This window comes from Gossypium hirsutum, chromosome D02, assembly GCF_007990345.1.
Source record: "Gossypium hirsutum isolate 1008001.06 chromosome D02, Gossypium_hirsutum_v2.1, whole genome shotgun sequence".
NCBI classification, from domain to species: Eukaryota; Viridiplantae; Streptophyta; class Magnoliopsida; order Malvales; family Malvaceae; genus Gossypium; species Gossypium hirsutum.
This window is the reverse complement of record NC_053438.1, coordinates 24,684,745-24,753,018: the sequence shown is the minus strand read 5'-3', so window position 1 is coordinate 24,753,018 and position 68,274 is coordinate 24,684,745. Positions and strand designations below refer to the sequence as shown.

Genomic DNA, 68,274 nt, shown 5'->3' with positions numbered 1-68,274 from the left:
TTACGAGCTTGTCATTGAACCCGGGAAAGGCTAACGTGGTTGCGGACGCCTTAAGCCGGAAGTCATTGTTTGCTTTACGAGCGATGAACGTGCATTTGTCTGTTCTACCAGACAATGTGTTAGTAGCTGAATTAAAAGCTAAACCATTATTGACTCACCAAATTCGTGAAGCTCAGAAAGTCGATGATGAATTGGTTGCAAAACGGGCTAAGTGTGTTCCGAACGAGGAATCGGAGTTTCAAATTGATGATGATGATTGTTTGAGGTTCAGAAATCGTTTGTGTGTTCCAAGGAATTCGGAACTCATTTCGATGATTCTGAACGAAGCCCATTGTAGCCGAATGTCAATTCACCCGGGGAGTACGAAAATGTACAACGATTTGAAACGTCAATTTTGGTGGCATGGTATGAAACGGGACATCTCCGACTTTGTTTCGAGATGTTTAATATGTCAACAAGTGAAAGCGGAACATCAAGTGCCTTCAGGATTACTCCAGCCGATCATGATACCCGAGTGGAAGTGGGATCGAGTCACAATGGACTTTGTGTCTGGACTGCCATTGTCAGCAAGTAAGAAGGATGCGATTTGGGTTGTTGTTGATAGGCTGACTAAGTCGGCTCATTTCATCCCCGTACGTACGGATTTTTCATTGGATAAACTAGCTGAATTGTACGTTTCTCAAATTGTGAGATTACACGGGGTACCTGTTTCTATCGTGTCGGATAGAGATCCGAGATTCACCTCACGATTTTGGAAGAAATTGCAAGAAGCTCTGGGTACCAAGCTGCATTTTAGCACTGCTTTTCACCCCCAAACCGATGGTCAATCCGAGCGGATAATTCAGATACTTGAGGATATGTTGAGATGTTGCATCCTCGAGTTCAGTAGTTCATGGGAACGGTATTTACCTTTGATTGAATTCGCTTACAACAATAGTTTTCAATCAAGTATTAAGATGGCACCTTACGAGGCTTTGTACGGTCGTAAATGCCGTACACCATTGTTTTGGACCGAGCTCGGTGAAAGTAAAATTTTCGGAGTTGATTTGATTAAAGATGCTGAACAGAAAGTAAAGGTAATCCGTGAAAGTCTGAAGGTAGCCACAGATCGTCAGAAGTCGTACGCGGATTTGAAACGAAAAGACATCGAGTATCAGGTGGGAGACAAAGTGTTCCTTAAGGTTTCACCTTGGAAAAAGATACTCAGGTTTGGCCGTAAGGGCAAGTTGAACCCAAGATTCATTGGGCCGTACGAAATCTCCGAACGAGTTGGTCCGGTTGCGTATAGATTGATTTTGCCCCCTGAGCTTGAAAAGATTCACGACGTCTTTCATGTTTCGATGCTTCGACGCTATCGATCTGATCCATCGCACATAATTAGCCCATCAGAGGTTGAAATTCAAGACAATATGAGCTATGAAGAAGAACCGATGCGTATCCTAGCTCGTGAAGTGAAGGAGTTGCGAAACAAAAGAGTTCCGCTAGTAAAGGTGTTATGGCTCAAACACGGGATCGAGGAAGCTACTTGGGAGACCGAGAGCTCGATGAAAGAGCGATACCCAAACCTATTCACCGGTAAGATTTTCGGGGACGAAAATTTCTTAAGTGGGGAGAGTTATGACAGCCCAAAATTGACCCTAGTCGGGAAGTGGTTTCGGGACCGCTATACCGAGTCACAATAATAATTAGATGTTATATCCTATGTTTATTTCATGTGAAAGTGCATGTGTGAAAATTTCATGCTTTGATTTTGCCAATTGTGAGTGAAATTTTGAAATGTGACTCATGTGAAAATTTTTGCAAATGCTATAGGCTAATTTGTAGTGGCCAAATAACTTATAGTATGAAATAGGTGGATTTGCATGTCAAATTTCCCACCTTAAAACAAGGTGGCCGGCCATGATGGGCATGATGAGCAATTGTGCAATTTTTTTTTATGGAAATTATGGCATAAGTATGGCACAAATAAAATATGTTAATTTGTGTCATAAAATGTTGGGATAAAACAAATAAAATAAGGGCATGGGCATAAAATAATGAAAAGGAGTATGGTGAATACAAAAAAAATGTGTGTGTAGTTGTTTGTCCCCCCCATTGCCGTGAGCTAAAGAAAAGAAAGGAGAGAATTTTTGTTCATCCTTTTCTCATCTTCATACTTGCCGAAACTAGAAAGAAAAACAAAGAAAAAAAAATTTCTCATCCTTTGGTTCATCCTTGGCCAATAATTTTAAGGAGGAAGGAAGAAGAAAGGTGAAGAGGTTCGGCCATGCATGTAGCTAGGCTAAGGTATGTTTGATGATGTTCCATGAGATGCATGCATGTTTTAGTTGTTAGCTTGAGTTCTACCTAGCCCATGGTCTAAATCTTGCTATGTGATGGAAATGACATTTGACCATGGATGCATCATTCTTGGTTGATGTTTGATGTGGTGGTGATGAGGCAAGAGGATGAGTTAAAATTCGGCCTAGTGGAGGTTGTGTTAATGCCATTGCATGCTAAATATGAAGTTTGTTAATGATGCATGTGATGATGACTTGATGATTCTTGAACCTCCTTTTTAGCATTTTTGTGTGAGCACATATGTGCATTGGTTGCTAAATGGAGAAGAATCGGCTAGCAAGTTGTGTGCTAAGGCCGAATGTAACTTTGCATGTTAATGAGCAATGCATGTGTTAAATTGATGGAAAGGGGGAGGATGCTTTACTAGTGTGTATATGTGTGTATTAAGTGTTGAAATGGACCCCAAAAATAGACATGCATATTCGGCCAAGGGGGAAAAATTAGCTAATATGTTGTGTTGATGCATGATTTCACATGTATGTGACTTTAATGTCTAATGTATAAATATGGGCTAAGTGCCTTGTGTTCATCTTTTCGATGCCTAAATGATGAAATCAATTTATTTGTTTAATTAAGCTCAAGAGCAAAGGGGAAATAGATCCGATAAAGGGAAGGAAAAAGTGGTCGAATAGTTAGCGGAATCGTTCGACAACACCCGAGGTAAGTTCTTGAGTAAGAGAGCTTAAATTACGATGTGATTAAATCATGTTTTAAGCAAATGAAAATCATGCTCTATGTGTGGCTATTGAGCCGAATGTGCAAGGATGATATGTGCCTTGTGTTTGAGTTTTGCAAATGAAAATGAAATACGAATGTGCCATGAAATATTGTTAGATGTGCATGATTAATTGAATGCTGTCTGGGCTAAGTCCCGAAGGCTTTGTGCTAAGTGACTATATCCGGACTAAGATCCGAAGGCATTTGTGTGAGTTATTAATTCCGGGTTAAGTCCCGAAGGCCTTTGTGCGAGATACTAATTCCGGGTTAAGTCCCGAAGGCATTCGTGCGAGTTTTAAAATCCGGGTTAAGTCCCGAAGGCATTGTATGAGTTACTATAACCGGGCTATGTCCCGAAGGCACTTGAACGAGGAGCTATATCCGGTTAAATTCCGAAGGTACGTGATTTTGGTAATGAATGAGCTTGCTGTAAAATTTCAGCTAATACTCGAAAAACATCCCAATATTGGGATATGTTACGTATGTGTTGAATTTAATCGAGCCCTTACAAATAAATATTCGCTCAGTTGATGAACGAGCTACCGGCCTTCGGCTAAGTTGGTCTTTTGTGTATGTACATAAGGGTTAACGTTGTGAAGTAAGTTTGATATCGGAAAATTGTGTATTATGAAATATTCCGTTTAGCTAAATGTGTGCTATTCTTTCGTTATGCTGGAATTCCTTGCTCAAAACTTACTAAGCATAAATTGCTTACTTCGTTCCATTGCTCCTCTGTTTTATAGATTTTTGGTTCTCCAGCTATCGGACTCGGGATCTTGAAGTCGAAGTCGCCCACACTATCAAAGGCTCTTTTGGGTACTCTTTTGGTTGAATTTTGATATGGCATGTTTAGGACGACCCATTGTTGTTTTTCGAGTACTTTATGTGATGTATAAGTTTGGATAGCCATGTGAAAATGGCTTATATGTGTTTAAGTATAATGTTATAATCATTTAGTGTGGATATGCTTGACAAGGATTGGCCACGGGGATGGTTAATCACTTTCATAAATTGTGCTATGTATGCAAAAAGGGCTAGTTGAACCATGAAATAGGTAAAGCCTACCTTAAAGGTAGATGCTGACAGCATCAGTGACGTAGATTTGGAAAATCACTAAAAATAGTAGGAATGGAATTAAATAGTGAATAAATTATGTAAACAAACCTTGAAGAATCTACTTTCATAGGAAAGTAACGAAACAATCATACGGACAGTATGTTAAGAGATATTAAGGTTCTCGTGAGACAGGGTCAGAACGGGTTCTGGGTTCCTTGTTCCGACTTTGGAAATTGATTATAAATTAACCAGAGATAATTAGGAGTCATACCATATATGTATAGATTCCTCTCTGAGTCTAGTTTCTATAGAAACAAACAGCATCAGTATTGGAACCCTGTACAAGGAGATATCCAAGTCGTAATGCGCAAAGGTCAGGGTAGTCGATTCCTGTAACATGGGAGACTTTAACTAATAAACTGTACTAATTGGCCTGATAAAAAATTCTAGAAAAAAATATGTAGATGGGCATATGAGTCTAGTTTCAGGGAAAAATCACGAAACTGATTTTCGAGTTGTGAAGCTCAAGATATGATTTTTAAAGCGACTAGTACACAGATTGGGCAGTGTCTAGAAATTTTTCAAAGTTTGTTAACACCTCGTGTTCGACTCCGGTGTCGGACTCGGGTTCGGGGTGTTACAGTTGCAAATTTTGCGGGATAAGAAGTTATATGCTAAGTTCAATAAGTGTGAGTTCTGGTTAAGAGAGGTTAGTTTCTTGGGTCATGTGGTATCCGCATCGGGTATTCGAGTTGACCCGAGCAAAATTTCAGCCATACTTAACTGGAAGCCTCCATGAAATGTTACCGAAGTTCGGAGCTTCCTGGGGCTCGCCGGTTATTACCGACGATTTGTAAAAGGGTTCTCGATGATAGCCACACCAATGACGAAGCTACTTCAAAAGGATGCTAAGTTCGAATGGACGGAGAAATGTCAGAAAAGCTTCGATCAACTGAAAACGCATTTGACTGAAGCTCCAATTTTAGTGCAACCCGAATCAGGCAAAGAGTTTGTCATTTATAGTGACGCATCCCTACTCGGGTTGGGTTGCGTATTGATGCAAGAAGGTCGAGTTGTGGCCTATGCGTCGAGACAATTGAAGCCACACGAGAGAAATTATCCAATCCATGATCTCGAACTAGCCGCCATCGTATTTGCTTTGAAAATATGGCGACATTATTTGTTTGGCGAAAAGTGCCATGTATTTTTGGATCACAAAAGTCTTAAATATTTGATGACTCAAAGAGACTTAAATCTGCGACAAAGACGTTGGCTTGAGTTGTTGAAAGATTACGAGCTTGTCATTGATTACCACCCGGGAAAGGCTAATGTGGTTGCGGACGCCTTAAGCCGGAAATCGCTGTTTGCTTTACGAGCGATGAATGTACACTTGTCTGTTCTACCCGACAATGTGTTAGTAGCTGAATTAAAGGCCAAACCATTATTGATTCATCAAATTCGTGAATCTCAGAAAGTCGACGATGAATTGGTTGCAAAACGGGCTGAATGTATTCTGAATATGGAATCCGAATTTCAAATTGATGATGACGATTGTTTGAGGTTCAGAAGTCGGTTGTGTGTTCCAAGAAATTCAGAACTCATTTCGATGATTCTGAACGAAGCTCATTGTAGCCGAATATCAATTCACCCGAGGAGTGCGAAAATGTACAACGATTTGAAACGTCAGTTTTGGTGGCATGGTATGAAACGGGACATCTCCGACTTTGTTTCGAGATGTTTAATATGTCAACAAGTGAAAGCAGAACATCAAGTGCCTTCAGGATTACTTCAGCCGATCATGATACCCGAGTGGAAATGGGATCGAGTCACAATGGACTTTGTGTCCGGACTGCCCTTGTCAGCAAGCAAGAAGGATGCGATTTGGGTTGTTGTTGATAGACTAACTAAGTCGGCTCACTTTATCCCCGTGCGTACGGATTTTTCATTGGATAAACTAGCCGAATTGTATGTTTCTCAGATTGTGAGATTACATGGAGTACCTATTTCTATCGTGTCGGATAGAGATCCGAGATTCACCTCACGATTTTGGAAGAAATTGCAAGAAGCTTTGGGTACCAAGCTGCATTTTAGCACCGCTTTTCATCCACAAACCGATGGTCAATCTGAGCGGATAATTCAGATACTTGAGGATATGTTGAGATGTTGCATCCTCGAGTTTAGTGGTTCATGGGAACGGTATTTACCTTTGATTGAATTCGCTTACAACAATAGTTTTCAATCAAGTATTAAGATGGCACCTTACGAGGCTTTGTACGGTCGTAAATGCCGTACACCATTGTTTTGGATCGAGCTCGGTGAAAGTAAAATTTTCGGAGTCGATTTGATTAAAGATGCCGAACAGAAAGTAAGGGTAATCCGTGAAAGTCTAAAGGCAGCCACGGATCGTCAGAAATCGTATGCGGATTTGAAACGAAAAGACATTGAATATCAGGTGGGAGATAAAGTGTTTCTTAAAGTTTCGCCTTGGAAAAAGGTACTCAGATTTGGCCGAAAGGGCAAGTTGAGTCCGAGATTCATTGGGCCATACGAAATATCCGAACGAGTCGGTCCAGTTGCGTATCGATTGATTTTACCCCCTGAACTTGAAAAGATTCACGACGTCTTTCATGTTTCGATGCTTCGACGCTATAGATCTGATCCTTCGCACATAATTAGTCCGTCGGAGGTTGAAATTCAAGCCGATATGAGTTATGAAGAAGAGCCGATGCGTATCCTAGCTCGTGAAGTGAAGGGGTTGCGAAACAAAAGGGTTCCGTTAGTAAAGGTGTTATGGCTCAAACACGGGATCGAGGAAGCTACTTGGGAAACCGAGAGCTCGATGAAAGAACGATACCCAAACCTATTTACCGGTAAGATTTTCGGGGACGAAAATTTCTTGAGTGGGGGAGAGTTGTGACAGTCCAAAATTGACCCTAGTCGGGAAGTGGTTTCGGGACCGCTAAACCGAGTCATAAAATAATTAGCTGTCATATTTGATGCTTATTATATGTATATATGCATGTGTGAAAATTTCATATTTGAATTTTGTTTAATTGTAGGTGAATTTTAGTAAATAGGACTTATGTGAGAAAATTTTGAAATGTGATAGGTTAATTTATAAGGACCTATTAAAGCATGTAGTGAGAATAATGGCTTTGCATGTCAAATACCCCTTCTTTTATACATAGTGGCCGGCCATGATGGAGCATATATTAGAATATGTGGTAAATTTCCATGAAGTGGTCATTATTTTATGTAAAGGAAAGGAAATAATAAAAGAAATACTAAGGATAATAAAAGAAGTAAAAAAAAGGGGGTTATTACCTTGTTCTTCTTAGCCGTATAAGAAGAAGAAAAAGAGGGGGGGGGGCAAAGGCATTCGGCCTTTTGAATGAAGAGGAGGTTAGTAAATTTTGTTAATCTTTCTTTTGAAATCTTAGTTGTTCAGGTTAATCATCACGTTTTTCTTACCTAGCCATACTAAAATTTCGAATTTAGAGTGTTGGATGGAACTTTCGGTTATGGTATGTGTGAGAAGAACTTGATTTTTTTCTTACCTTTAAGTTTTGATGGATAAAGAAACAAAAGATTGTTGATGAAAGAAATTAATGTGTTAAGAGATTATATGAAACTTTATTCATGTTTATATATGTTATATGCATTGAAAATGGTTGATGATTTTGGATGTGATTAGATTGAATCGGCCATGGTATATCCATAAGTATGATTTATGCTTGTTATGTTACTCATGGTTAAAACGATTCGGCTATGGTTCATGTAAAAATAAAATATACATGTGAATTTAAAAGATGGTATGAACAAATGTGGAGTTTTGCTAGTTTAGGATTATTCGGCCAAGTGTTTATGTGGTGGAAATTAAGTGTTAAATGGAATGAAAATGATATTATATGGGGGTATGTATATTCGGCCATATGAGTAAATATATAGATGATGTTAAATTTGATTATGTATAATGGGCCATATAGAGTACACATGGTGATATTAACTTTAATTCTCTATAATTGATCAAGTGGATGATATTGGTTTATATGGTCGAATTTGAATTATGAATATGTACCTTGAAATAAAATGTTGCCGTATGCTTCTTTTGATATGAAACTATTAATGTTACGGGATATAAATAACTAGCAAGGTAATTAAACTAGTTGATTTATTTATTTAAGCTCAAGAACCTAAAGGAGAGGCGTCCAACAAGGGGAAATCGAAGGTCATCGAGTAGCCGACTCGGAATTATTTTACCCAACATAAAGTAAGTCATTAAGCATATAGTTTGTATTAATTTAAATGGTCATAACGTCTATGTAATGATGCTGAATGGAATGATAAATATATATATACATGTATGTATGTGGTGATGAAAGTGTTGAATGAAAAGAAAAGAGGTGAGATGTATTGAGTTGTTGATCTCGGCACTAAGAGTGCGGGTATAAACATTTATGATCATGAGATTGGCGCTAAGTGTGCGGGTTTAAATTGTACAGCACTAAGTGTGCGAGTTTGATTATGTAGCACTAAGTGTGCGAGTTTGATTATATAGCACTAAGTGTGCAAGTTGATTATATAGCACTGAGTGTGCGGACTTAATATATACTTTTGAATCACTATGGACACTAAGTGTGCGACATTATTGAGTTGATCACGGACAGCAGATCGGGTAAGTACCTCGAGTTCGTGACTAATAAGCGCTATGTTTATATTTGAAGTTGAGCTTGGTAAGTTTGAACCTATGTGACAATTATAATTGAAGTCACGTACATAAGATTTATCATGGAATAGGTGAAAGGTCGTTTAGTTGTATGATTGTAACGAAAATAAAATGATGTATGAAAATGCCTCAAATATCCTATTGATTAGTATATGGAATGTGAATGCATGACTTGGTATGAGCTTGAACCGATAGGTTTGAGGAACTATGGTATGGTTCGGTATGGATGGAGTAACTAGCCTCGTTCCATTTTGCTTCCTCTTGTGATAATGTTATTAATGGATGGTAGTGCATTGCTTATGACTTACTGAGTTATATACTCACTCGGTGTTTCCTTGTCACCTATTTTAGGTTTCTTGGACTCGTCTCTTTTTGCGTGATCGGGCCGTCATCGGAGTCATCACACCGGCTAGCAACTTTTGGTATTTTCTTTTTAGTCGGTCTAGGAGAACATTTCGGCATGTATAGGCTAATATGTTTTGTTGAAATTTGGTATGTAAAATTTTAGCCATGCGAAAATGGCATAAATGTTCGGTTGGATTTGGTTTTATAACGCTAGGTCGTAAGTCTTAGTAATTCGATTTTCTTTTTATGCCATATGTCATGGCTGATTAATTTTGGTGTTAAGATTCATGATATGACAATAGTGTAGTAGGGAGATGTTTGAAAATGATTAGCCTTTGGTATGGCTAGTCATGATTATAATTTTGTGATATGTATGATGAATTACTAGATAGATCAATAAGAAATCACGAAATGGGCATAGTTGCTTCAGTAATAGATGCTGGCAGCAGCAGTGACGTGGGATTGAAAAATCACAAAATTAGTAGGAATGGAATTAAATAGTGAATAAATTATGTAATCGAAGCTCGATGAGTCTATTTTCATATAGAAGTAACGAACGATCATATGGACAGTATGTTAAGAGATATTCAGGTTCTCGTGAGACAGGGCCAGAACGGTTTCTGGGTTCCCTGTTCCGACTTTGGAAATTCATTATAAATTAACCAGAGATAATTAGGAGTCATGCCATATATTTATAGATTCCTCTCTGAGTCTAGTTTCTATAGAAACAAACGGCATCAGTATTGAAGCTTTGTGCAGGGAGTTATCCAAATCGTAATGCATGAAGGTCAGTGCAGTCGCACCCTGTAATAGGGGAGAATTTAACTAATAAACTGTACTAATTGGCCCGACCAAAAATTCTACAAAATTCTACCATATAGGTATATGAGTCTAGTTCCAGGGAAAATTTACAGAACTGGATTTTGAGTTTCAGAACTCAAGATATGATTTTTAAAGCGACTAGTACGCAGATTGGCAGCTTGTCTGGGAAATGTCAAATAAGTGGTTTGAAGTCTGTTAACACCTCGTGTTTGACTCCGGCGACGGTCTCGGGTTCGGGGTGTTACAGTAGCAGAGTTATTCACGAAATTGATATTTAGGGACCCATAATAAGTACCGAAGAATATTCAAAAGAATGCATAAATTCATGAATAATTATTTGCACAATCTGATTATGAATGAATGAATAATTGTGGAAGAAAATCCAAAAGAATGAAGTAATCAAAGATAATTATGAAAGAACATTGACTCAAAAATGATCGCAAATATGTATTTCATTAGAATAATAATGTTCAGACATGAGCCTATTTCACAAAGGAAATTTCTATCATTTTTAGGCTAAAAACAACAAAAATGTTCTGAACATTACTCTAAATGAGTTCTAAAACTACAGGGACTTCTTTCACCATCCAATCGCTTAGAACACTCCCAAATTTATAAGGGCGGACATCTAACAAGGTCTCTTTTCTTTTGTGTCTTCATATATGGCATTGATGTGAACGCTGCCCAACACTTCTCCGTACATCACATTCACCTCGTCATCAATATAATTGGGTAGCGGATTTTCTGTACTGGAGGCCTCATCGAATTTGACAATGCCTATTTTAATGAGTCTTTCAACAATCTTTTTGAAGGCAATGCAGTTTTCTGTCGAATGCCCCATAATTCCTGTATGATAGTCGCATTGTGCGTTCATGTCATACCATTTGGGATACGGAGGTTGTATGGGTTTTAAGTAATGAGGAGCAACAACATGCGCATCGAACAAGCTTTGATACAGCTCTTTATATGACATTGGAATTGGTGTGAACTGGAGCTTTTCAGTACCTGGTTTCACTCCAGATTCTTGTCTCAATGAGCTTTGTTGATTAGCAACCTCCTTCCCTGGTTGGTTCACTATAATTGACTTGTTGTATGTACTCACATGGTTCACTTCATTTTCCTTTTTCTTTGGGACTGACCTTCTATTATCCTCCTTATTCCCCTTATTCCTTGGGGCCTTTGTAATACCTGGATACTCCACCCTCGACTGCTTTATTTCTACTGGGTTATCAAGAGCAACATGAAAATTATTCCTCAAATTGGATCTTTGGCCTATCAAACAATTCACTGGTGTCGATGTACCAGTCTGGCAATGTTGGGATTTGATATTAAAGAGTGCCCCGTGTGAAAGCCCATCTGGCTGGATCTGTGCACTTATCGGAGTACAATCTAGGGAATAGGCAAGATCCTCAGTATTTACCCCAAAGTAGACCACTAGGTCTTTCACTTCTTCTAACTCTCCAGCTAACAATTGGTTGAACTGGCTCATCATAGTTCTCTGCAATTCTAGCATCTGATCTCTCATTTCCTGTTGAAATTCGGTCAATTTCTCCTGCATCTGTATCTGCATTCGCTCTAAATTTTCCAACCTTTGTTCCATTTCTCTAGTCTTTGCTTGGATACCGTAAGGGTGTTAGGTTGACTAGCTGAAATAAATTTACTCGTTTAGACTCTTTCAATGGATTTTAATGCATGTAATGCAGATGCATGAAATGAATGCCTAGAGATACATTGATTTTGATTCAATTACATTTAGGAAACTTTTCTAGAAAGAAAATTCCTTTACATAAAGCAGATGCATGTACGGCCTCGCCCTTATATTCCAAGAAACAATATTGATCTTTTTCTTCATCTGCATGTTTGTGATAATCTCGCCAATTTCCAATAGATGCCACTGCTAGCTCCTTTTCTTGATCTTGGTTGCGATCCATCCTCTGCCCATCTTCAGAAGGCTCGTCAGTTTCTTTAAGGGAGTTGGAACGTTGAAGGCTCTTAGACAATCGCCTTGAATCCTCAAGCCACGAAGTAAGGTCACGAACTCTTCCATCGCCCTTCTTGTGTTTCTCAAAATATATTCAGGCGGTCGTATTGTTTTCCACTTTATCAAGGAATCCGTATTCCATGACAAGCTTTCTAATTTAGTAATCGGATTTGAATCAATATCTCTTTCCTAAGATGCAAATGCAATGCAATCATAATCAAAACAAAACAAGATGGGTTAGTACAAAACAGAAGCAAACAAGGAAAACTAAAGTACCTAGTCGGGTGACTACTAGGGGTTTGGAGTGGCTCTACCTAGGATGGGTTCTTAAGGTTTTCTACATGTGGTTTGGCTCTAAAGTTGAGGTACCTGAACCAGCAGGTTCCTCGATCCTCACCCATTATAGGCTCATACAGACCGAGTTCGGTTCAGGGGAATACATTTCTATACGGCTGCACGGAGATGAAAATCTCACGAAGACATAGGTACAGATGTATCCCGGAAGTGATCTACTATCCTGCACGGAGGTGAAAACCTCACGAAGGAGTAGCTTCTCACTTCCACTTAAAAGGGTAAGGCTAAACAGTTTTTATGCAATATGATGTCAAGGTATAAAACTCAATTTACAGTAATCATACAAACAAATGCAAAGAGATGATCGTAATTTTCAAATCAAATTTTCAATTTTCAATAACAAGACAAAAAATAATCAATTTTACGGCTTGACTCTCTTACTTCCCCAGTGGAGTCGCCAAGCTGTCGAAACCATTTTTTGATAACAAAAATTTGGTGTTGTCGACTTATTAAAAATGAAAATTTGGGAGTCGCCACTGATCTTTTATTGAGGTGTGATCAGATCACCTTGGAAATAATTTTAGGTCTGCGAATTTTGAGAAAACAGGTTCGGGAGTCGGTTACGCACGAGGAAGGGTTAGCATCCTCGTGACGCCCAAAATTGGTACCGAATTGATTGTTTAATGTCTTAATATCAAAATTTTGAAAAGATTTTAAAATACGATCCTTTTAACTTGAATAAATTGAATAATAAAACACTCTTATTTCAAAGAAATAAAATGTCACACCTAGTGAGTTAGGGCGCAACATTTTAAATCTTCAAAATTAAGTTTATCTTTTAACTTTTAAAACCCATGCATTTGAGAATGATATTTGATTATTCGGGTCAAATGAGAAAATCAAAACCCAATAAGTTAGGGTTCAATTTCACAAAATTCCTAAATATCGAACATTGCCTTTATTCTCATTTGTTAGAAAAATCCTCATCTCGAGAAAACGACACGTCACATCCAATGCGTTAGGACACAACGTGTCGAATTCCCGAGAATGAGCTTTTTATTTGTGTTTTGATTAAAGCATATCCTCGATTATTTAGATTCAACGAGGAAAATTGGAACCCAATACGTTAGGGCTCAATTTTTTCGAAGATCCTAAATGCCGAGTATTGCGTTATTTTTGAAAACTTTTGTATGAAATAACTTTGACATTTGCAATCTTTTGAATGAATAAAAAAAACGATTGAATAATAATGTACAGTGCGAAATGATAATTCGTAAACTAAAGCACACCCATGAACAATAGGCAATTAATGAACAAATACAAGCAAGCATAACAATAATAATTTCGTACATTATGTAAATATCAACATTAGCTGATAAGAGGAAACTAATTAAAAATCAAGCAAAAATACCACTAATGAAATATACAAATTTAAACATAATTTAAGAAATAAATATAATATATATAAATTAAAAGGTTAAAATAAATTTGCATAAATTAACAATATTGACATAAGTTGAAATAGATTAAAGATGTTAAAATATTTGAAAGAAATAAAATATCTATATAATAACGTGAAATTAACAATATATCATGTATGTAAGTATAATGAAAATAATTTAATATGAAATATGTGCACATATAATAGTATTATGTAAAATATATATGTATACATATACTCAAATCTAAGAAATACGTGGGAAGTGGATTTTAGAGAAATCATATTGTGGAATAAGATAAAATCAAGTAATATTAATAATAGCAGTAGTAGTAGTAATAATAATAATAATAATAATAATATTATTATTATTATTATTATAAATTAAAATTAAAAAGTAGTGAAAATAGGGACAATTTCAAAAATAAAACAAAATCTTAGGGTCAACTTTGAAATAAATATGAAGACAATCAAATCAAGAACCACTGCACATAAGAGGGACTATTTCTGCAATTAGACGCGCAAATTCAACATTTAAATCCAAACAACGAAAACGACGTCGCACATCTATGGATCAAATTGAAATCAAAATAAAAATGCGATAACAAATTTAAAAAAATCTGAAAGGAAATTGAATTGAAATGAAAGCCAATGCGGCGGGACTTGTTGCGCAATAATCCCATCAGACCCAAGACACGCGGATCCTTCCCCGGGTCGGGTCACCGCGCGGGTCTCAGCTTTGAACAATGCCGTTTTGAGACCATTGCATTGGCGTCAAACGACGTCGTTTCTTATGCTAGTTATAAGCTAAAAAAACCTAAAACGATGACCCTCTTTCAGTTGTTGTTTTTTTTAACCTAACAGAGAGTGTTCTTCGGTGCCACTCGAAGAACTAGCCACCAGAGGCACTCCAATCTCCCACCTATCTCCGATTATGACGGAGTGACCGGCGATTCGGCTCTCAGAGACGTTTTTCACTCTCTAAACTTACTTTTATTCCTTTTCTACTCAAATAAGAACTTTCAAACTTTTTCTTTGAATATTTTTCTTGCTTTCAATATCTGCCTCTCTCTGTCGATCTCCAGTTACGAACCCGATCTGACACCGATTCAGACGGAGCAAACCAGGTTCCAATGGCGTCTACTCTGGTAAGACACTTCTTCTTTCTATCTTATTATTTTTTTTGTTTGATACACAAAAAGAAAACCAAGAGAAAAAAAGAAATAAAAAAAACGAAAAGAAGAAAACAAAGAAAATCACCTTTCCATGAAACTTTTCTGCTTTTCTTTTATTTTCATTCCATAATCTCCGTAAAAAGGTTTTCTTTTATAGATTCCAATGGCCTTTTTTATGGCCAAAACGAATATAAAAATAAAATACAATCCAAATCCTCTATATTCTCTTTTTTTTCCAATTGCTATCTGTCCTTTTTGCGCTTGATGCTGTGTTGCCCATTTTGTTTGTTGCAGGTACGGCCGTACGGAGGTGCGGTGATGTGGAACGGCTCAGAGGCGTGGCTCGTGGGGCACGTGAGGGCAACGGCGACTGAAGGCTTAGGGTTTTGGTCTCTAGGGTTTGTAGAAACTGTTTGGTCATTGGGCCATATTGTAATTGGGCCACTGTTTTAGGGGTTTAGATTGGGTATGGGTTAAATTATTTTGGGCTGTAATTGGACTGACGTTATTTTTTTTGGACTTTAAATTTTTTTATTTTGATTTGATTTTTTTATTACGGGCCGGGCAAATTGGGCCTATTACAAAGGAATTTAGAACAAGTTATACACAAAACATCTTAAAAATAAATGGTATATAAAATAGATAGTATAAAAAATTTGCAATTGATAATATATGCAAAAAAAAAATTAAAGCAAATAGTCAAACAATTTAAAATGGATGATTTGTAACACGAGTTTTTAAAAAATAAACAACATGTGTGACATAATATTAAAAACAAATAAAGTATATAATTAATGGAAGAAAATAAAAGAATGATAAGAATGGATAAATGAATGAACAATATGTAAATAAGAAAGTTGATGGATAAATAAACGAATAAAAATAAAAGAATAATTAATGATTAAACAATTAAATGGATAAATAAAAAAGGTTAAAAAAATGCTTAAGTGAGCCTAACTCCCACAATATGAAGATTCAACGAAATTCCTCCACCAAAATCCAACTCAAATGAAAGCAACTTAAAAAGAAATGAAGATGAACGAAGAACAAAATAAGAAGAAGCCACAAAAAATAAGAACGCAAGAGAGGGAGAAATTTGAGTGAATGCTCTTAAGAATTATTGCTCCAAACTCGAGTGTTTTACAATGAAGGGCTAAGATTAAAGGGTATCTACAAATTAAATCTCTAAGATTACAAAATCATATATTCTAATATTACATATCATATCTAAGATTGCATATCCTTGAAGATTATGTTTCCATATACATCAAGCTTGTAGATGGACGTTCAACCTTTTCAAGTAATGGGCCATTCCGATCAGGCCAAATGATATAATTTTGGATTGAACTTGAACTTTGTTTTATTATTTTGGGTTATTTTTTGTGAGCCCAGGCTAAATTGGCCTATTACAAGTAGGATCCAACCAAATTCGTTCAATGTAAGAATTTATTACCAATTGGAAATGTTGAGGTTGCTAGGTTGTTGCCTATGCAATAATAACTAGTGATGGAACAAGTAGACAAAAATATAATTTGAATGAATGAACACAAGCAAATGTTGGTATATTTTAGTATCAAGCTACATTTGCAAGGCCTTGCGTAGTGAGGAATCCAGAATAGACTCATAATACAAGCTATGATTTAAGCCTAGCCAATCACTTGATTGTTACAACCTCTCTATCATACATTTAGAATGAACTCCTTCACCAAAATAAACCTTTCCTCAAGAAAGCATAAGAAAGTAATTGATAGAACAATTTTAATTTCATGAATTTGCACTCAATAAAGTTTTTGCAATGAACGGGAATGTGCACATTGAGTTCTTTTATCTTCCAAGGAGAAATAAAGCTCCAATACATAAGCTTTTGGAACGTAACTTCGTCCAGCTCAAAATGACCAATTCTAATCTTGAATGAGTCGTCCATATCAATTATCCTCAATTTGTTGATAATAATGATTGAAGATATATCACATATAAAGTCCAATCCATATCTTCTTAAAATAAGGGAAGTTAATCTCTAGACTTTTGGACTATAATATATTCTACTTCCCTTTTAACAATTAAATTATCCTTTTTTTTACTACACATTTATTTTAGTATTAAATTTACTACATCTTATATCATAAAATACATGTAAAATATTGCCAACAATACATAACATAAAACTATCTAAGACTTGTTGTAATGTAAGTTGTGACAAGTGTAGATAATAAGTTACACTAATAATATATTCATAAAATAAAAAAATTAATAAAAATAAATTAAATCATTACTATTGTAAAATATGTAATTGGCAATTTCGTGCCAAAGGCAGTGTCCCCTCTCTGGTCACCAAATCTATATGGTGACAATTTCTATATTTAAAGTGTTGACAATTTATTGAATGGTTTATATGGGTTATGTTGATCACTATTTTTTATTTGATTATTAAAAGGAATATTCTCAACAACTTGTAATAACTATTTAACACAAACTTTACGTTTTAGTCTGTTCAATGTATGTAATCTTTTGTAATACGGAATGGTATTATTTTGTAACATTAAAACTTTCATGCCTATTAAAATTTTATATGTGATATTTTAAATTGAATTTTTTATTTCATTATACCAAACATATATTGTTTGCGATATTCATATCATATATAATATTTAAATTTAATAATTTAATAGTAAGTTATTTATCGTCAAATGAAGCCAATGTTGGATAAAAAAGAACTTGTACAAACCCAATCTAGCCATTTTGAACTTTTTTCAATAGTATTTCCAACAAGTTTTATTTTGCTTTAAACATACATATATACATACTAATTTTCTTACTACGTGCCATGATGCATGAGTCGATTTTGCGTATAATTTTTTGAAATATAATATATTTATAATATTATAAATATAATTAATTCTTTAATTTTGACTATGAGGATGAAAAATTGAAAGAGGAAACTGTTATAATATGAAAATGTATAATTCATGGTTTGAAATCGTAATATATATGATATAAATAATTTTACCCGTTAATAATTAAATATCATTAAATCATTTTGTAAGCTTGTTATAATTTTTATGAATGATGTACAAAATTATTTAAAGCATATTATTTTTTAAAAAATATTAAAATTTATAAGATACAAAATAGGTACTTCAATATAATATAAAAGGATACAATTATTTATTCTATAAATAAATACTTGAATAAGTGATAATACTATTCAATAGTTCTGCACTGCTCTAAGTATAGTTCTTTTTTGTAAAAAGACTCACTACTCAAATAAATCTTCAAGTTCCAAATAATAATATGTTAAAAAAAAGAGTATGCAATTAGTAAATATAATTTTTTCAAGTTTGTGACATTATTATAATTTTTAAAATATATTACTGTTAAAAATATTTAAACTTCATATAAAATTTCAAATATATTTTTATTGATTTCTAGAGAAAATATATTTAAAATTTTAAAATTTTAGCAGTATTTGAAAATTTTTAAAAAATTGAGTATTTACTGATATATCTATAACAATAGTTTTAAATTTTAAGTAATTTTTTAAAAGATAAATTATTTTGAATTAATTTTATTTTAAATTTTAACGATATATCTTTAATTACATTTCATAAAAAAATAATGGATAATTAAAAACTAAAAAAAATAAGAGAGCGCCACTTTTTGTAAATTTAATCGTAAATTTAATGTATGTAATTTGTTATATAATATAACCCCACTAAAAGGACGCACAACAAAAACACTCAACACCATACATATTTATAAATAATATCAATTCTTTTTAACCTCTCATTGGTAATGCTTCTGGGGTTGTTTCTTGATTGCTAGTTTTCTAGTTTCAAATTAGAATATGAAAATTTAAAGCATTTATTAACTAGATAGAAGGTTTTTAGTGCGAAAATTTGCTTACAACTAGAGAACAATAAACCAAACTTCTCAGTTGTGCTTGAGGCAGAAAAGGTTGCAAATCTTAGAGAACTAAATCATCCTCAAAGATAAATAAAAGGTTAGGGTTCTTGACACCATTATTAGAATTGAAAACATCAGATGCTTATTAGACCAGATTCTTCCTTCATTTGTCGCAATCTCCAACGCTTGTCTAACTTCATATTGCATACTGAAATATAAGAAAGATTAAGTTTCTATCAGTATATGTAATGGTTTAGGATGGAAAGGCTACCATGAATATGCGAATATAAAAAAGTTAATCACAGCATGTATTGTATAGACTATTGAAAATTAGATGAAAATTATTTAACTTTAGTTTATCATTATTTTTGAAAACTACTATGAGAATGTGTTTAACTAATTCTCAAAAAATACTTTTGAGAAGATAAAATGTTATTTTTAAACATGATATTGTAAAGTAAAATAAATGGTATTTAAAATGGTTAATATTATATTTATATGAAATATATAAACTTAAATTATAATAAAAATACAATAAATAGTTTACTATAACTCTCATATACGAAATATAATTTTTTTTATCTTTTTAGATGAATTAATATAAATTGTTTGTAACATTAAATTTACATATAAACATAACCTTATAAATCTAAATATATAATGTTATACAGTTTAAATAAATTCTAAAAATGTAAATGTAAAGAACTTACCTTTGTTGATGATAGATGAGAGGACATAGATAATTTAGTTTAAAAGTGATTTTTAAAAGTCAAAAACTAACATTTTAATTTTTCAAAGGTACTTTTCTCGATTTAGAAATTACTTCTAATTTGTAAAAGAGATAAGTCTAAAGTTATGACTTAAAAAGTATTTTTCAAAAGCATGCTACATGCAATCTTAATAAAGTTTTTAAATTGCTAGTAGATATATAAGATTTTGTCATTAGATTACTATGTCTGGTTGAACAACTTTTCATTGAACAAATAATGTGATTTTATCAAGAGTGCCAAATTTTGATAATATGTGTGATAATCTTAATAGTAAGTTCTGGTTTACAGACAAATACACATTCTCTCAAATAACATTCAGTTATATTGTTGACCTAGTTTTAACTTAGATAATAACATTGCTATTGCAATAACTTGAAAAATAGGAATTCAAATGTATTTAAAGGTCCAATATTTTTCACTTTAAAGATTATAGCAAATTTTAAATAATTTAAGCATGGTATAAATATTGTTGTTATTATTAGTGCTAGTAGTTGTTGGTGAGAAATAAGAAAGTGTTGGGCAGTCCCATCTCTAAGACTTGTGGATCAAAAGAGCTGGCTTCTTTCGTGTTTATATAGTAAATAAAATAATTATGAAATTTCTATTGGCAAGAGAAGTAAAATCCTTTCAACATAAAGAAGTGAATACCATTCGCAATAAGATAGTTAAAAATTGAAAGTGCTTCCATATATTAAACAAAGTTACAAGAGAAGACATATGATTGGCATACCTCATGTATCAAATCTTCACACTTGTAACGTGTTTCATGAGCATTTCAATTATTTCTTTTGATACCATCGAGGTTGATTTCGTCAAGGCTTTAATCCTTTTGTCAGTTTCCTCTTCAAGTCGCTTCACAGTATTATCAGAGCTTCCACTTGACTAAACAATATGATCGAAAAAGATAATATTGTAACAAGTACAACATATAAAACATTATTTTACAAGTTTTTATATATATAATATAATTATACTTATATGTACCTCAGAGATTTTATTCTGGTATTCAGCTTCCATTTGGGAGCGGAAGAGGGCAACATCCTTTTCAGCTTCTTCTTTGGCTTGCTTTAGCCTGGCCATCTTCACTGAGCAATGGCATAATTTAAATGAAAAATCAACATCCAAATTGATGTATGGAAAACATACAAAAAAATCTGAAAGAAAATAACAAAATTAGGTACTCAAGCAATATGTTTAGTTATAGTTTTCTCACGGTTTCTAGCACTTGAAACAATGTGCTGAGCCTCTTGCTCCGCAGTTAGCAGCATCTGAATGCCTCCTTGTCCTTTAAATGAATCCATGGTTGCCACCAAACCCACGATATCTAGAAAGAAGCAAAAAGAAAAGCAACCAAACTTAGAGATTGAACATACGTGACCAACTAAAGATCCAATTTATAATTAGTAGCATAAAATCATTTATCAAACTAGACAACAAAATTGCAGTTGTGCTCATTAAAAAACTAGCATCTTTATTCAAGTATCTAATGCCCCTTTTGGGTTTCTCTTAAGATAACAAACAAATTATGATAGGGATTAACCTTCTGAAATTTTCTGAAAACAACATTGGTTTATAATTTGATACCAACATCTTAAATATTCTAACATGCTAAAATTAAATTTCTTTTTAGAAATCGATTTTGTTTTATTCGAACCCCCAACATAAAATTCTTCTTTTCATCCATCATTTTTTTTCATTGATAAATAAAACAATCTTCTACTGAGATTTAAAGAATAAAAGAAAAGGTAGAGCCGGAGCTAAAGATATCATACCTGAATTATAAAGATAAATAAGGGAAGAAAGAATCAAATCCCTCTTAAATACTTCCATATCTTCTCTTACTTGGAATATCACTCTCCATAGTTAACGGGATTAGTTTTGGTTTATTTCCTAGTCAAAATATTTTAGTCCTATACGTGTATACATTCTATTAAGTTCATGAGACTAATTATCACTTGAATATTTTAACTTTGCCATAAACCCAAAATCCCTACTATATTCTTTTTTTCTAAAGCAATTAATAGACCCTTTATTTTTCATATTTTGATTAAATTAATTAGATTTAAACAAAAAAAAACTAATGTGTCCTTCAGTTGTCTATTGCATATACCAAATTATTGATATGGTATTGTTTTGTTTTATATGTCACATCAACAAATAAATATAATACATTTTAAAAAATAAAAATTTATGAAAAATTAAGAAGAATTGTAGAACTTCAAATATATTTTAAAATTTATTTTTAAAAAAATTGATAATTAAGAAAATTACTTAAAAAATAAAAATTTATTAAAAAAAGGTAAGAAATCTTCATCTTGAGTATTTCGAACACCGAAAACGACACTGTTAGCTAATAACAAACTTGTGTAAACTCCGTTTCTATTCTCAATCGTGAGGTGTAACGCATTGTTGCCATCTTTTGCGAGGGCATCAACATTAGCCCCTTGTTCAAAAGAAGCATGAGAACCTCAAAATAGCCACCAATGGTGGCTAAGTGAATCAGACTTCGATTCGATCGCGCTGATCGATTTGAGCTAGCTTTTTGAGGAAAAAAAAGAAAGCTAAAAAGATCAGCTCTTCACCGCATCCAGAAGCTTGGTATGCTTGAACATAATTGGTTTAATCTTTTGAGATTTGATGCTTGATGACTTATCTAATGCGTCCAGTAGGAAGCTTTGCGCAATTGGTTGGCTTAATGTTATTTTTTAAGTCCAACTTGATTTGGCTTCATTTATGTTAGTGATTGATCTAGTTTCCTTTACTTAATTATTTGTTGTATGAGATTGTATGAGCAATTGGTTGTTTAATAAAAATACAAAAAGGGATATTGTTAGAACAATTAAAATAGTTGTTGCAATTGTAAGTTTACAATTTTTATTTATAATCTTATATTATTTTTATTAGTTTGCATACTTGTGCGGTGAACAGACTGGTTGTATGCATCAATTTAAAAATATATAATTATTTTTTATAATGTAGTTTTCTTTAAAAAATAAACTCAAAATTCTTAATATTTTTATTTAAATTAAATATAGGCCCGCTTAACTATAATACAAAATATAGTTATTTTATAATGTTTTAAATACATTTTATATCATTTTTAAGAAATGAAAATAAAACGATTTTGAGAAATATATATGATATGTATCTTAATGGTGTATCTTTTATTCGCAAAAGAAAAAAAGAAGCTTGAATCAATTTGGTGCAAGAAGTAAAAATATAAAACAAATCAATATAAATTAAATTTTGTAGTGTGTAATAATTTTAATATATCTAAAGAGTGTAAATTGACTTTAAAATATAGTAAAGAAATTACTAATATATGAAATAATTTAATTTAAAGAAAAACATGTAATTTAAAATAAATTGAAATACAAAGGGGTGTATTTCTGAAAAGTATAAATTTCTAAAATAATTATTAATTTTTGTTTAAAAAACAGAAAAAAAAAAGTTATAGAAACAATTCTATAAAGGTCTCAAATCTAGTTAACACAAAATTCAAAGTGGAAGGATTAATGATGTAAATTAAAATTGCGAAAGTAGTTTAAAAATTATTGAGAAAAACGAAAAGACTTGACTGCAATTATTCAATTAATGTACAGATATAATTAAAACTAATTAAAAGTTGAAGGGCTTATTCATAAATATGGAATGTGAAGGCCCTTAAAAATCAACATAAATATGATGATGCTTTTATTTAATACTAGTATTAGTTCCCTTCTTACGCAAAGGTTATATATTTACACGATTTCTAATTAAATTGTAAAAACGAATTGTTTTAATTAACAATAAAAAATCACTTTATTTATCAAATTTTGCAACTTCACTTTTTCAATGTCGCGACTCTTAACCTCCAACGTCGTGACCCTGGTCATAGTCCACCTACAGTGATGATGAGTCTCCAAATTCCTCCCACGTACATATTCAGCTTTAATGTCACGATTTCGAGTCTTCAATGCAGCGACATTCTGAACAATCTTCTAATCTATGCGCTCGAGTCGTTTCTTACACCAACTACATTACTTAGAATTTATTAGGAATGATGTTGCTTAATTGGTCAATACATATCTTATAAGGCTTATTTTAATCGACAAAACATAAATAACAAATAAATCATAAAAATATTAAAATAACATTAAAATTCTCGATTAAAATGTCATTAAGTATCGAAAATGACTCAATTTTCCATATTAAATTATGGCAAATCAAATTCTCCCACACTTAAATGTTTGCTTGTCCTCAAGCAAACACACAGACTATAAAAGAACTTGATACAATCGTAAACCAACTAAAATTCTGATTAAGGCAAGTGCACCTATCAATTAATAGTATAGCTAATGTGAGTAAAGATATTGTCCCCACGATGACTAAAAGTACTAGTAATTACCTTTTTTCTATTGTTTAACCGAATAATTGGAACAATTGATTGATAATTAAAATTAACTAAATTAATTAACTATAAACGCGACAAAGAACAAATTAGGAAAATAATTGAGTAAACAACCAATAAGCGAAACAATACCTTGAACAATACCCAAGAAAGAATTCACCTAGATTTCATCTATCATTATCAATCTAAATTACACAATTTCTTTGCTTAGTATCTTGATATGTAGAAATCCCTAAATTATGCTAATATCTCTCTTTAAGAATAAGAGCAACTGACTCTAGGTTGATTAATTGAAATTTCTTTGTAATTAAAACCCTTATTATCGCATTAACTCTATCTATGGATTCCCCTATTAGATTTGACTCTAATCCGGTAGATTTATGTCGTCCTATTTCTAGGATTGCATGCAACTCTACTCAATTTCGCTAAATCTACTCTTAAACAGGCTCATTCCTCCTATGATTTAAGCACATCAAACATTGATCAATAATCTAGAAATATCAAACCAAGAATTAAACACACATAATTGAGAACAATATCTAAGTATTTATTGAGTAAAATAGAAATCAAACGACAGAATTCATCATAGGGTTCATCTTACTAAGTATTTAGAAAATTAGTTCATGTTTGCAAATAAAAATATCCAAAATACAATATAACCACAAGGAACAAAGAAATTGATAATAATCTACAAAGAAAAAAAAAGAATCTTCAATCTTGATGGAAATCTGCTTCAAAATCGGCTTCAATGGTGTTCTTCGAGTTGTTTTCTTGAGTATTCTATGACGACTCACTCCTATCTTCTTATTTTTGTCATATATAGGTCTCAGAATGCTTGAAAAACCTAAAAATCCCGTTTTTCCGCAGGTTTAGAGTGCAAATTGCGAAATCAACATAGCCTGCCACATGGCCATGTGGCAACCTGTGTGGCTCACACGACCATGTGGAAGGGGTTAGCCTGTGTGGCTCCTATAACTCACTCCGATTTTCGCTCGTTTTTCGCTCATTTTTCTCTTAAATGCTTTCCTAAGTACAAAAACATGAATTTAAAGGGTTAGTAGTATAAAATTCACCATTAACATAGAATAATCACCCAAAAACGCATTAAAAATGAGATTAAAACATGTTACTTTTAGCCCCTATCTAATATCCCTACACTTAGGTGTTTGCTTGTCCTCAAGCAAAATCCTCAACCCACATTCAAGTTAGCTTCCATCAATTTATTGCTTTCACTGATAATGTCTTAGGATAATCTAGAGATAATCATGCATTGGAAATTCACAATAAAATGACACTAAATAGCAAAAGCAATTCAAGCAGAGAATTTAAAGCTTTAAAAACATTAGACATCTCCCATATCTAAAAAATTATTTGAAATTCAAACTCAACAAGAAATAACATCCTCACTGAAGATTCACTCAAAGCACTCAAAGTGTTTAAGGTTCAAATAATATGCACTCAACAATCAAACGAGAAACGTTATTACCATATGCTTGCTTGAAAATCAAATCTCCACCACTATAAATGAGATGACACACCAATCAAGAGGTCTTTTCAAGGTTGTAATGGGGCTTAGGTTAAGGGTATGGAAAATGTTAGAAAAATCGATTATAATCGAGAGTCGAGCTAATAAACAACCTTAAAAATAAACAACAATTTAGGGATTTTATCGCATAAGCATATAAACAACCTCTCCACACTTAAGATGTACATTGCCTTCAATGTACAAATAATTATAATCACAGAATAAACACAATATCATAAGAGAGGAGAGAACTGAAACTGCCTTGAATTTGGATGATATCACCAAAATAGTGAAAACTGGAATCGTAGGAGAATATAAATGAAGTACATGTTTCTGAGAAAAATAATAAAAAAATAAAAAACATAAGATAAAGAGATTACAAACTAGAATTTTTTTTTGAAAAAACATAACAAAAAAGTACATAATAAAATAAAATAAAAGATATAAATCCAGAAAATAAAAAATAAATAAAGCAAATAAAAATAAATATATATGAATACAAAAAATAAAAATAAAAAATAAAAAAGGGCTTTGGGTAAGGAGGAACAAAGGAATAAAAATACAAAAGAAAAAAAAAGCTTTAAAGAGGAAAAAATAGAAAGTCATGTATGCCACACGGTAGTGTAGAATCACCCAGACCGTGTGTGATAAAATAATAGGTAAAAATAAGCTCATTATCCACACGACCTAGAACACGCTCGTGTATGACACACGACTGTGTGCGATGCTCGTTTGCTTATCTATGCCTGTGTGTAAGTCCGTGTAGGCCATGCAGTCTACCACACCTCCGTGTGACAGACAGTGTGTCTCACACGGTAATGTCTCTAGCCCGTGTAACTCTCTATGCCCCTGTGGGTTAGATTACAATTGAAAAAGATCAGCTCCAGTATGCACATGGCCTGAGACACGTTTGTGTGTCCAGGCCATGTGAATCACCCCAGATCGTGTAAACCTTTTTTTTTTAATTTTTTGAGTTTTTTTTATTTTTTTAAAATAACTTGAAATTAAAATGAATAAATAAGTAAAATAAAAACAATCGGGTTGCCTCTCGAGAAGCGTTTATTTAGAGTCTAAGCTCGACTTCTCAGTTCAAGCTAATGGTTAAGGTGGATCTAGGAGCCGAAGCGAAGCTGCTCCCTCTCGCTATCAGTATTACCACCAAAATAAAGTTTGAGACGAAGACTGTTTACCTTGAATGTGCCGTATTCAGGATGTGTTACCTTAATGGTTCCATATGGAAATATGTTTCTTGACTTAAGCTCTAAAGAGAACATTCATGTATCTGATTTGTCTAGCAGCACTTTGTCCCCAACTTTGAATTGGTTCGTCCTCTTTACATGCACACTATGGCATTGCTTAGTTATTTCTTTTACCATCCTTGGGTTCTCGTTAGCCTTTGTTCACCATTTATATAATTCATCGAGCTGCACCATTCGCTCTCCACTCGTCCTTTGATTTTTATTACCTTAAGATGGATACTATTCAAACACGTATTCATTAGTAAATTCCTGTAAAGAATGTAGAGCCACATGATTACTAACATTAATAGAATAACGAGTATCATCTCACTCCTTAGGAACTCTAACAAAATCACGTGCTTGAAGAGTAACCTTTCCATCACCTACACTCAGCACAAGTTCACCGCTACCCACATCAATAACAGTTCTGGCAATGGCTAAAAAAGATCGACCTAAGATCATGGGTACCTCAATATCCTCATCTATGTCCAATATAACAAAATCAATAGGGAATATAGATTTATCGACTTTAACAAGTACATCTTCAATAATACCTCTAGGATACCTAATTGATCTGTTAGATAAATTGAATATTCATCCTAGTAGGTTTTGGTTTTTCGAGACCAAGTTGTTTGAACGTTTTATAAGGAAAAATATTTATACTAGCCCCCAAATTAGCCAAAGATATTTCAAAATTTAAAATACCAATAAGATAAGGAATAGTAAAACTCTCTAGATCTTTAAGCTTGTTGGATAGTTTGTTTTGGAGAATGACTGAGCAATCCTCATTGAGCTCCATAGTTGATAAGTCGTCTAACTTATTTTTATTTGTTAACAGCTCCTTTAAAAATTTTGCATACTTTAGCATCTACAAAAAGGGCTTCAACAAAAGGTAAGTTAATATGTAATTTTTTCAAAAGTTTAAGAAATTTACCATATTGTTCTTTTATGTAGTCTTACTTTAATGTTGCCAAATAAGGAATTCGTGGTTTGTATTCTTTAACCACTAGCTTATGCTCTTTCTTAATTTCCTCAACCCCATCATTTTTCTCAATAGCTTCTAAATTTACCTTATTTTCAGGCTCGACTAACCCTTCCACGCTTCAAACAGTGATTGAGTGAACTGACTCCTTTGGGTTGGTTTCAGTGTTACTAGGTAAACTACCTTGCTGTCTCGCTGAAACCAATTTAGCAAGTTGTTCAATCTGATTTTCAAGCCATTGAATCAATGCTTGTTGATTTTTTAGAGTTGTCTCAATGTTTTGAAATCGAGTTTCTGATACCGAAATAAATTTAGCTAACATCTCATTAATGTTCAATTTATTTTCTTGCTGATAAGGTTACTGAAAACCCAGAGGGGTTTGTGACCTTTGATTACCTTGACCACCCTAAGAGAAATTTGGATGATTCCTCCATCCTAGATTATAGTTATTGGTTTAGGGGTTATTTTGAGGTTTGAAAATTTTCCCCATAAAGTTGATTTGCTCATGCTTCATGTTAGAACTGAAAGGTAAACATTCTAGATTGATCATCCCCACTCTAGTTGCATCACATTGCCTTAATGGATTCATCGTGTTATTGCAACTCAAACCATCAATCATTTTACTCAGTGCTTCCACCTGAATTTCCAATTTAGCAACTGCATATATATTAAAAACACTAGTTGCTTTAATCGGTTTTGTTGTCATGACTTGCCAGTGATAGTTATTTAGTGCCATCTCCTCAATAAACTATTGAGATGCCTCAAGTGTCTTATTATTCAATGTTCCTCCAGTTGCTGCATCAGTTAGCTGCCTAGTCGAGGGATTTAAACTGTTGTAAAAGGTTTGAACTCGTAACCATAAAGGTAACACATGATGAGAGCACCTTCTCTAAAGATCCTTAAATCTCTCACATGCATCATATAATGTATCCAAATCAATTTGAGCAAAATAAGGTGTTTCGTTTCTCAACTTAACTATTTTAGCCGGTGGAAAGTACTTCAGTAGAAACTTTTTAGTCAATTGATCCCAAGTCATGATAGAACTTCGTGGAAGTGAATTCAACCACTATGTTGCCTTGCTCCTCAAAGAGAATGGAAACAACTATAAGTGTATGGCATCATCAAAAACACCATTAATCTTGAATGTGTCACAAATCTCTAGAAAGTTAACCAAATTAGCATTCAAATCTTCATCTTGCAATCAATCAAACTGAACATATTGTTGTACCATTTGAATTATGTTCGGCTTCAGCTCAAAATTGTTTGCAGCAATAGTCGGTCTAATAATACTCGATTCAGCTCCAATCAAAGTAGGCTTAGCATAATCAAACATAGTACAATGAGCAGGAGCTGCAGTAGGCTGCTGATTATTAGGATTATCATCCATCTCCACAATAAAATCCTTTACCTCTTGGTCGTCTATTAAAAACTGTTGACGTTGCTTTCCTTCTCTAAACCCTCTGCGATTTTTGTGACTAGTTTTTTCAATCTCATTGTTAAAAATTAACGGTTCTGATGGGTTTCCTCTAGTCATAAACCAAAAGAACCTATCAGAATCAAACAAACAAAAAATTAGAATGTAAAAAATAAATTAAAAACAAAAATATAAAAATTAAAATAAAATATGGTTAAATTAATAGAAATAAAGTTCCCCTAATATTTTAGTCCAGGCAACGATGCCAAAAACTTGATGCAGTCATAAACCAACTAAAAATCTGACTAAGGCAAGTGCACCTATCAATTAATAGTATAGCTACGGTAAGCAAAGATATCGTTCCCACGAGGACTAAAACTATTAGTAATTACCATCTTTCTATTATTTAACCGAATAATTGGAGTGATTGATTGATAAATAAAATTAACTAAATTAATTAATTACGAACGTGACAAAGAACAAATTAGCAAAATAACCGAGTAAACAACTAAGAAGCGAAACAATACCCATGACAATACCCAAGAAAGAATTCACCTAGATTTCATTTGTCATTATCAATCTAAATTACGCAATTTCTTCGCTTAGTATATTGATCCGTAGAAATCCCTCAATTATGCTAATATCTCTCTTCAAGAATAAAAGAATCTGACTCTAGGTCGATTAATTGAAATTTCTTTGTAATTAAAACCCTTATTATCACATTAACTCGATCTATAGATTCCCTTATTAGATTTGAATCTAATTTGGTAGATTTATGTCATCCTATTTCTAGGATTGCATTCAACTCCACTCAATTTCGCTAGATCTACTCTTAAACAGGGTCTATTCTTCCTCTCATTTAAGCACATCAAACATGGATCAATAATTTAGAAATATTAAACGAAGAATTAAGCATACATAATTCAGAACAAGATCTAAGTATTTATTGCGTAAAATAGAAATCAAATGACATAATTCATCATAAGGTTCATCTCCCTAGGTATTTAGAAAATTAGTTCATACTTGCAAATAAAAACATTCAAAATATAATATAACCTCAAGAAACAAAGAAACTAATAATAATCTACAAAGAAATCAAAAGGGAATATTCAATCATGATGCAAATCTACTTCAGAATCGGTTTCAATGGTGTTCTTCGAGTTGTTTTCTTGAGTATTCTATGACGACTCATTCCTATCTTCTTATTTTTGTTATATATAGGTCTCAGAATGCTCGAAAAACCTAAAAATCACATTTTTCCATAGGTTTAGAGTACAAATCATGAAATCAACATGGCTTGCCATATGGCCATGTGGCAACTCTTGTGTCCAGGCTGTATGGAAGGGGTCAACTCTTGTGGCTCTTGTAACTCGCTCCGATTTTTTATTTTTTCTCATTTTTCACTCCATTTGCTCTCAAATGCTATCTTAAGTATAAAAACATGAATTTAAAGGATTAGAAGCATAAAATTCACCATTAATAGTGAATAATCACCCAAAAACGTATTAAGAATGAGCCTAAAACATGTTACTTTTAGCACCTATCAGAACATGCAACATGATGACCCTTGAGTGTGCTTAGTGAAGAAATTCAATTGAGGATATATACAATACAAACGACTCTTCTATCATGGAACATTGGTATGACACTCAGGGAATTCACAACTTCTACAATAAATAATGAGAGTTCAAAACGACTACAACATGAACAAGTTAACAAGTAATCATACACACAGTTTCTATCTATCATTCAAATCCATCAAAATTCACTGCGCAAATATAGTATTTATACTAGAAGAGCCTAAAACAACATTTCCCATACAAATAACATGATAATCATCCATAAATCTATTTGTTAAGGTCATATAGGACTTCTCGGCTTGTAACGTTCTGAGGTTGAGGATCATTTGGTTGAAAGCTGAGAATAAAAAGGATCCGTTTATCTAAAAAAATAGGTGTGAATTCGGTATAATATTTATAGCTATAAATATCACAAACCGGGTTGATTTTCAAAATATTTATTTTCCAATGTGCAAGAAAACTATTTTCGAACCAGATTTTTTCAAGCAATTAGACCATATGAAATTGTTGAAAGAATGTGTCCGATTGCTTACCATTTGACTTTGCCATCAAAGTTGCAAAATATTTATAATGTGTTTCATGTGTCAACACTTTAGAGGTATCGTTACGATCCTTCTCAAGTGATACCCTTAGAAGCGGTAGAAGTGCAACTTGATTTGAGCTTGAGAAGTGAAGGAGTTAAGGAAAAAACGTGTGCCATTAGTGAAAGTCTTATGGCGAAGGCATAGCATCGAAAAGGCTACTTGGGAGCTAGAAGAGTTGAATTGATCGCTATATCCCCACATATTTTTAGGTAAATTTCAAGGACAAAATTGTTAAAGAAGAGAAGACTTGTAACAACTCGCTTTTAGTTGAGGTAAAAAAATGCGATTTCGAAACCCAATTCTGTAAATCAAGTCTGTGAAATTATGAATAGAAGAATTTATGTATTTAGCATGAAAATATTCAAGAAATTAAATAGAGAAAATTATTAATTTTAGTTCAGGGATTGAATTGCAAAAGTGCAATAGCTATTGAATTTTAAGTTAAAAAATGCTTAAGGATTTAATAAGTAATTAAACTAAGGACCTTAGAAAAAATTAACTATTATTAAAGTATATTAATAGGATGAGATGATGACATCCATTCATCTTGACCAGTTTGTTTAATTATAACTAATCTTATATCATTAAATCATTAAAGTTGATTAATTAAGCCTAAGCAAACTAATAATCTTAGTATAAATAGTAAGTGATAGTGGATGAAATAAAAGCTATCATCATCTTCTTTCTTTGGTCATCCAATTGAAGAAGAAAAGGGAAGGAAACTTTAGGTTTTCTTTAACCATTGTCATCCACAATTAATTAAGGTACTCAAGCAATTTTTTTGAAACTTTTATAGATTTGTGATCTAATCAGTTTGATTAAGTTAGCTCATGCATTAGATTTCTTAATTTGATAAGTTTATACAAATTGCCATTGATGGAAGTTGATAAATTAAGCTTGTAACTTAGATTTTACTAGCATTATATTAGAATATAGTGAAATTAGCTTAGATTTAAAGGTTTAGTTGATTTTGACATTAAGGACTAAATTGAATAAATTGAAAGTTGTTAAGAAATTATGCTATAGATTAAAAGAACAAGGTCCCAAATGAAATAATATGAAATTTTATTTTGATTCGATGTTAAAAAAATATGAACATTTCAGATATAAAGAATAAAATGAATAAAATGTAAACTATGTTTAATTGTTGTGTTTTCATGCATATTTTGGTGAAACTCTATAATCGAATTATCATATGTAGCTAAAGATGACGCTGGGTTGTCTCAAGATAAAAGAAAGACGAGGGTCGTAGACAAGTAGCTATCCCAGTTTATGCTTTCATGATTTTTGGTTCAATACACATATAGGCTATTAAGTATTGACAAATGTCATGTATGATATTGTCTCATGATTAGTATGTTTATGTAACACCCCTTATACGGTCCAGTCATCGAACTCGAGCTATGGAGTGCTACAGTTAAAGCCGGAACTTAACACATTCAATTTATATCGATTATTTAAAATAAATATGAAATTTCTTCATAATAACACAATTAACATTGAAATTAAAAATGAATAATACAATTATAATCAATTCAATGGATAATCACCAAACATAATTTTAGTCGAGCCTTTTACTATCTTATGTATGCTTTAATATCAACCTAGAATTTAACTAGAAGTAATTTGCAATATTTCCAAAATTACAGATCAATTATATCATAAACAAATCTTTCAAATGATCAATTATGTCATAAACATTCAAATATTATGGTATACAATTAAATTCAAGTCTTTATCAAATATTATGGTATAAGGACATGTGAATGTAGTTTTTTCTTGGTTAGTAGAAGCTATGGCAATCTTGTTATACCCTGAATAACCATCCAAAAAGTAATAAAAAGCTTTTCCCACTGATCTACCTAACATTTGATCGATGAATGGAAAAGGAAAATGGTCCTTCTAGGTTGCTTTGTTGAGATTTTAGTAGTCCATGCAAACTCTACATCCTGTGATAGTACGAGTTGGAATGAGTTCATTGTTGTCATTTCAAACCACAGTAACACCCCTTTCTTGGGTACACATTGAACAAGACTTACCTACGAACTATCAAAATTAAGATAGATTATTCTAGCATCAAGCCATTTGATAATCTCATTTTTAATGACTTCTTTCATAATGGGTTTCAATCTTCTCTGTTGCTCGATAGAACTGCATTGGCAATCCTCCAATAAAATCTTATTCATGTAGATGGCTGGACTGATTCCCTTGATATTAGCGATTGTCCACTCCAGTGCCTTCTTAGATTTCTTCAAAACTTCTAATAATTGAGCCTCTTTATCAAATGTTAATTCTTCAGAGATAACTACTAGCAACGTGCTATTGTCTCCCAAGTAGGTATACTTCAAATGTAATGGGAAAGGCTTCAACTCTAAAGTAGGAAGGTCCTCTATAGAAGGTCGATGAGGTTTAAAAGAATGCTTTGATAAATTTAAAGATTCAAAAATCCTCTTTGCTCCATTTTCAAGTTGTTTAGCCTCGATCAATTCATTAAGTTCTTCAATCAGTTCCACTTTATTCAACTGAACTAAGTCTGTTATCATCAGAATTGTTGTAACAAAATTCTGCCAATTCTTCCTTCGCTGTTGTGTCAATAATCCTAATGGCATGACAATTTTCATCTAGATCTACACACTTCATGGCATCAAAAACATTAAAGGTTATCTGCTGGTCATTAACTCTCATTGTTAATTCACCTTTCTGTACATCAATTAATGTTCTACTAGTGTCTAGAAAAGGTCTTCCAAGAATAATTGGTACCTCTTTATCAGCTTCACATTCCAGAATAATAAAATCTACCAAAAAATAAATTTTTCAACTCTTACCAACACATCTTCAATTTTACCTCCCAGATGTGCATAAGAATGATCAGCTAGCTACAGCGTGACAATTATAGGTCTCGCCTTTCCAATTTCCAATTTCTTGAAAATAGACATAGGCATTAAATTTATACTTGCAGCTAAATCACATAATGTCTTACCTACATAATGATTTCTAATTGAGAAAGGAATAGTAAAACTCTCTGGGTCCTTTAATTTTGGTGAAAATTTGTTCATCAACATTGTTGTGCACCTTTCAGCTAGAGCAACAGTTTCAAATTTCTCTAGTCTGTGCTTCTTTGACAATATGTCCTTCCTGAACTTTACATAATTAGAAATTTGCTCCAATGCTTCCACCAATGGTATGTTGATATGAAGTTGCTTCAGGACATCTAATAATTTTTTTGAATTGAAAATCTTGCTTAGACTTCTAAAATCACTGAGGAAAAGGTGGAGGTGGCCTTCATTCAACTTGTTGAGGTTGTTTTGCCGTGGCATTTTTATTGGCAACACAAGCTGATTTTGCTTCAACATTTTTTTTTTTGCTCTTCTTAATTGTAGATTTCTCCACTATTGGTTCTGAATTCACCTTATGTGTGAAATCTTAGCTATCTTCTTCAATAGTGGCATCATTAATAACTCCAGCTAGTTGAGTATCACTTCTAAGTGTAATAGCCTTGCAATGTTTTTCCATTGAGATCTTGAATTTTCAGTATCACTCGGTAATGCTCCTTGCGATCTTGAGCTTAATGCATTGGCATTTGTCCTACTTGGTTTTCTAAAGCCCTTAAAGATGCAGCTTGAATCTGTATTACAACATCATTTTTGGCTACGTATTCCTTCAATAGAGCTTCCATAGATGATGATGATGAAATTTTCTGAACATTTTGCCTTGGCATAGGTTGATTGTCAAACAACATTACTGGAATTTCCCACTCATTGATTACTCTAACTGAAATTAGGATGTTGTTTCCATCCTAGATTGTATGTATAGGAATATGGGTTATTATTTCGATTGAAATTTCCCATGTAACATACTGAAGTTGGGTTCAATGGGTATTCATCAAAAACATGATCTTCCCTACAATAAACACATGTCAACTTTGGTGCTTTCATTTCCTACACTACAGCTAGTCTCTTCAATGTTTTAATCATATTAATTAATGATGATACCTGAGCTGTTAATGAAGTGATCAGATCAAGCTTTATAGCTCCAGCAACTCTTCTGCCAGTACCCACTCTTTTAGTTGGATATTTATAATTATTGTTAGCTATCATTTCCAAAATTTCATATGCCCCATTATACGATTTATCTAGCAAAGTCTCATTTGTAGATGTATCAACTACCATCCGTGTATGTGTGTTTAGTCTATTATAAAATAACTCTATTTACGTCCAATGTTAGAAACCATGCATCAGGCATTTTCTAACCAATTCCTTGAATTACTTCCAAGCTTTATACAATGTATCATCTTCAGATTACCGAAAAGATGTAATATCGTTCCTCAATTTGGCATTCATGTTTGAAGGATTGTATCGCAACAAAAACCTTTAACAAAGTTCATTCCAAGATGCCACTGTTCCTGACGGCAAAATATTCAACCATGCTCTGGCACGATCTCACATTGAATAAGGAAATAACTTGAGTCTCAGGGCATATTCAGGAACACCCTGTTGCCTGAATGAATCACAGACCTCCAAAAAGTGTCTTCAATGCAACTGCGGATCTTCAGTAGGTAATCCACTGGACTGTCCTACTGTTTGTAGCATTTGAAACATCACTGGTTTCAACTTAAAATGCTGAGCTTGAATATATGGCTTGACAATCCCTGGATTCAAATCATCCATGATTGGTACTACATGTTCTCTGATGGATCTGTCGCTATCATCTATCACATGAGGAATATCAACATCCCTACCGTTCGGATATAATGGATCTTCTCTACTTGGATCATTTCCAATCCTTTCCATCTTTCGCAATTCTTTTCTCCTTCTCAAGGTTTTCTCAATTTCAGGATCAAAATAATATTCTTCGTTCTCAAGAATACCTCTACTCATAAACTAGAAAAAAAACCTAAAAAAGAATAAAAAACAACTAAGTAAGCTTAAACTAACAAAATTAAATAGATAACAACGAACAATAATTCATAGATTTTTGCTAATCCCCGACAACGACGCCAAAAACTCGTCACGTGTGAATATATAATGCAAATGTGTAAGAATACACTTCGACTCAAGTAATAAAGTGATTAGTGATTTCATTTCCACAAGGATCGGAATAAGTAAAAAGATGGTTGAGTTATCACTATAAACTATACTAATTAGGCTTACGGTAAAGTAACAAAATAATGAGTTGAAGTGAAGTATTAATGTCTGAAATAAAAAAAATCAAATAATGAATAAAATATTGTGGCAATTCTACGAGAAAAAGTTGAGAGAATTGATGTTACTGAATGGGAAGGTTGGAATTACTTGTATTATATCTTAATAACATAATAATGTCATGGCAAAATCCTGACCAAATTACTATTTAGAGAATAACTATTGTATTCTGCTTCTTTCAAGAGCTAGAATTAAAGCTATCATTCTCAATCTTTTTACTTCTATAAGTCTCAAGAACAATACCTAACAATATTCTTTCTTACTCTGTACATATCACAACTCTATGTCTAGAGTGTTACGAGTATTCGCTCAAGTACTCACTCGTATCATTCGATTACAAGCCAACTTATTTAACCTTTTCAGAATTAAATCAAGTCTAAGGATATACCACGTATTCATCTATGTCTAAAGTTTGCATGCATATATTTAAAATAATCTAAACCGAATAAAATAGTAGATCTACTCAAAATATCACCATGAACATAAATGTATCAAGATAGATCCAATAATTCCAACTCAAATGAAATTAGCTCATGGGTTGGGATTTAAAATCCAAAATTAGAATAACATTCAACATCATCATTAACAGTTTAGAAATTACAGAAATTAATCAACAGAATAAAGGTAGAACTGTGGGAAGCTTTCGCCAGTCCAGCTTTCACTTTAACGCTGCTGAATCGTGCAAGACCCAAGGTTAATTGCTCGTTCCTTTCCTTGTGTCTCTACTCTCCTCATAAGCTGCTACCCTCACATTCTCTCTGGAATTTCTCATGAGTTTTCTGGAGAGAAATCTGCTCTCCCAATTCCCTCAAAAATCCTCATGTAAAATCCCCGTCCAAAATCTTCTTTACTTTTCTTTCTTTTCTCTTTCCTCTTTTGTAGGGTAGGTCCCCCTCTCTCATCACACTTTTCTCCCTCCCTTTCAAATGGATTTATCTGGTATACATCTAGCTAGTTGAGAGTGATGAGGACTGAGTGTTGCGTCAGCTTTTTCCTAGAATTGCTATGACATTTGTGTTGGCAATCCATCCAACCTTTTGCTATGGAAATATTTCATTTCCTTCATTCTCTTCTTCGTTCTTCTCCTTTTTTTCATCCTTCTTGCACTTGCTGCATACAACAACCAATTCCCTTATTCCCAATAGTAAAAGTAACATGAAATGACATTTAAGGTTCAATCCAAGCGTTATTATGCAATGTTCTAAAATAACCTAAAAATGCATATATATCTACTTAAGTACAAGTATTAAATCAAGCTTAGAGGTTCAAAATATAACTCTTTTAAGAGTTATCAGAAGCTTTATTCAATAGAGGACAAATTCTTCCTAGTTTTATTTATATTTTCTTGTCATCTGCATTGTCTTCTTTGATTGTTCCGAAGAAGAGAACGTTAATGAATGCTTTGCATGGGGTGGTAAATGTGAGACTCGAGTTTGGAAAGTAGAGAATCTAGTAAGCTAGTAAACTCCTACCTCTGTCTATAACCGTAAATTAAAGGAAAGATAAGTAAGAATTCCTGAAAAGCTCTTGTAAGGTACTGGATTTTGGATTTTTTAAGTTAAATACATTCGATTTTGTCTAAATTGTTTGGTAAATGTGGGTCCACAATTCATTGTTGTCTAAATTTATATTTAAAATAAGTTCAAAATGAGGATTTTGTAACTCAATTTAATTGTGAAACTTGGTACCTGGACCAGGTGGTAGGGTCGTGTAAAGGATGTTACAGTCACATTGACCATTTGGTTTTGGTACTTGGCAGGTTTGGGCCAATGATGTAAAAATTTGGGGAAATTGCCTTCGTAGTCGCGACATCCCCCTGTTGGTGTACCTTTTTCTAACAGTTTATACGATTACTATTTTCATATTTCATGCTCCATTCATGTAGATCATGCATGTCAAGTTTGGAATAAATTAATTATTTTTACTATTTGTTTTATGTAAAAAACTTTCAACTATTAAATGTATATTAATATAGACAATATTTTAGATTAATATGATAGAGATATCGAATCGATTCAAAATTTTAAATGCATGGCAGGTACAAATATATTAATAAGTTCAACAGTTGGATTATTAAAATATTAATCGTATAAAAAGTTATAGAAGGGTGTAAAACAACTTAAGTTTTACACAAAGATAAGTGGATCCCTCCCCTAAATAGAATAATAATTAATAAATAAATGATAAAGTTTTCCTTTTATTTAAAATTTATTTAATAAATATTTTTTGATAAAATGTATTGAACTACTCATAACCCCTCTCTAACCCTTAAATAGGAGGATAAATATATTTTAACACACTTGAATCCCCGTCCTCCTATATTGACAATAAAACTTACAGAGTTAATTTAATTTTCATTAAACTTTGGAAAGTAAGTGGGTGTTTTTCAAATCATAGGAGGTGCATAGATTTTTTTTAACAAATCTCGATTATTATTTTACAATTTGCATATATTGCATCAAATCATTTAAATGTCATAGACTAGACGTCACATGACAACATCTAAGTGACTTGTAAATGTTAATCTGAATATCCATCCTGGCCTCAAATAGTAGAAACAAGTTCAATTGTTAATCTTTTTGTTTTGTTTTAAGATGATTGGGTATAGACAAAGAAAAAATATTTTCATCATGGAATTGAGCATAGTAATCTCAACTCATGTGTTGTGATGGACTATGGACCATTTACAAATATATATCCTTTGTATGTTGTCTATATTACCAAAATGAATTTGTTGTGAAGTGTTCTTAATTATTCAAAAGCTTTGAAATCTTTTAGTTTGCATTTTTGTTGAAAATTAAGATTTGAAAATTTGTATGTTGTCTATATTACAGTTTTGTCTTTTGTCATTGGGATCTGACTCCCTTTATTTGATGATTTGGATCCTTCATCTAGGATTCAACAAATAAACTTGTTGAAACATGCACTTTCATTCCAAAAGTTATGCTTCTTCACCATAGACATACATGTCTATTCATAAAATGGGGTTTCTAACACCCCATAATACACATCCATTTCATACAATAATTAATTTTGAAAAATCACATTTAATTCTCTTCAAGATTTTTTTCTTCTTCCATTCTCTTTTGGTTCTTGGTTCATGTGTGTTCAAAACAAATTTGAATTGTGATCATGGATTAATTCAAATAACACATTGAGAGATAAAATTTAGGAAAATATTATGTTTGATCTCGAAGAATTTATGCCAAACATTCTTTAAATGTCTTGTCACGTCTCAAAACCCAGTCTAGTAGTTTTGAGTTAGTATGATCGGCTCATTAAATTGAGGGTTTGAGTTAGATACCAGAAATTAGGGCCGTAAGTGAGTAATTAAAGTATTAAAGTAACGTAGTTGGGTTTTTATTTTATTAACTAGCTTAAAACAAAATTTAATTTTGAGGTCTAATATTAAATAAATAAAAATTCTAATTGAGTAAGGACCTAACTGAAAAAGGTGAGAAATAAGGAGTGACCAAAAGGACAAATTGTCCAATTTTTGAAATTAGTCTCCTACAATGAGAACACCCACTGTTTATCCCTTCTTCTCAAAAACCCCCCAAATCATTCAAAATTTTTCCAAAACCAAAAATTAGAGATTTCTTTCAAAATTAATTTATTTCTTCAAATTTATTAACCTCCCAAACATCAAACTAACCCCCAATTTCAAACAAAAATCGCATTTTCTTCCCCAAATTCGTCATTATTCTTCTTGAGTTCAAATCCCGAATTAGAGTTGTAGATCTTCGTTTTCATCAAATTAAGGTAATATTCTTACTTTTTAGGGTTAAACAAAGAGTGTTGTAGATCTTCGTTTTCATCAAATTAAGGTAATATTCTTACTTTTTAGGGTTAAACAAAGAGTGTTGTTAATTCAATTTGAGTTTTAAACGATTATATGAAGATTTATTTAAATTTGATGTTTTTAAAGCAAGCTTGGATTAAAAAATGGCAAATCTCAAAATCTTGAGTAAACCTATGATTTCAAAGTAATTTTTTATTCATTCTAACCTAATTAGAAGGTATTTCACTTTAATTTGATAGTTCATAATCGAATTTTTAAGAATCAAGCATTTTCCCCTTTTACATGTTCTTGAAAGCTTGAATTTTTTTAGAAACTTTAGAACCATTAATTTAGGTGAAATTAATGGTTTAGATATGAAATTAAATGATATTTAAGATGTTTGAAATCAAAATTGAGGATTTAAAACAATATTAGAATGTCAAAACTTCAATTTTGGCAAAACTAGCTAGTTTTCGGTAGTGAGAAAGGAGAGGTTTGAATTGTGTTTTCCTTGTTTTTTGGTTGTGTTCAAGATTTTTTTTGATGATTTTGGAACATGTTTTTTATGTGTATAAAGTTTCAGATCAATCAGGAGCCACTATGAGCAAGTCTAAAAGCAAAGAAAGCTTGTTCGAACTTTCAGCTAGTAAATGAAAGCGTGATCAGTGAGCGTTAGGAGTTGTTGCTGGTATGCATGATTCATATTATTAATTGGGATCTTAGGATGTGCTTAAACCCCTATCTTAAGTTCCAAGAGTAAGCCTTTTTTGTACTTTTTTCCTTGTTGTTAAATTATACCTAAGTAAGATGAGTTGTGATATGTGATGCTATTGCAGTAGGTAATATATGATATGACATGAATATGATATATGATATATTGGTTGTAATGCACACATATGTGGTCTGATATATGATGACTCATGAGCATTATTATGGCACTTAAAGTGTAATTAAATGTGAATATGATAATATGCATTGTATATGAGTTTGTGATGTGAATTAATGAATATGAACAAAGATTATGTGCATTAAAACAGTAATTAAATATGTGTAATTCTTGATATTATGGCCTTGTAGTCTCTTGAAACCGTTGGATATAGTTGACATGTCATAGGATTGTGAGTACTTACCTTTGTGTCTTGTGTTTTGGGCATTGAGTCCTTGGGACAAGTTAGAGAGATAAGGGAATGTCGAGCTAAGTTCCATTTATCGGGACATGTTGGTGTGTTGGACAGTGTTTAGCTTAATGCTACACTTATGGGACATGTTAGACTCACTGAGCCATTGGTGTGATGGAGATCCGTTTATCCAATGTTTGGTGATAGAGTCCACTTTTATGTTTCATAATCTCAAGATGCCAAATTATCATTAATTGATTTTTATATGAGATATGTTGTGTGTAAATGCATGTGAGTAAATAAGCTAGACATGTGAGATAATGAAGCATGAATATGTTATTTTGACGTGATGAAAATATGGTTGTGAATCTACGTTAGTATGCTCTTGCTTAACTTATGTTGTTGTGTATGCTTTGTGGTAATTTTGAACATTCACTGAGCTAATTTAAGCTCAAACACTCCACACTAAAATTTTGCAGATAAATAGCACTTTCGGTGCAAGTGGAGCGGCAAAGAAAGTGATTTAAGCAAGGCATAACTTTTGAGTAGGTGGATTTGCGATTCTTTTGAATATACTGAATAAAGGCAATGTGGGTTATAGTTTATAGTTACAATTATTATTATCATTATTTTGGGATTACGCTTATGAACTGTTAATATGGTTTTTGGACTTTGGATGTGGAAAATTTTGATACTTAAGATTGATATTAGTAATGCATTCTATAGTTGCTTAACAAATATGTGTTAATATGGCATGTAGAATGGTTAAAAGATGATAGCATGCTTGGTTTAATTTGGCATTATTTGTATGTTGAGTAGGAATATGTTTTGAGCATGAAAAATGTTTTAACTTGTGAAATTTTAGCATTCTGGGTAAAAGTATCAATACGTGTTAATATGGCATGTAGCATGGTTAAAAGATGATAGTATGCTTGGTTAAAATAGATATTATTTGTATGTTGAGTAGGAATATGTTTTGAGCATGAAAAAAGTTTTAACTTGTGAAATTTTAGCATTCTAGGTAAAAGTATCGATACTCACACTGGATTTCAAAAATTTTCAAAAGGGTCATTATTTCTCAAATAATTCTATTTCTAATATTTATTTAAATGTTTAATTAATCATGATTACATCTCTAAATGTTGATAGTGGTAGTCATTGCTCTTATTTGAATCTGTGTATGCATGTGTATAAGTTCTGATAGTTGTTGTAGCAACCTGTAACTCGGGTCCAACGACCGAACCTTGTGATGGGTGATACATTTGGTAGTATAAGAGCCTAGGTTTTATAACACTCAGACCTAAGTTGTCAATATTCTGGACTAGGGTAACGTAACCCTTGGACCTAGATTTTCATAGTACCTAGATTACTTGGCTTGAATATCTCTATTTGAAATTATTGTGAAATTACTTATTTTTGGGGATAGGATTGGTGACTTCCTCTGGACGTACTAATGTCTTGAGGAAAAATACTACACAAAATATATGAAATAAAGCAGTGTTTGCAAGTATACGGGTCAGGTTGTAATATAGTTACAAAGAAATAGGTAAGTACTCCGAGGATCGTACTCAAGGGAGGCGAGTACTAAATTAGTCCTAACCTAAACACAAATAGATCTAATTAGTACTTTAAATAAATTTATTACAAATGAACTAAAGGAAGATTTTTGGGGGGGTTATAAATAAAGGAACAAAATAGCAGAAATAAAAAGAACTTCAGAAAACTAATTTATAAACTTTATCAAATCTAGCTATAAGTGATTAGCTTGCTTTGGTGGTCATAATTAATTTCTATTTTGGGTTTCTATTCAATCAAATAGTTCTTAACCTAGCAGGATCTCTCAACCTTTCACTAAACTAATGAGTCAGTAAGAACTATTCATTTCTCGACCTGACAGTCCAAACCAATTTGGGGATAAGGTGTTCACGGATAAGCCATGCCAATTTTAGGTTAATTCCCAACTAAATGATTTCCTAGGGTCGTCAAGCCTAGGTTTTAAGTTCTTCCTCTCTCAAACAGTTCATCCGTTAAGAAAACCCTACATAGTAATCAGTTAGTCACACCTCCACTCCCTAATCCCCCATAAGAGGATTAGTTCCTCATGGATCTCATAAACACAATAAATTTGACAAATAATATATACATAAAGAATAAATCAAGAGTAAGGTTTAGAGAATCCTAAATTGTATTAATTGATGTAAGCACAAAATCCACAAGATTTGGATCGAATCTACAAATTAGCTTCTCCGAATAACATGAATAACAATAACTGAAATAAACCTAAACCTTAAAAAAGGAAAAACTGAAAACTAAAGGTACAAAGAAAAATTAGAATATTAAAAGTCATCATTAAAAAGTGGTTTAAGAGCCTATTTATAGAGTTAGGGTTGTCATCATCCTCAAACCTAGGTCAACTAACACTCTTGTGTTTAACTTTTGATTGTGCGGACCAAAACGCCCCTTGCTCATAAATATTTTTCGTATGATGTTAATGTTGCGACACCCTAGTGCCCCTTGCTCAAGCTCAGGGTAGCTTTAGGGGTGTGTCGCGACATCCCATGGCTATGTCGCGACACCAAAGGCAATTATGGCAATCCTTACATTCTGCTCCCTATATTGCAACCTCAAATTCCCTATGTTGCAACACAGCGACCATTATTGAGTTCATATTCCCTTGTATGGTCTCCTGCACACTCACTAAATATGTTAGTTTGCCTTTAAGCCTCATTCGGCCCGTAAGGTCAATAAAAGACTCAAAATACACTTTTTATTAAATGTAAACTAAACTATAACAACTCGACTAAAACATAATAAAAGTACTTGTATTCAAGCTCTTTTAGTGCAAAAACTAGTTTCATTTGACGGAAATCTGCTTCGAAATCAGCTTCAATGGTGTTTCTCGAGTTGTTTTCATGAATATTCTATGACATCGCTCTCCTATCTTCTTATTTTTGTCATATATACATCTCAGAATGCCCGAAAGACCTAAAAATCATGTTTTCCCGCAATTCAGAGTGCCAATTCGCGAAATCGAATACATTCGTTATACAAATGTTATTTAATTGATACCAATTCGCGGTCAAATCTCGACCTACCACATGACTATTTGGTAGCCCTTATGGCTCACACAACTGTGTGGAAGGGGTCAACTCATGTGGCTCTTGTAGCTTGCTCTGATTTTCCGATTTTCACTCATTTTTTGCTCCTAAATGCTCGTGTAAGTATAAAAACATGAATTTAAAGGATTAGGAGCATAAAATTCACAATTTACATCAAATAATCACCCAAAAACTCATTAAGAATGAGGTTAAAATATGTTGCTTTTAGCACTTATCAGGGACTCAATTAGATTAGTAATTATTTTCTGTAATTAATTTAATATTAATTTCTCCAATCTGCAATCCCTTGGATACGATCCTCGAAACACTTCCAAGTGTTTCGTTGTAACTAAACTATATTACAATTTGACTCGTACACTTACGAACACCACTGATTTAATTTATATATATTTGGTGTGATATTTAACTATAAACGATAACACGTTTATAGGCAGACAAGTTGTTGTCATCGTTACTGGGGATTGGGATGGTTAAATTTTTATTAGATTGATTACTGTAAAATAATATTAATCGAAAGATGAACGATCTAGATAGTGTTCTAACTTTTTTTAATTTATTTTATTTTATTTTTAGTATTTGAAAAAAATTAAATTTTTGAATTTTTGTAGTTAAGTAAATATTTTTATTTTTAATATTTTTAATTTCCTTGTTGGTTATCAAATTTAATTATGAATCTTGATTTTTATAGGTCAGCATGCGAACACTACAAATTGAGTTGGTTGTACAGAGATTCAAAAAACTAATGGAGTGGAGATTATAAAGATAAGAATTTTGAGTGTTCGGACGAACTCTAACCTAAGCCAAACAAGTATACATCTGAGAGGGGTGGAGATCCAACAAATCAGTGAAGTTATGATTGCAGGATTGGAGACTACAATTGTTCATCCAAACTCCCTTCTAGGTCGAATCTATATAAGTCATTCTCTGCGATCTTAAATTCGTAGAAATTTTAAAATGGGTGGACCAATTGGCAAAATCTTGCCAAAAGTAAATAGAAGTAGAGATTCCATTAAAAGAGATACTTAAACAACATTTAGGAACATCTGAATAGCTAACCAAAACCCCTCACAATTTGTATAATGATACGTCTGAATAAGAAAGCCGTAAACGAGAACTTCAAGGTAAATTGAAGAAATTGAATCAATTAATCGAAGTCTTTCGGCAAAAGTCTCAAGCAAGTACACCATTAGAAGAGGTCGTACATGACGTCTTCAATTTTGATTCGAAAGACCAATGTATCATCGACAACAAATTGGAATTAAATCATGAAAATCAACAAGATTTTGGATTCAAAAACGATATTGAATTGAATAGGACCGAGGAAATCTCTGATCCAACTAATATAGATGTAGATGTAGATTTAGAGGTGAGGAGCTACAACCGATTATAAATGAAAGTGTAGACGAGCTAGTACACTTACTAGCCATAACTGAGGAGTTTCCAATTGAAGAAATCAATAAGATCATCTCATTCTCGTTTGATGAAGAATATAAAGCTCGGGTTGACCAAACCTTGTGCGACATAGAGGTGATGTGGCTCGACGTAATAATACCTAGAAAGATAATTTGTGGTTGGCTCGGATTTGACACCAAGTGGCTCATGATATTGATGTCTCACCAGTCGAAGATAAAGCGACATCATTGGAATGACCAAGGATTCTAGTTTATATCATTTAACGGATGAACAAATGACGAATCAAAATCTCGAGAACTAGCTGAAAGTTCTTTTTAGGGGCATTACGGATCGTCCCGACTCCAAAAAAGGACTTCACTTTCAAATTTCATTTAATTTAAAATTTGTTTTTTGTTGTTTTTATTTTTTGTTAGATTTTAGGATTTAGATTTTTTTATGTTAGAATTGGAAGAAAATAGATTTCCAAAGTAATGAAGGAGTTAGAAGCAATTTAGGGTCAAGTACGAACAATCGAAAGACTTCGACACATGTGGAAGAAGTGCAGGTAAGGTTGTGTCATACCATACACATTCTATGGCGTGACATACACACTATGAAACAAACATAAGGGAATGAACTCACGTCGTGTTGTGCCACGCCTTCTTTCAGCATGACACGCAGGCCAATTTTGACAACTTTCTATTCTTGGTTCAAAGTGATCTTCAGAGATATTCCCCAAGTTGAACTGTAAGTCAAGCCCTAGACTGCTTTGATATATTGTCCTTATCAAATGATGCACCCTCCAAGCCTCCATAAGCAACCAGACACCTTTCGCTACACTCTTCTTCATGAATTCGCAAATTCTCAACCTTTAAACGGTTGAAGCTCTATGTTAGTGATCACCTATAAACAAATTATCATTTATAAAATAAATATAAAACCAAAAATATAAGAAGTAAGAATTAAGAATCAAAGTGAGTGTTTGATTCAAATACTTAGAAGGGTTATTATGTCATTTACAATTCCAATTTGGGAAATGGCTAGTCTTGACTATCAGTGCAGTTGACTCCACGAGTAGAGACATATATGTATTCATTAGTAGAATAATACATTGAACTGGATCCAAAATGAATTAATTTTGAATCCGTTTTCAATTAATTCACTTGTGGCGTTCATGGTGTGATTTACCTAAATCTTGAGTTAATCACTGACCATGCGTATGCAACTCATGTGCTTTAGTATAAGTGGAGGCTTATGCTCTAAAGATGATCGAGCCCATAGCCGGTTTGTCGGGTACATTACTTGTGTATGGCATGGCTTTACTTGTAACAGTGGAATTTATAGTTCAATTAAAGAGTTAATGATATCCTGTCATTAGCATTGTGTGGATTGATAAATATGGAATGTGGCCACGGGTTTCTTGTTCTCGAACGAGCAATTTATCACATTCATTTGCTGACAGTGATTATATTAATCATTAAGAAGACATAATGGTGTCAATAAGATAAAATAGGATTGTATTGAATGAACAGATTTAACTCAAAGGAATCAATGATATCATATGAGGGTAACACACACATGACGAGTCATCGAACAAAGCAGTTGGATGAATTGATTTCGTAAAGAGTATACAATAAGGAGTTTTCAGTAATGGTACTTGTTGTGATAGATTCCATAATTAAGTAATTGCGAATTCTTGGAACAATGTTTCTAGACATAATTGCAATAACTAGAGCCTAATTGTATATGTCTGATTGGTCTTTTCGCTAGCTCAACAAAAGCTCGATCAGATTGCATTTGAATCAAAAGAAAATTCTACAACTTTGGAAATAATTTAATTAAGTCAATTTATTCGATTTGGAATTAAATTAGGTGGTTGTGAGAATTTTTCAACTAGAGAATTTGATTAAATAATTTTCTTGAAAAATTAATTTGGAAAATCTAAGTGATTTTTGGAAAATCATTTTTGATCAAGCAAAATTAAATTAATCAAATTAATTAAAACTAATATCATATTTTTGAAAAATAATTTTCAAGTAAGACAATTGGCCCAATGGGTAATTGGACCTAATATCGTAAATTGAGCTTGAGATCGTAAATTGGGCCTAGGAGCCCAAAATTGAGATCAAGACCTAAAAAAATGATTGAATCGAACCCGATATGTGAAACTGGGCTAACTGTCCACTCGTGGTGGCTAGACCAGACTGGTCTGGTCGTCACTGAAATGGACCGAACCAGCAGTAGCTGAATTGGCTCAAGGTGCCGTAAGGGTGTTGCAGCTACATCTCCGAACAAGGCGGTGCTCGTAGCTGTGACGACGACGTCCCGATGGCCGACGACAGTTGGTCTTCGGTGGTTGAGTAGTAGAAGAGTTACACTCCTATTGGGACTCTACTAAAGAATTTTCATTTCAGATTAACTATTTCAAAAATAATATTATTTTTAATATTTTAATATTTAATTTAATTTAATATTTATCTTAGTAGTATTTTATTAATTTAATATTAAAGTGATTATTTTAATATTAAATTTAATGTTTATCTTGTAGATAAATATTCTATTATTTTAATAAGATTTAATATTAAATTAATATAGTATTTATTATATTAATTTAATATTAAAGTAATTACGTTTAATCATAGTTGAATTCTCTAAACTCTCCCTATATAAAAAGAGCATTGGGTCATTATTTTACACACACTTGAATTCAATAGAAAGTCGTAGAGAGAAATTTCTTTAAAGAGATTATTTCTGAAAATTTCTAGAGATATTTTTCTAATTTACAATTTGACCCAAAATTTTAGAGAAATTGTGAAATTATCCCATTGGTAATTTTTGTGAAAAAATTTTTGATTCGAAGCGAGCCCACACTCGGCAAACGTGAGCTTGAGGATAGCGGAGAAGACTACTTGGTCAAAGCGCTCATCCTAAATGAATCAAAAAGGTAAAATTTTGATTAATTATTTATTACTTTAGATATCACAACCAATATCTTATTTTGGAAAATTTGTAAATCTTTTTTTTCCCTAAATTTATGTTTCGTTGTGTTTTCCAAACTCGTTTTTCTAACAATTGGTATCATGAGTCAGGTTGTGTTCTATCTATAAGTATAAACATATAATCAAATTTCTTGAATTATTTGATTACATAGAAAGTGACATTCTTTAGATCTTATGCATGTTTTGAGTTATATATGGGAATGTATGTGATATTATATATTTTATTGCCGAGGTTGTGGTTCTTAGGAAATAGACCGTGGACTATCTTCTCCACGTAGGCTTTTTTTTTTTAAATTCATAGAATTATTGTGAGCTGAAAACATACATACGAATTAAAAGTAATTTTTCTAAAAGGAGTCCATGACGAGGAAAAGATGTAATGGAAATTGAAGACTCAAGGAATGTCTTGTGGCAAAAATTTATGTAATTTTATTTTCTAGAAATAGAAACATGAAAACCTTGACTGGCAATTTTATTTTAATTACATATCTTGTAACACCCCGAAAACCAATCATTCATCAGGCGCTACACTCTCAAGATCATCAGCTACCGCTCGGTCGGGGTCGGGATCCATTACTATAAATAAACACATTTGCAAATGTCAGAAATCACCACACTATCAAATAATCACATAAAATGGCATGTATAGCTAGACCCAACGCACTACGGTAGTCCTAGAATCGACTAAACCGTAGCTCTGATACCAATCAAATGTAACACCCCGAACCCGAGACCGTCACCGGAATCGAACACGAGGTGTTAACAGACGTTAAAAAAAATTTCCCAGACACCGCCAATCTGCGTACTAGTCGCTTTAAAAATCATATCTTGATTCAGAAACTCGGAATCCAGTTCTGTAAATTTTTCCTGAAACTAGACTCATATTGCCATCTACATATTTTTTCTAGAATTTTTGGTTGGGCCAATTATTACAGTTTATTAGTCAAAGTCTCCCATGTTACAGGGATCGACTACACTGACCTTTGCGCATTACGACTTGGATATCTCCCTGTACAGGGCTTCAATACTGATGACGTTTGTTTCTATAGAAACTAGACTCAGAGAGGAATCTATACATATATGGCTTGACTCCTAATTGTCTCTGGTTAATTTGTAATGAATTTCCAAAGTCGGAACAGGAAATCCAGAAACTGTTCTGGCCCTGTCTCACAAGAACCTGAATATCTCTTAACATACTGTCCGTATGATTGTTTCGTTACTTTCCTATGAAAATAGATTCATCAAGGTTCGTTTGCATAATTTATTCACTATTTAATTCCATTCCTACTATTTTTAGTGATTTTCCAAATCTACATCACTGCTGCTGTCAGCTTCTGCCTTTAAGGTAGACTTTACCTATTTCATAGTTTCCATGATTCAACTAGCCCTTTTTGCATAAATAGCACAATTTATGATAGTGATTAACCATTCCCATGGCCAATCCTTTTCAAGCATATCCACACCTCTCAATAACCATATCCATACCAAATGATTATAACATTATACTCAAACATATATAAGCCATTTTCGCATGGCTATCCAAAATTATACAAGTCCAAAGTGTCCATGACCCACAACGAACGGGTAGTCCTATACATGCCATTTCGAAGTTCAACCAAAATTGTACCAAAAAGGGGGGCTTTGATAGTGTGGGCGACTTCGACTTCAAAATCCCGAGTCTGATAGCTGGAGAACCAAAATCTATAAAATAGAGGATCAAAAAAACGGAGTAAGCAATTTATGCTTAGTAAGTTTTGAGCAAGGAATTCCAGCACAACAAAAGTATAGCATTCATATAGCTAAACGGATAATTTCATATGCACAAATTTTCGATATCATACTTGCTTCACATTACCAACCCTTATGTACAGACACAAAAGATCAACTTAGCCAAAGGCCGGTAGCTCGTTTATCAACTGAGCGAATACTTATTTGTAAGGGCTCAACTAAATTCAAGCACCTACGAAACATACCTCAATGTTGGGATGTTTCTAGAGTATTTACTGAAATTTTTACAGCAAGATCATTCATTCCCAAATCACGTACCTTCGGAATTTAACCGGATATAGCTACTCATTCAAATGCCTTCGGGACATAGCCCGGTTATAGTAACTCGCACAATTGCCTTCGGGACTTAACCCGGATTTAGTAACTCGCACAAATGCCTTCATGCTTAGCCCGGAATTAGTATCTCGCACAAATGCCTTCGGATCTTAGTCCGGATATGGTCACTTAGCACAAAGCCTTCGGGACTTAGCCCGGACATCATTCAAATAACCATGCACATTTAACAGTAAATCATGGCACATTCGTATTTCATTTTCGTTAACAAAAATCAAACACAAGACACTTATCATTCTTGCAATTTCGGCTCAATAGCCACACACAAAGAGCATGATTTTGATTTGCTTAAAACATGATCTAATCAAATCATAATTTAAGCTCTTTTACTCAAGAACTTACCTCGGGTGTTGTCGAACGATTCCGATAGCTATTCGACCACTTTTTCCTTCCCTTTATCGGATTTAGTTCCCCTTTGCTCTTGAGCTTAATTAAACAAATAAATTGATTTAATCATTTGAGCATCGAAAAGAGGAACACAAGGCACTTAGCCCATATTTATACATTCTACAAGTATGGTCACTTGTATTGACTAAACACCCTTTTGTTTCAAGTTCAAAACTTGGCTAATACACACATATATACACTAGTAAAGCATCCTCTCCCTTTCCATCAATTTAACACATGCATTACTCATTAATATACAAAAATTATATTCGGCCTTAGCACACAACTTGCTAGCCGATTCTTCTCCATCTAGCAACCAATGCACATATGTGCTTACTCAAAAATGCTAAAAAGAAGATTCAAGAATCATCAATCCACCATCACATGCATCATTAACAAGCTTCATATTTAGCATGCAATGGCATTAACACAAAATCTACCTAGGCCGAATATCATCCCCATGACATAGCAAAGATTTGAACCATGGGCTAATTAGAACTCAAGCTAGCAACTAAAAACATGCATGAATCTCATGGCACAACCTCAAACATACCTTGATCTAGATACAAGTATGGCCAAGCCTCCTCCTAATTCTCTTCCAAACCAAACATGAAGCAAGAACTCCTTCCTCCTTCCTTAGATTTTTCGGCCAAATGAAGATGAAAAGGATGAACAAAATTTTCTCTTTTCTTTTCTTTAACTCACGGCAATGGGGGGGGAAACAACCACACACTTTTTTTTGTTTTCATCATATTCCCTTTCATTATTTTATGCCCATGCTCCTTATTTTATTTTTTTCCACCCATGATGCACCAACACAATATGTCTATGACATGTCTTGCCCATCACACTTGGTCTACCATGCTTGTCATGGCCGGCCACTACTAATTAGGGGGGAATTTGACATGCAAGTCCCCCCTTTTTATTTCATGCACTAATGGGTCCTTATGCTTCGACCTATCACATTTCAAAAATGTCACACATAAGTCCTATTGACTAAATTCACATGCAATCGACTAAATCGAAGCTTGAAATTTTCACACATTCATAATTACATATTCTAGACAATAAATATCACATTCAAACATTTCGGTGACTCGGTTTAGCGGTCCCAAAACCACTTCCCGACTAGGGTCAATTTTGGGCTGTCACATATCTCATTATATATGTTTTATAATTGTTTATAATATTTATATTATGTTATAATTGTCATATATATATATATGAGATGATCCACAGTTGATCGTTTAAAAAATAATAAGTGTGGTAATGAGAAAATACATGTGTTGTACTATTCCATTCACTGCTTTAGGTTATTCGATAACTATGAGAAGTATGGTAATGAGAAGGTGCATGTCTAGGATAGCTCTGGATAAGAAAGGCTTGGTTTTTAAGCGGTCAAATTTGACTCACCTCCCTTTCCTAGGACCCTAACTAGTGCAGTTCACCTTCACTTCTTCGATTTTTCCCTTAAAAGAAAAACTGTGGAGAATCAAAATTGTTTGTTTTTATGATTGATTAATTCTTATGAATAAATGTGAATATTATAAAATTGTCATAGCATGCCATGCATATATTGGAAGTATGTCATTTAGATTAGGTAAGAATGCCACTAGGACTATTGTCTGATCATTTTTTAAATTTGGGATAAAAAACCTTGCATGTTTTTTAAAATATTAAATGAGGAAAGGTCCTTGAACAAGACCTATGACCTCCATTGATGGTCCCTAAGTGATAACATGATAAATTTTCGAGCCAATTGCTACCCTAGCCACATCCCAAGGTAAAATTTGTCCTGTGGGTTCACTAAATGGGATTTCCTTTTAAGGACAACTAATCATGCATTGTCCCAAGATGACTTTCAGAGAGATTGTCCCAAGATGACTTTCAGAGAGATTGTCTCAAGATGACTCACAAATGAGAGCAAGTTCATGATGGGTCTTGAGTCAATGGTTACACACTCAAGATCATCTCTTATTAAATAGTTTCCCAAGAAACGATATTTAAGTTAGAAATGATTGCCAAATGTTAAACAAACGTTAGCTCATGTGGAGTCTTGAGAATTAATATTCATGAATTGATTGGATGTAATCCATGTTCTTGCTAGTTAATCATAGGACCTTAAGGTGACATGGTTGGTGGGTGTGAGAATAATTGTAGCAACGAAAAAATATTTTTTTTATGGTTTTAATAAGACGCATGCAATATACTGCATTCTTGATATGTTGTTGAAATGAAAAATATTTGCTTAATACAAATATAGTAATTAGTGAATATTTATTTTTTTCAGTTCAAATATGTCTCCTACTCCTCTTATTAGCATTCTTACAGAGAATAGATTAAATGGGGATCACTTTCGAGAATGGAAACAAAATTTGCTGATAGTTCTCAGTTGTGAGAAACACAAATTCGTTCTTGACAAAACGTGCCCTCTTAAAGCTCAACCCAAAGCGAGAAATCGCTGAAGAGATTCTGACTTGATTGCTCAATGTTATGTTAGTGAGCATGATTAGTGTGTTGCAAATGTAACACGAGAATTTTCGTACTACTAGAGAGATCATGAAAAGTTTGGAGGATTTGTTTGGAGGCCAAATTGTATTGGCTCGACAATCTGCTATTACAAATTTGATGAATTCTCAACAAAAAATCGACACTCCAATCAAAGACCATATTCTTAAGCTTTTGGGATTCTTTACAGAAGTGGAGGACAACGGGCTGAACTAGACGTGAACACTCAAATTGAAATAGTGTTCGAATCCTTAACTAAGGAGTTTGCTAGTTTTAGGGTCACAACTTAAGGAATAAGGCGCTTACCTTAACTCAGCTTATGAAAGAATTACAATCCTACGAGTTGATGTTGAATGGTGGTAAGTCAGTTCAGGAGAAACTTGAACAAACTTAGCTGTGGGCCCCTCGTCCTCTAACGGGAAGTAGAAAGCTAAGGGAAAGAAAAAATCAACAAAGTCTTCGGTTCTACCTCGTGTGATAGAAAGAAGGCTAAGAAGTTAAAAAATCCTAAAAAGATCAAATGTTTCTTCTGCAACAGGAAAGGGAATTTCAAATCAGACTGTAAGGAGTATTTGGATTACCTATCCGAAAAGGGAAAAGGTATGAAACTCTCTGTGGTTAAAGCTTGCTTAGTGAAAGAATCAATTGACAACATGGTTCAGTGAAATGAGAAGTCTACGTGACAAGAGCCTCTCTTTGCTAACCGAAGATGGGAGCTATGTTTCAACTGAATCAGTGAGAGAATTTAATTTACACTTTGATAATTTTAGGAAGATTATTTTAAAGAACGTATTTTATGTACCTCATTTTAAGAGGAATTGTTATTCATAGAAATCGTTCTTTAATCTGTAATGGATGGATAGAAAACAATCTCTACTTTATCAAACCAAATAACTACTCGATGCTTCCAACTAAAATAGTGAAAAAAAAGCTTAAAACTTCTCACTCTAATAAGGTGTACCTGTGGCACTTAAGACTTAGTCATATTAACGAAGAAAGAATCACTAGACTCGTAAGAGATGGTCCCTTAAGTATGTTTAAGGAAGCTAATCTTCCACAATGTGAATCTTGCTTGGAAGGTTAAATGAACAAGAGGTCTTTTAATGTGAAAGGTACGAGGGCCAACCAACCTTTAGAACTTGTGCACACCGATGTATATGGTCTTATGAGGATCAACGCCCAAGGAAGTTGCGATTATTACGTGACTTTTATTGACAACTATTTTCGATACGTATATGTGTATCTAATGCACAGAAAAAGCAAAACCTTTGATAAATTTTGAGAGTTTTGTATGGAAGTGGAAAGACAATTAGGTTTATCCATAAAAAATCTTCGGTTTGATCGACATGGGGAAAACTTGTCCAATGAGTTCTTAAGATACCTCATATAGGATGGGATTTTATCCCAATTGATTGCATTAGGCTCTCCACAGCAGAATAGCGTAACTGAGAGAAGGAATAGAACCTTGCTTGACATGGTTCATTCAATGTTAAGTTATTCATGACTTCTTACTTCCTTCTGGGGATCTGTGATACAAATGGTTTGTTAAGTCTACTTGTAAGACACCTTATGAACTGTGGTATGGAAGGAAATCCGTTTTAAATCACTTTAGAATATAAGGTTGTCCAGCGGACGTTCTGGATATAGATGCAAAAAAGTTGGATGCACGGATAAAATTGTGCACATTTACAGGATATCCAAAAAGAATATATGGAGGATTATTCTACAATCCAAAAGATAATATGATTAAATTTTCTACTCATGCTACTTTCCTCGAAAAAACCTACATGGATAACTTTAAGCCTTGAAGTAAAGTAGTACTCGAGGAACTTTCAGGAGTAGTACAACAATCACCAAGTTCAATTCTCGAGAAAGTTGTAGAAAGACCTTCAAAAGGTCAACAACATAGGGGAATTTGTTGTATTCGGAGACTCACTTACGAGGAGGCTATGCAGCACATTAATTCCAAGCTCTGGAAACAAGTCATGGATGCCGAGATGGATTCTATGAAATCCAATACAATGTGGGAACTTGTAGACTTACTGGTTGGGATTAAACCAATAGAGTGCAAGTGGACCTACAAGAAGAAGAGAAATGAGAAAGGGAAAGTGGAACCACACAAAGCTAGACTTGTAGGGAAAGGTTACACATAAAAAGAAGGCATCGATTACGATAAGACCTTCTCTCCGATAACCATGCTCAAGTCTATCTGCATACTCTTATCCTTTGTCACCACTCTCGATTACGAGATCTAGTAAATGGATGTCAAGAAAACATTCTTGAATGGCTATCTTGATGAGACCATTTACATGGCTCAACCCACTAGCTATGTTGTCAAAGGAAAGGAGTGGAAAGTTTACAAACTGCTATGATCTATTTATGGACTTAAGCAGGTGTCCCGCTCATGGAATAAAAGATTTGATCAAACGATCAAGACTTTTGGATTTGAGAAAAATGCTGATAAACTTTGTGTTTATAAACGTATAAAGGACAAAAAGGTGGTCTTCCTCATTTTGTATGTCAATGATATTCTACTTATCAAAAACGATGTAAGAGAATTGTCATCAATTAAATTGTGGTTAGCTCAACAATTTAGCATGAAGGACTTAGGTAAAGTTAGTTATATTCTTGGAATTCGAATCCTTAGAGATTGAAAGAATAAAATAACAGCTCTATCTCAAGTTTCATACATCGATAAGGTACTAGAACATTTTGCAATGACCGATGCAAAGCCAGGCGTTCAGCTGACTGCATCAAGTTTTCATCTTTCTTTAATTGATTGTCCTAAGACAGCAATAGAAAGAGAGCATATGAGTAAGGTTCCATATACTTTAACAGTTGGAATCCTTATGTATGCGATGCTTTACACACGTTCAGATATTTGTTTCGGGGTAGGAATGGTTATTCAATATCACTCAAATTTAGGTATCAGGCATTGGCAAGTTGTAAAGCATATATTAAGGTATCTTTAATGGACTAGGGATCATATGCTTGTGTATTCTAGGGAGAACCTTACTCCAATTGGATACACAGACTCAGACTTCCAAACCTGTAAAGATTCAAGGAAATCGACGTCGGGAAGTTTATTCGTTTTAGGCTGTAGAGCCATAGTATAGAGCAATAAAACAAACTTGCATTGCTAACTCTATTATGGAGGCCGAGTATGTGACTGTTTCTAAGGCAATGAAAGAAGCAATATGGCTTCGAAATTTCTTAATCGATCTTGAAGTCATTCCTGGTATAGAAAAAGGTATAACACTGTATTGTAATAATAGTGTTGTAATAGCTAATACTAAGAAATAAGAAGTCACAAGAACATGAAACACATTTATTGGAAGTATCACTTGATACAAGAGACAATAGTCGAATGAATTGTAGATGTGATGAAAGTAGCTTTTGAAGATAACCTTTCGGATCCATTTACTAAGACTCTTCTAACTAGGAGTTTTATCAAACACGAGAAGATATGAGAACGCAAAACATGACACATTTACTTCACTAGGGCAAGTGGGAGATTGTTGGGAAATGTGCCCATATTGTAATAAACATGTAACTATTTTCTATTTATTTGAACGATGAATAAATAAATAAAGTTAATTTCACATTTCACTATTATGTCTTTTGTATTTATGTTTTTTATATTTTGCATGCATAGCGAAATTGTGACAAACAAATATTAGCTCACTGATTGTCTAAGTTCACACTAAAGATAAGTGGCATTGTAAGAACGTTTACATTGCAAGAAAGATAACTTACTTCAGTAGATAATCTAAATAAGTCCGTAATCTGTAAAAGAATCAAAGTGAGCATTTGATTCAAATACTGAGAAGGGTTATTATGTCGTCAACAATTCCAATTTGGGAGATGGCTAGTTTTGGCTATCGGAGTAGTTGACTCCACAAGTACAAACATATATGTATTCATTAGTAGAATAATACATTGAACTATACCCAAGATGAATTAATTCTAAATCCGTTTGTGAATTAATTCACTTGTGACATTCATGGTGTGATTTACCTAAATCATGAGTTAGTCATTGACCATGTGTATGCAACTCATGTGCTTTGATATAAGTGAAGGCTTATGCTCTAAAGATGATCGAGCTCATAGCCGGTATGTTGGGTACATGACTTGTGTATATCATGGCTTTACTAGCAATAGTGGAATTCATAACTCAATTAAAGAGTTAATGAGGTTCTCTCATTGGTATTGTATGGATTGATAAATATGGAACGTGGCCACAAGTTGCTTATTCTCAAACGAGCAATTTATCACATTTATTTGTTGATAGTGATCATATTAATCATTAAGAAGACACAATGGTGACAGTGAGATAATTGTATTGAGTGAACGGATTTAACTCAAAGGAATCAAGGATATCACTTGAGGGTAACACAAATATGACGAGGTCATTGGACAAAGCAGTTGGATGAATTGCTTTCGTAAAGAGTATACAATAAGGAGTTTTCAATAATGGAAATAATTTAATTGAGTCAATTTATTTGATGTGAAATTAAATTAGGTGATCGTGAGAATTGTTCAACTAGAGAATTTGATTAAAGAATTTTATTGAAAAACTAATTTGGAAAATCTAAGTAATTTTTGGAAAAACTAGTTTTGATCAAGTAAAATTAAATTAATTAAAAATTAATATGATATTTTTGGAAATTAATTTCCAAGTCATACAATTGGCCCAATGGGTAATTGAACTTGAAAATTGGACCTGAGATTGTAAATTGGACCCGAGAGCCCAAAATCGAGATCAAGACCCAAAAACTGGTCAAATCAGGTCTGGTATGTGAAATTGGGCCAACGGTCCAATCGATGGCTAGACCGGACCGGTCAGGTCGTCATTGACCCGAACAGAATCGATAGTAGCCAAATCGACTCGAGATGCTGTAAGGGTATCTCACGTACATCACCGGACATGGAGGTGCATGCGGTTGCTACGGCGATGTCTCGGTGGCTAGCGACAGCTGGTCTTCGGTGGTTGAATAGTAGAAGAGTTACATTCCTACCGGGACTCTATCAAAGAATTTGATTTCAGATTAATTCTTCTAAAAATAATATTATTTTAATAAGATTTAATATTAAATTAATATAATATTTATCAAGTGATTAAATTAATATAATATTTTATATTAGATTAATATAATATTAGATTAAATTTAATATTAAAGTGATTAAGTTTAATCATAGTTGAACTCTCTAAACTGTCCCTCTATAAAGAGAGTCCTGGGTAATTATTTTACACACACTTGAATTTAAGAGAATGTTGTAGAGAGAAAATTCTATGAAAAGATTATTTCAGAGAATTTCTAAAGATATTTTTCTGATTTACAACTTGACCCAAAAGTTTAGAGAAATTATGAAATTAACCCACTATTAATTTTTGTGAAAAATTTATAATTCGAAGCAATCCCAAACTCGGTAGATGTGAGCTTGAGGATAGCAGAGAAGACTACTAGGTCAAAGCGCTCATCCTAGCTGAATAAAAAAGGTAATATTTTGATTAAGTGTTTATTACTTTAGATATCACAACCAAGATCTTGTTTTGGAAAAAAATTTAAAACTTTTTTTCCCTAAATTTATTTTCCATTGCGTTTTCCAAACTTGTTTTTCCAACATTATTAGGGTTGTTAAGGCTGACAGTTTAAGAAAACATAATTTATACCAATTAATTCATCTCGAGAAATCCTAAATCCTCCATTAATCATCCTCATCCACTCGTTAATCTTCTTTAAGGGATTTAGCCACTCATGTTATTCATAATCTCATCTTCAACTGAATAAACCATATGAGAAACACAACCGATTCGGAGAAGAAAAAAATTTGAATAATTGTGGGTTGAATATCGAATGGGGAATGAAATAACAAATATCTAGATTGGAATAATGAAATAAAACAAATGCAAAGGAAAATATGGAGTAAATTCTTTAATTAAATAAGCAAATCCTTGAATTAAAACTAATTCAAAGAGAAAAAAAAAAGAAAGTATTTAAAAAGCCAAAAAGAAAATAAACTAAAACTAATTCTAAACTATTAGGGTTTTTGAAGGCATCTAGGACGATTTAGTTGCATCAATCCCCTAATGTCTTATTTATATAGGCGTTGGTAGCCCAAATTAGATCTTTGGAGCATCCTAGGTCTTCATATAAGTTTGATTGCGCAGATGAAAATATCCCCGGTGAACTTGGGCAACACGTCGACCTTATGTTACCCCATGCAAGGGGTGTGGCACGACATGACACCAAATTCCTACCTTGTGTCATTCATTCTATGCCTTGACGTCCCATGAAATTTATGTATCACTCAACATTTGCTTCCACATCAATTTTTCCTTTATATCTCCATCCTACACACTCAATTAAACCAATTAGCATAACCTAAGGCCAATGGAGACCTATTGGGTCACAGCACCTACAACATGTGTTAAAAATTCTTATTTTTATTAACTTTCTATCCTAAGGCCTAATTACTGAAAATGAAATACAATATCCCAAATTGATTAAAAAATGAAATACTTATTTTTATTAACTTTCTATCCTAAGGTCTGTCTCAAATCAGTATCATTCAGAGCACAGATTCTCCCACGAAAATAGAGTACCCTATCACTGTTTAGTCCAAAATCCGTAGTACTACCACCCTCAATCTACCGGAATCGAAAACCCAACGACTCATCCTCTAACTACTTACCCTTAATCTACTCAATCCATGACGACTTAACATAAAGCTCGGCTAATAAACTACCATGATCAAATAAACTTAGGCGAGCAAATATTGCCCTCAAATCAGTCATAGCCCTACGACTCAGTGCATCAGCCACCACATTGGTCTTCCCAGGGTGGTACTCTATGGTGCAGTCATAGTCTTTAAGAAGCTCAATCCACTTGCGCTGCCTAAGATTAAGTTTCTTCTGAGTGAGGAGATACTTGAGGCTCTTATCATCAGTGTAGATGATACACTTCTCACAATACAAATAATGCCTCCAGATTTTTAGTGTGAATACCACAGTGGCCAACTCCAAGTCATGCGTTGGATAATTCGCCTCATGGGTCTTAAGCTAACGAGACGCATAGGCTACCACTTTACCATCCTATATCAACACACATCCCAAGCCAACATGTGATGCATCACTCTAAACAGTGAACTCCTTTCTAGGCTCTGGCCGTATCAGAACAGGGGCCTCAGTCAGTACAATCTTGAGCTTCTCAAAGCTCTCTTGCTGCGCATCAGTCTAGTTAAACGGCACACCCTTATGTAGCATCTTAGTCAAGGGTGCTGCAATCAATGAAAAACCCTCTACAAATCGTCGATAATATCCCGCCAGTCCCAGAAAACTGCGGATTTCAGACACGTTCACTCCAACACAACCTCAATCTTTCGAGGACCAACTTGAATCCCCTCAGCCGAAACTACATGACCAAGAAATGTCTCCTCACACAGCTAGAACTCACACTTACTAAACTTAGCATAGAGCTATTTTTCCCTCAAAGTCTAAAGAACAACTCGAAGGTGTTCATCATGCTCATCCTCAGTTCTCGAGTAAACTAGTATATCGTCGATGAATACCACCACAAATCGATCCAAATAAGGTTGGAACACTCGATTCATTGAATCCATGAAAGCTACTGGTGCATTAGTCAGTCCGAATGGCATCACTAGGAACTCATAGTGACCATAACGAGTCCTAAACACCGTCTTATAAACATCAGCCTCCTCAACCCTTAATTGATGATATCCAGATCGGAGGTTAATCTTGGAAAAAACCAAAGCTCCTTAAAACTGGTCAAATAGATCATCTATCCTCGGTAGGGGGTACTTGTTCTTAATGGTCATCTTATTCAGTTACCGGTAGTCGATGCACATCTGCATGGATCCATCATTCTTCTTTACAAATAATACCGGTGCTCACCACGGAGACATACTAGGGCAGATGAACCCACGATCCAATAACTCCTAAATCTAAGCCTTTAGCTCTGTAAGATCATTCAGGGCCATTCAGTAAGGGGCGATAGACATCGGAGCTGTACCAAGAATGAGCTTTATCCCAAACTCCACTTCACAATTCAGAGGTAAACTCGGTAGCTCCTTAAGAAAGACGTCTGGAACATCCTTTACTGTTTTGATATCCTTAACTATAGAGTCCCCAAAATCTGAAACACTTATATAGGCCAAGAATACCTCACATCCCTTACGAACCAACTTCTCCGTCACCAGTACAAAGATCACATTACATAAGTAGTTTCAACGTTCTCCAATCATAACTACCTCCATATCCTCTTCGGCAATTTTCGCCTTCTCGACCAGGGCAGAAATATCTCACTCCCTCTGCGGGGCTATCAGAACTCTCAAATTGTCTCTAACGCCATCCTCAAAGCGGACACATCACTCATACTCAGATGCCACCATACCTCAAGCATAGCGGCTCAGTCTCAGAAACTTTGCCTCATACTCGGCCACTGATCGATCCCAGTGTAAGATTCAAAAACTCCCTCCTATGTGTATCCATATAACTAGCTCCGACATATTTCCCCTGGAAGGCGATCTTAAAGAACTTTCAGGTCAGATGTTCGGGCTGAATGCCCTGCTTAACAGTCGGCCACTACTGATAAGCCTCATCCCGCAGCAGCGAGACTACACCCTTTAATTTTTGCTTAGGGGTGCAATTTCGATCATCCATGATACTTTCCGTGGCCTTAATCCAGTACTCGGCCATATTATGGGTGACCCTAGTGACACCCTTGAAGAGCTCAGCTCCATTGGACTGGAGTCGTTTCGTAACCGACCCTCAGCCCCTAAATCCAGTATTGGGCCCAACAACCCTCTCCAAAGTCTTTAGCATAGCCTGGGACAATACATCGTCCCCGGCCATACGATCTTGAGACCCAATCTCAATAGCGGGTGACACTGGCATCTCATTCGTATCCAAATTTGGCAGGCTGCTGGATACCTCATGTGCTTGTGTTTATTACAAGTTTTATCTGGTATTATAAGTTTTATGGATCAATTACAGTTTCAGTGTTTATTAACAAATATTTTATGTAAAACAATATCGGTTATTCAGAGTTCATTTTCGTAAATAGCTGTCTCACTATAGTTTCCAGTTTCTCTACAATTTTCAGTATACACTAACTAAAGTGTTTTCAGTACAGTTTACTACCTATAGTAGTTTCAGAATATACTATCCATAACAGTTTCAGTTTAAAACAAATCATAGTTCAGAATACTTACAGGATCGACGCCGAAGACTCAGTGTACCACCTACTCAGTAAAAACATTTCAAATCATTTGGAAATCAATCAATTTTTTGAAACCCAATTTTTATAAAACCTATAATCCACAGTCGAGTTTTGCAACCTAGCTGTGATACCACTAAATGTAACACCCCAAACCCGGCCTAGACATTATGCCCGAATCTGGCGATGTCACATGGAATGAGATTTGAAGATAAGATTGTTGAGTTAAAACTGTTACAATTAGTTAGCTTTTATTTAATTAAAAAAAAGTACTAGTTGATTTGCTTTAAAATTTGTCTCTTAGGGGAAGCTTTTGTAACCAATTAATTTAGAAAAAATCGTTTCTATTTACGAAAATCTTAGTTTTTAGAAAAACCCAGTTTTGTTGAGTTGCAGTTTAAAAAAATCCATAAAAATAGTATAAAGTCCCAAATTTAATACCAACCAGCCAATAGTCCAAAAGTTACATCAAAAACCCAAAATAAGTAATAAATTCTAGACATTAACGAAAAATAGTCTAAAATTTACGTGTGGCCACCGTCAAGTCCTCCGCTGCACTGACTCGTCAAGTCTGGGGATTACCTGTACAGATTAAATAGAAAAATGGTGAGTTTTTGCAAACTCAGTGTGTAATCTCCGCAGAAAACATGCATACAGATATTTAACAGCATTCAGTTAGATACAGTCGGGGGGCCTAGGCCCATCACAGAAATAGTTTGGGCCTTAGCAAGTTCAGATACAGTCTGAGAAATATATTAGGGCCTTGGCCCATATCAGATACAAAATGCAGATACAGTAAATTAGAATCCTACCCACCAGCCTCTACGCACCATCTCCGTCCAACCCTACACACCATGTGGGGATTAAATCAACCCACCCATCCCTACACATCATGCTGTACCGAAATGCGACACATAATCAGAAGGTTGCAGCTAAGCTGCCAGATAACAGGCTTAATAGCTTTTTAGACACTTCCTCCAACTATCAACCCACCCCGATGCAATGCAACATGCAAAATATGTCATGCCATTATGCAATTAATAGTAAATACATTTAGATATCATAAGTCATGCTCGGTATAAAAATCAGACAGATAGATCACACATATAAGGGTCTAAGTAAAGCTTACCGACCCTACAATAGGTCCACAGTCGACCTGGGCGACCCGTGCAACCTTACAGAACTTTTTAAAAAAATGAGCTCACACGCCCATGTGGCCTGCCTGTGTGGGCCCACACGTCCGTGTGGCCCACTCGGCCCAAATTGGCCTTGGCCGCATGATCCATTTTTAATGTAACACGTGCTAGCTAAATATTCATATATGTTTTCACTGTTTACTTATATGTTCCTTCAAAGCTGTCCACTTGAGTCACTGTTACTAAATTATTTATATCTTGAGCTACAAAATTCCAAATTAAGGTCGCTTGCTGTCTTTGAAACTAGACTCAAATACCTTCCTACCATAAAATTTTCAAAATTTTTGGTTCAACGAATAAGTACAGTAAAATCTTCAATCTTACCTTTGTTCTGCTGTTTGACAGCTTCGACCTTTCTTTGCTAAAAATTAATTCTCTTAGTAAAAAATTTGGATGATGTTACTATTTGTTTCTATTGAAAATAGACTTATTAATAATTTAAACATGTAAATTTTAACCCCTAATTATTTTTCTCTAATTTTTGACGATTTTTCCAAAGTCAGAATAGGGGAACCCGAATTCATTCTGACATTGTCTTACAAAACTTATTATATCTCACGATTTACAATTCAATTACTTACACCATTTCTTCTATGAGAAACTAGACTCAATAAGCTTTAATTCCATATTTTTTTCATCCTCTAATTCGATTTCCAAAACTTATGGTGATTTTTCAAAGTTAGCCTACTACTGCTGTCCAAACAGCAAGCAATTTCGACTTTTCATCGAATCCCATTTTCTGCGTTTGGGTACACACCTGGTTTTGTTTGATACTAAAACAGTCCTCGAGCACTTCAAAGCCTATAACTAAACAAATAACACTAATTTAATATTACATAACGTGATCCCAAATCAAACTCGTATCGAGGTTTTAACCCATAAGCAACTAAACATTACCTTCAATTGATGAACAGTAATTCTCACACAAACTAAGACTCTGATTGGTGATTACGAGCCCTTGAATCCTCCCCTAATTGGCATACACAAAACACTTCAGAAGAAAGTTAACAAATGGAGACAAACCACTTATCTAAAACTTATCGAATGATCGCAGACAAACGTGGAGCGACACAAGGCAGAGTGGGAAAAGAAAAATCAAGAAGATGAAAGGTGAAAAAGAGCAGAAATTCGACAGCAATGAAGAGAAAAACAGCAAGAGGGTGGAGGGATTTTGGGGAAAGTAAAAAAGGGAAAAAAAGATGAATAGAATATTTGATAACCACCCCAATCTCTTATTTCTTTCCATCAAACTCCCCACTAAATTCACTACTCAGATTTTTACTCCATCTTAAACTCTCCTGGATGCACAAGCAAAAATAATGTCCACGCCAAGATTCAAACACAAGACCTTCACACCAACACTCTACTTATCCACCAGACTAGCATGCCCATTTTGTTAATTATTTGCCAACTTTTACTTAAAACCCTACTGACCAAAGACAGGATATCAAAATTTGCCCAAGTCCTGGCTTGAACTTAGGACCTCCCAGACACATCCAGAACAGATAACCACTAAAGCAGACAGATATTTTGTGTCACACATTCACAATACCCAAAATTAAAATTTTGGGGGCGTTACACATTCGTCTAGATATTTTACTAGGTTCGTCAATCCTAGTATACTAAGTTCTCTTAAATAAATACTTAATTTTAGGTTATTATCTTCTCAATCAATTAATCAGGTTAAACAATTAAATCATACTAGATATATATAAAGCACAAATTTATTCTAATATTTACACAAACATTCAATTAACAAAGTTAAAGAAAGAAATATAAATAATAGAATAAGAAAATAGATAGAGAATGCTTATTGAGTAATCGATGTAATGGCACATTTTTGAAACATTCTATGCTCATGATAGTCTCACTTTTGAATTATATCTTTCAATTAAGCAGACATATAAATAATTAAGTAAAAATGAAAAGTTGAATAAAAATCTGAAGAATAGTGTTTGGCTCCCCCAAAATCCCTCTAATTCAAGTTACAATGTCCCTTTATATAGGCTAACATTGAAAAACTAAAGTGCCTAAAATAACTTTGTAATAATTAGTGTTTGATTGGGAAAAGAGCACCTAGCCTTTGAAACCATGGCTGAGATAATTCAAGAAAACGTCACGTTGTCACGACGTCAAGTGCTCCCACATTGCAATGTCAACTATGTTGTAGCCCTTCCTCATGTTTGTCTTTAGTGTCATGAATCCCGTAGCCCGATGTCGTGATACTGGCTCCAACTTCGTTCTCGATGCTATTTTTAATTTATTTTTTATGTCATAATTTCCATACTTCATTGTCATGACATTGGCAGCAGTTCCAGCCCGAAGTTACATCTTTAGCTCCCAAATCAACTTGCATGACCACGTAACCTTATTAAATATCAAAATGTTAAAAAAAACTATAGAAAAACATAAATTACTACTTTGAATTTAAAAACACAAATAAACACTTAAATAAGAACCATGATCGTTGTTGATCAATCTGCCAAGTGAGTGTTTTTTTATTTCAAAATGTCATGCCAACAAATTTAATAGAAGAATTTTAATAATATTAACAATTGGACCTAAAAATTTGAAATCTAACAAATGGACTAAATTCCTAAAAATAAAAGTAAATAAACTAATTTTTAAATATAAGAAGAATATAGGGACTTAAAAGCATATTTTTAAAGAAAAAGAAATTTTTGGATTAACCCAATCTAGGCATGCAAGCCTACCTTCATGGTTCAAACTCAGCTCATTAAATGTCCAATTTTCAATCCCGCTATACAAAGTTGGGTAAACTACACTAGTAATCATTAACTATTAGTAATTTTTTTACCATTCAACTATGAAAAATTATAAAATGATCACTCAACTATTTGATTTTTCCTTTTTTAGTCACTAGTTGTTAGATGGCTAATGGAAATATGACATGACATCTTTTAAAATTGGCATGGTAACAAGTTCAACCCTAAATGTTTCTATATTCTATCAATTTAATCTTAATTCTTTAAAAAATAGGTCTTAATGTTTACACATTACCTAAATTTATCCTGTTTTACATGAAAATATAATTCAATACATGATGAGAAAATTAAAATATATTTTTTAAATTCTTATTAAATTAGATAATTCTCAAATACATTGATTTCGTTATACTTTAAATGGTTGAGAACTTGATATCTCTCGATGACAATTAATTCACTTTTTTTGTTTGTTTGAGTTGGTTGCCATTGATGAAGCAAATCGAAGGTTTTTTTTTCTTTAAGTTGTTAGACTTCAAATTAGGTTGAATTAATGAAATGGGTACTTTTTATTTTCAATGAATTGAATTGGCTAGTTTACAAATTTTAGGTAACTTTGTTTCTTGTTGTTGTTCTTCATTTTTCCATTGAGTTAAATGTAGGGGCAATGCCACAAAGGGATGAAGTGAGAACACTCTAAATGCTCATATTTACTAGTGAAATTCATCGCTTGATGTCAGTTTTGGCTATCGATAATGCAAGTTTACTCATGGTTATGTAAACCTTTCAATTTATCCACTCACTAGACTCAATTAAGTTTATTGCAACTTCAACTTTTGGAAGTTGATGATTCAAAAGCACTTTTATTTTCTTTTATATAGTGGGTTAATTGAACGAGTAGCAAGACTCTCTATGTTCGTTGGAGACATTAAAGCTAATGATGACAATAACAAGAGCAACTCAGTTGAATTGACTTCAAATGAATCAAGTACGGATTTTATGAAATTTGTGAAGAGGGAACTGACTATGATTGAGTCATCTCAACTACTAGTATTCAATCTAACGATAGAGAATTAGAGTATCAAAATTAAAGAATGAGAAAAAGTAAAAATGATGATATTAGGTTTTTTTGTATTTCTATTTTTAGTATACTTTTGATCAAATTTAGTTAATATTTTTTTAGTTTTTCAAGTGAGAAAGTCACAAAAAT

General features: G+C 33.6%; 1 protein-coding gene and 1 non-coding gene across 2 annotated transcripts; one reads left to right on the top strand and one right to left on the bottom strand.

Moving 5' to 3' along the window:
• Positions 1–18,737: 18,737 nt before the first annotated feature.
• LOC107908343 (V-type proton ATPase subunit G1) lies at positions 18,738–21,281 on the bottom strand. The gene is made up of 5 exons (XM_016835530.2): positions 21,108–21,281; positions 20,781–20,891; positions 20,552–20,652; positions 20,298–20,449; positions 18,738–19,005 (listed from the first exon to the last, which is right to left on the bottom strand). Exons 1-4 carry the CDS (start codon positions 21,172–21,174, stop codon positions 20,306–20,308), a joined length of 423 nt encoding a protein of 140 aa, XP_016691019.2. The 5' UTR covers positions 21,175–21,281; the 3' UTR covers positions 18,738–19,005; positions 20,298–20,305.
• Positions 21,282–28,568: 7,287 nt separating this feature from the next.
• LOC121215067 (small nucleolar RNA R71) lies at positions 28,569–28,675 on the top strand. Its single transcript, XR_005910802.1, has one exon. It is a non-coding gene; the product is annotated as a small nucleolar RNA R71 (small nucleolar RNA).
• Positions 28,676–68,274: the final 39,599 nt, after the last annotated feature.

What these genes read in the sequence shown, in the direction of transcription:
- LOC107908343 (XM_016835530.2), bottom strand. Translation starts at nt 21,174, where the DNA reads ATGTTAGAATATTTAAGATGTTGGTATCAAATTATAAACCAATGTTGT. An exon ending in TTTTCAGAAAATTTCAGAAG is followed by an intron (nt 20,892 to 21,107) that starts GTTAATCCCTAT and finishes GCTTCTTTCTAG; the next exon opens with ATATCGTGGGTTTGGTGGCA. An exon ending in TGTTTCAAGTGCTAGAAACC is followed by an intron (nt 20,653 to 20,780) that starts GTGAGAAAACTA and finishes GCCATTGCTCAG; the next exon opens with TGAAGATGGCCAGGCTAAAG.